Below are 71,689 nucleotides of genomic sequence, written 5' to 3'. Positions count from 1 at the left end.
GACTATAAAGAAAGCTGAGCGCCAAAGAATTGATGTTTTTGAACTGTGGTCTTGGAGAAGACTCTTGAGAGTCCCTTGGACTGCAAGGAGATCCAACCAGTCTATCCTAAAGGAAATCAGTTCTGAATGTTTGTTGGAAAGACTGATGCTGAAGTTGAAACTCCAGTACACTGGCCACCTGATGTAAAGAACTGATTCACTGGAAAAGACCACGATGATGGGAAAGACTGAAGACAGGAGGAGAAGGGAACCACAGAGGATGAGATGGTTGGATGACATCACCAACGCAATGGACATGAGTTTGAGTAAGCTCTGGGAGTTGGTAATGGACAGGGAGGCCTGGTCCCTGCTGCACCCATGGGGTCGCGAAGAGTCAGACATGACTGAGCAACCGAACTGAACTAATGTAATATTCCATTATGTATAGAATAGTACAGATATATCACAACTCTTTTATCTATCTCTTATGGATGGGCCTTGGTGGTGTTTCTTGTGTTCTGCTATTATAAATAGAGTTACTGTGAACATCTTTATTATGAATAAAACTACATGTAAACAATCGTTTTGTGGATATGTGTTCATTTCTCTTGGGTGAATACCAAGGAGTGAAGCTACCTGGTCATTAGGTAAGTTTGTGTTCAGTTTCAGTAGCTACTGGTCAACACTTTTCAAAGTAATTATACTAATTTAAACTCTTACCATCAGAATATGAGAGTTTCAGTTATTCCATGTCCTCACCAACACTTTGTATTGTTAGTTTTTTAAACTTTAGTCATTCTGGTGGGTATGAGATTATGTCACATTGCAGCTTTAATCTGCATTTCTGTGATGAATAATGATGTTAAGCACATTTTTATGCTCTTATTGGATATTTAGATCTCCTCTTTTTGTGGAGTTGCTTCAAGTTTTGTCCTATTTTTTAAAAAATGGGTTGTTCATCTATCATTGATATATATGAGCCTTTTACTGGAGAGTTATTTCAAATATCTTCTCCAAGTACATGGATTGTTTTTTTTTTTTTTGTTCTCTTAATGATTATTTTGATAAACAAAATACTTAATTTTAATGTAGTCCAATTTGTCAGTTTTCTATGTAAGGTATATGACAATTGCCAGGATTATTAAAATATTTTTATAAAATGCTTTCTTCTAAAAAAAGATTCATTAGACCCAAAGGGATTTATTATTATCACACAAAATAAGAAATCTGTGGTCCTAGGGTTAGCTCATTATCAAACTCCTTTGATCCTTCAGTAATATTGTGAGATGTTCCCTCACGGCCACAAGATAGCTGCAACAGCTCCAAGCATCACATCCTCACATGACAATATCCAAAAGCAGGAAGAAGGGGGGTGGGGGAGATAAGTATATGGAGAGGGAAGAAACCCTTTACCAAAAACTCTCAGCTGACTCTTTTGTCTTGTTGGCCACCAGATCACATGACCACACTTCACTAAAAGAGAGGCTTGGAAAGTATCTGCCATTTTTTGCCTCTAACAAAAGAGGTGGACTCTGCCAACATGGGGGAAGGAAAATAGGAGAGGGGTAATGTCAGAATAAATACAATATCTACCACAGAGATTCAGTGGCAAACAGGACCCAGATCCTTAACTCAAAGTAGGGTGACCAAGTGCCTTGGTTTGCCCAGGAAATGATATTTTAGAACTAAAACTGAGAAAGTCCTGGGCAAACCAGAACAAATAAGTCACCCTACACCCAGGTGCTTTCACCTGGTCTGAAGTCATGGGTAGATCAGACCTTGTTTCTAAACTGGATGGAGAGTCATTCAGATAAGGTGCTGGGAAGGGAGTGTCAATTTGCCTACTTTCAATTTCCACCAACCTTAGACTCCAGCCCCTGCTGTTCTACTATTAGCTATACTCTAGCCTGGCGCTATGACTATAAGTAATTATGAGTGCCTACTATGCGCTGTGCTCTGTGCGAAGTGCTGGAAATTCTGAAATGAATCAGGTGCAGTTTTTACCCAGAGAAGTTCCCAGACCAAGAGGGGAGACTGTCAGGTAGTCATAATTCAGGGCAGTGATGGAGGAGGCATGATGGGAGGGCAGTGCAGTCTGGCAGGCCTTCCTAGGGGAAATACTGACCCTCAGAGAGGTACAGGAGCTTGCCAGGTGGGGGAGGAGTGGGTAAGTCAGGGATGAGCACTGCCCCGTTCGCCACTTCTTTTAAAGACGCTGGTTAGCTCATTCTTTTGAATTTTACTTTTCCTTTAATAAAAGTGCATTTCCCTCTTAATGAGAATGTTTCCCCTGTGTGTGCAGGGCTCCCTGCAAAGCCTTTTCACACCCACTCTTATTTGATCTTCACATTGGCATTAACAGGGTGCAGAGCTGATTATCCTCATTTTATTGAGAGGGAAATTCAGGCCCAGAGAGAAGAAATCACCTGTCCAAGGTCACAGAGCTATGAAGTGCCAGAGTGGACATGTCAACACAGCTCCACTTCCTCCAGGTGCCTGTCTACAGCCAGGACCGAGGCTGCCCTAGTGCTTGGGGCGGGCAGATCTCCCCATGGCAGGTCCCTCCCAGAGCTCTGCAGTGTCCTCGGCAGGAGCATCCCTAGAGGTGACGGGAGATGATGTCCAGACATGGTCCGAACACCTTCCCTTTAAACACAAGCCAGCCACAAGAAAGGCCTCCCCTCGCCCCATTTCTGGACCCTGGGTTAGCCTCCTTAGAAACAGAGCGTCCCCCTGTCCTCTCAGAGATATAGTGGTTTGGGAGGTTCAGGAGAGAGAGCAGTGCAGTCCTGTGGGGTCTGGCAAAGTCACTTATGTGACCAGTCACTGCCAGACAGCATCAAAAGAAACACACCCCAGGGAAGGATGAGGTGTCTCCAGGCTGTTCACAGTCTCCTGGGAGTGGTTACCTGCACCACTAGGGTCTGCAAAGTGAGAACAGAGGACAGCCCTTCTCCCTCCAAATCCAAACCCTGAAAGCCTTTTGCAATCACCATGCAAATGAAGTGTCACAGCCCACAGGCCTCACAAGGAACCAGCGTGAATTCACTCATTCACTCATTCTGTCATCTGTCCTATAGCTCTTTTCTGATCACCTTACCTCAATAAGGAACCTCTCATTGTAAATGGAGCCCAATGTACCAATCTCTTCTTTTAAGATAGGGTACTACTCTTGGAGCCAGGGAATGATGGTGGACCAGGATGCCTCACAGGGCTAACGGTTAAAGGGGAGGGAACTTGGTCCCATCACTAACATGCAATTTGAGGATAACATTAAAGGGAACAGTTTAGAGATAGACAAAAACAGGTGATCCTGATTTATTTGGAAAGGGGGATGTGCGAGAGGGTGGCTCACTATGGGTCCCTGGCATTCTTTTCTTAAATAAAAGTATATCAAATATTTTAAAATGTACCCACTCTAAATATATTTCAGTTCAGTTCAGTTCAGTCACTCAGTCGTGTCCGACTCTTTGCGACCCCATGAACCGCAGCATGCCAGGCCTCCCTGTCTGTCACCAACTCCCGGAGTCCACCCAAACCCATGTCCATTGAGTTGGTGATGCCATCCAACCATCTTACCCTCTGTTGTCCCCTTCTCCTCCTGCCCTCAATCTTTCCCAGCACCAGGGTCTTTTCCAATGAGTCAGCTCTTTGCATCAGGTGGCCAAAGTATTGGAGTTTCAGCCTCAGCATCAGTCTTTCCAATGAACACCCAGGACTGATCTCCTTTAGGATGGACTGGTTGGATCTCCTTGCAGTCCAAGGGACTCTCAAGAGTCTTCTCCAACACCACAGTTCAAAAACATCAATTCTTCTGCGCTCAGCTTTCTTTATAGTCCTTAGCCATAACATAATTTGAAAGAGTTTAAAATTTTTACCTTATAAGAATTGGCTATGAATAATTTATTTCATTAGCGACTGTCGAGACATTATGGCAATTGGCATATATGGCTGGGAATGCTTGCGAAGTGAAAAGAGTAGAGCGTACAAAGGGTTTTCAACTCCACCTTGAGATGTTGAGTGAGCTGGGGTTATGACTAGGATTTTATCTGAGCAGAGATCTATGGCTAAAACACCTTGAAAGTTTTCCTCCCCTGGGGCCACTCCATGTACCAGTATGGAAAGGTGTGGATGGGGGGAGGTGGTGTGGAAAAGTCTGGAACAAAAAGGGTAGCACTGGGAGCCTGAGGGCAGCACGACACTGGGAGGGTGGTCCTCCTTCTGGAACACTGTGCGACATCTGGAGGATGCAATGGTTAGAAGGACCGCCCCCAGGTGGGGGACGGGGTATGGTCAGGGGGTAATAATTGTAGGACTTGGGCTGGCTTTCAGGTCTGGCTGTAATCTCAGCCTGGCCTACTTCTGACCGGCAGTCTGTGACAGCAGAAGTCCCCTGGGAATGGCAGGAGGCATTTCTCTGCCCCTTGCTGCAGCCAAGAATGCCTCTGACTGTTATCAGGGAGGGCAAGGCAAACCAGGCTCATCCCTGGGCCTGAAACCCAGATGAATTCTGGGAAAGCAATCCTACTTGGAGGTGCTAGAGAAACGAAAATTAAAAAGAAAAAAAAATTATTACCATCATGGTGGATCAAAAGCTATAGGGCTAAGCTCAACCATTTGGGTTGTTTTTTAAGTAAAGGAAATTTTAAATTAAAATCTAAATTTAAGAAAAGAAAATCATTATCAAAATTTAATAAAAAGGCAATCCAATGGTTCCTAAACACAGGAGCAAATGCTTCCCATCACTCCCAATGAAGAAATTTACCCTTGAAATGTGTGTTTGACAAGGACAGCTGTTTAATAAAGATATTAAAGTATATCCCTAAAAGCTAATCACAAAAGAAAAAGTAATATCTTTACAGTGGAGAAACAATACCACCTTAACCAAGTCATCAAAGTTAACACAAGCAAAGGGACAAATTGATACCATGTGCCTCCTGATGCAACACAGGAGGAAGGACATAGCATCACTTCTAAGTCATTCCACTGAAGAGGCATAACTTGAGTCTAATCAAGAGAAACAGAACAAAAACCCAAGTGAGTGATGTAACACCCATAAAGCAACATACTTACATTCTTCAAAAATGTCAAAGTCATAAAAGACAAAGAAAGGTCAGAAACTATTCCGGATTAAAGAAGACTAAACAGACACAGCAACTAATACAATAGGTGATCCTGGACTGCATCTTGCATTGAAAAAAAAATCTATAAAAGACATTATTGGGACAGTTGACCAAATTAGAATACAGACGACAAGTTACATGAAAAGTGTTGGGCGACTCGCTGGTGGGGAACAGGCTGCTGCACTGATTGGAGGGTCAGGCCATTTGGCAACATTTAACAGGTTACAAGAGGTACCTATTATCTCTGCTGCACTGACTCTACTTCTAAGAGTTTATTCTGCACATGCTTATAATGTGCAGACGACCTCTGCATAAGGGCAGGCGTTACAGCTTTGTGGTTATAGCAAAAGGCAGGAAACAACTTAATATCTTAAATATCAACAGGGCATCAATTAAATAAGCGAATGGCACATCTGAACCATGGAATTCATGCAGCTGCAAAAAAGAGAGGCAGCTCTCTAAGTATTGATAAAAAAAAAAATACTGGCCAGGGTGTCTCGCAGCAGGTGAAGTGGGGAACACTGTGAAGTATGGTGCCCTTACACTATAGGACTGCACTGCCCTCTCTCCTGGACCTCCAAACCCACTCTAGAGGGCAGGGGGATGCTCTGATTTTAAGGAGGCTAACCCAGGCTCCAGAAATGGGGACAGCCTTCCTTGTGGCTGGCTGGTGTTTAAAGGGAAGGTCTTGGAACCACGTCTGATACCATCTCCCATTGTCACCTCCTTTTCCATTTGGTTACACAAACCACTTCTGAGTGAAAACACAAGAAAGAAGCTAAAAAGAGTTGCTGCTTCCTGGAAGGGGAACTGAGGGGCTAGGGGACAAGTGTACACGTTCCCCAGTAAACTCTTTTGTACTGTCTGTGTTTGTACAGCATATGTCTATTAAATATTCAGAAGAGAAGAAAAAAGAGGAGAAAGAAGAAGAGAAGGAGGAGAAGAAAGAGGAGGAGGAAATAGAAGAAGGGCCGGAGGAGAGGGTGAAGGAGAGAAAGACAAAATGAGAAGAAAAGAAGAGAAAGCGAAGGAAGTAAGAAAAGAGGGGAGGGAGGGGAATAAAGAAAAATTCTTAAAGAAAAATTTTTTCAAATATTGTCTGCTTATGCCTGCTTTCCCTGTGCAACATTGGAAACGGGTATAATGAATCACAGATGACAGAGGAAGCTGTTCAATGTTTCCCAGTGACCAATGATGGCAGCTTTGGCTCCTTCATCCCCAGAGAGGTTAAGAAGGTCCCAAAGGAGCACACAGCCTCGGAACCCCATCTGCCCACCCGAACCACCACCACCCAGCCTGACCTGCAGGTTTTTCTTTTGCATTTTGCACCAGGGTCCCTGAACTCCCATCCTCCTCCATACCATGTCCACCCGGTCTCCCCGGGTGCCGATATCTGTGCAGCCCTGTGCCTCTTGGTTAGCAAGTCTTCATCATTTTCTTGGCTGCCCATTTCGCTGCTGCTGCTGCTGCTAAGTCGCTTCAGTAATGTCCAACTCTGTGCGACCCCAGAGACGGCAGCCCACCAGGCTCCGGCGTCCCTGGGATCCTCCAGGCAAGAACACTGGGATGGGTTGCCATTTCCTTCTCCAATGCATGAAAGTGAAAAGTCAAAGTGAAGTCGCTCAGTCCTGTCTGACTCCTAGCGACCCCATGGGCTGCAGCCCACCAGGCTCCTCCATCCATGGGATTTGCCAGGCAAGAGTACTGGAGTGGGGTGCCATTGCCTTCTCCGCCCATTTCACCACTAAACTGTAAAGTATTGGTTCAGAATCTAAAGCCAGACAACCTGGGTTCAGCCCGTGCCACACCAAAGTCCATCTCCTCTCTGGGTTGTGCCAGCCTGTGGGGGACCTTGCTCAAGCTCAGGGAGGTGGGGCCACCACAGGGAAGCTGTATTATCATGAAAAATGAGCACCATCTTCCAAACCTGTGTGTGTGTGTTAGTCATTCACTCAGGCCTGACTCTGCGACCCCATAGACTATAGTCTGCAAGTCTCCTCTGTTCATGGAATTCTCCAGGCAAGAATACTGGAGTGGGAGGCCATTCCCTTTTCCAGAGGATCTTTGCTACCCAGGGATTGAACCCTGGTCTCCCACATTGCAGGCAGATTCTTTACGTCTGAGCTACCAGGGAAGCCAAACTTCTAACTCTCAGGAAAGCCTCAGCAACAGCCAAAGAAAGCCTACAAAACAGATTCCCTGATCCGAGCCACCAGCTCTGGGAGGAGGGGTCCGAAACAGCAGCCTAGGATCTCATTCTCTACTCTTACATTGGGGAACTCCCTGCTGTATATGCTGAAGGCAAATTGTTGGTGCTCACACACTGTCTGTGTTGATGTATTTTAATTAATAAAATATAATTATCCAACTCACATATGTAGAATACAGGTGATACATTCTCTTTGAAAACAGTTGAAATGTACACAAATATATCAATCAAAAAGTAAAAATAGTGAAACACACAAATAGAATGTTGGGTGCCCAAACACAGTTGTATCCATCTTAGGATCACATTTATATAAAGTTCAAAAATTGACAAATGAAAAAAAAAATTGACAAATGAATCTAAGGTGACAAAGGTGATAGGAGGATACAGACAACAACCCTTGAGAGGATGAGGAGCAGAGAGGGGCCCTGGGTGCTGGTAATATTTTCTTTCTTTATCTGAATGCTGGTTAGAGGGATGCATAGAGTTTGTGAAATGTTATCAAATTTTACCCCTATGTGTGCTCATTTTAAAAGCATTTTATACTTAAATAGAATTGTAAGTAAACATAGTCCTTTGCACACTGCCCCCCACCCCCATTTTTTTTTTCTCTTCTCCAGGTGCTACCATTGTGAACAGTTTGGTCTTTCTTTCTAAGACATTTGTCTGTTTGTATTGATAGACTGACCAAACTGTTCACAGTGGTAGATATACAGAATAGATATATAGATACATAGGTAGATGAGAAATAGAGTTTTTGTTTTTCCCATAGATACTACCTACTGTTGCTCTGTGACTGGCTATTTTCTTTGAGTAATGTGTCCTAGAGATCAGACCACATTAAGTATCATAAATCTGTTCTTGCTTTTTAAAAAGAAGTACATATGGTATTCCATGGGCTTCCCTGGTGGCTCAGCTGGTAAAGAATCCTCTGAAATGTGGGAAACCTGGGTTTGATCCCTGGGTTGGGAAGATCCCCTGGAGAAAGGAAAGGCTACCCATTCCAGTATTCTGGCCTGGAGAATTCCATGGACTGTAGTGAGGATATACCATAACTTAATCAGTGTCTTGTTATTGTGCATTTAGGTTAGTTCCAACTTTTGCCATTTAACAATGCCATTTAACAGAACATTCTTCGATCCATTCCTTTGAGAATTTGTGTTTCTATTGAGAAGATGGCCAAAGGAGGAATTTCCAAATCAGTGAATGAGGCTTTAAAATCGAATGGATGCTGCCAGATCACCTTCCAAAATATGCTACACTAATTTACATGCTGTCCGTTCACTCATGTCACTTGCTCATGCTCTTTCCTAAATATTTACTGAGCACCTATGACTGTTCTGGGATATTGTTCTATGTGCTGGGGATTTAACAGTGAAAAGGCAATAGTCATTCTCATGGAACTCACAGTCTGGTCGGGGAAACTGTCCCAGATAAACACATAAATATATATGTCAAATGATGTTGTTGTTATTCATGTCCAGCTCTGTGCAACCCCATGGACTGTAGCACACCAGGCTTCCTTATCCTTCACCATCCCCTGAAGCTTGCTCAAACTCATATCCATTGAGTCAGTGATGCCATCCAGCCATCTCGTTCTCTAAAAGAAAACAGGTGTCTGAGCTGGTCCATTGCTTCATACCTTCAACAACACTGGTATTGCCCATTCTTTTGATGGTTTTTGCTGATTTAACAGCTATTTTATCTGTTGTGAATTCTGCTGTGAATTGGTTCTTTATTCCCCTTTGCCTATTTTATGATGAATGATGTGTTTTCTTCTTACAGACTTGAATGAGGTCTTGATTTATTATGGATTTCAATCCTCTGATTTATATATGTTGCAACTATTAAGATTTTCTCCAGCCTGTTACTTGTCTTTTCTCCCTGATCATGGTGTTTCACAAAGTCTTTATAATGGGGAAAAACAGGAAATTTAGTCTGAATTTTTATTCCAGGAAAAGTTGGTCTTCTGCTCAGGAACTGGCTTGGGGGTTTCCCCCCATGAAACCATGTAATCATGTCTTTCTTTCTTCACTTTGACTGTAAGAAAGCTCAGAACAAACTGTGCTAGTCACTTCTGACATCTGTTCAGAACCTCACAGCACTCATTCAGGAACTTGGTCTCATCCTTGAGCTCACATTCTTTTTCCTTCTCTCAATTTCATTACCTGTTTTACTCATCTTGTGGTTTTATAATGTCTATAGTTCAGTTCATTCACTCAGTCGTGTCCGACTCTTTGTGACACCATGGACTGCAGCATGCCAGGCTTCCCTGTCCATCACCAACTCCCAGAGCTTGCTCAAACTCATGTCCATGGATTTGGTGATGCCATCCAACCATCTCATCCTCTGTTGTTCCCTTCTCCTCCCACCTTCAACTTTCCCATCATCACGGTCTTTTCCAATGAGTCAGTTCTTCACATCAGGTGGCCAAAGTATTGGAGCTTCAGCTTCAGCATCAGTCCTTCCAATGATTATTCAAGACTGATTTCCTTTAGGATTGACTGGTTGGATCTCCTTGCAGTCCAAGGAACTCTCAAGAGTCTTCTCCAACACCACAGTTCAAAAGCATCAATTCTTTGGTGCTCAGCTTTCTTTATAGTCCAACTCTCACATCCATATGTGACTACTGGAGAAACCATAGCTTTGACTAGATGGACCTTTGTTGGCAAAGTAATCGCTCTGATTTTTAATATGTTCTCTAGGTTGGTTATAGCTTTTCTTTGAAGTAGCAAGTGTCTTTTAATTTCATGGCTGCAGTCACCATCTGCAGAGATTTTGGAGCCCCTCAAAATAAAGTCTCTTACTGTTTCCATTGTTTCCCCATCTATTCGCCATGAAGTGATGGGACCAGAGGCAATGATCTTAGTGTTCCGAATGTTGAGTTTTAAGCCAATTTTTTCACTCTCCTCTTTCACTTTCATCAAGAGGCTCTTTAGTTCTTCTTTGCTTTCTGCCATAAGGGTAGTGTCATCTGCATATCTGAGGTTATTGATATTTCTCCCAGCAATCTTGATTCCAGCTTGTGCTTCATCCAGCCCAGCATTTCTCATGAAGTCCTCTGCATAGAAGTTAAATAAGCAGAATGACAATATACAGCCTTGACGTACTCCTTTTCCTATTTGGAACCAGTCTGTTGTTCCACGTCCGGTTCTAACTGTTGCATCTTGACCTGCATACAGATTTCTCAGGAGGCATGTCAGGTGGTCTGGTATTCCCATCTCTTTAGGAATTTTCCACAGTTTGTTGTGATCCACACAGTCAAAGGCTTTGGCATAGTTGGTAAAGCAGAAATAGATGTTTTTCTGGAACTCTCTTGCTTTTTCAATGTTCCAATGGATGTTGGCAATTTGATCTCTGGTTCCTCTGTCTTTTCTAAATCCAGCTTGAACATCTCCAAGTTCACAGTTCACATACTGTTGAAGCCTGGATTGGAGGACTTTGAGCATTACTTTGCTAGTGTGTGAGATGAGTGCAATTGTGTGGTAGGTTGAACATTCTTTGGCATTGCCTTTATTTGAGATTGGAATAAAAACTGACATTTTCCAGTCCTGTGGCCACTGCTGTGTTTTCCAAATTTGCTGGCATACTGAATGCAACACTTTCAAAGCATCTTTTAGGATTTGAAATAGCTCAACTGGAATTCCATCACTTCCACTAGCTTTGTTCTTAGTGATGCTTCCTAAGGCCCACTTGACTTCATGTTCCAAGATGTCTGGCTCTAGGTGAGTGATCACATCATCATGGTTATCTGGGTCATGAAGATCTTTTTTGTATAGTTCTTCTGTGTATTCTTGCCACCTCTTAATATCTTCTGCTTTTGTTAGGTCCATCCATTTCTGTCCTTTATTGTGCCCATCTTTGCATAAAATGTTCCCTTGGTATCTTTAATTTTCTTGAAGAAATCTCTAGTCTTTCCCATTCTGTTGTTTTCCTCTATTTCTTTGCACTGATCACTGAGGAAGGCTTTCTTGTCTCTCCTTGTTAATTTTTGGAACTTTGCATTCAGATGGGTATATCTTTCCTTTTCTCCTCTGCCTTTAGCTTCTCTTCTTTCCTCAGCTATTTGTAAGTCCTCCTCAGACAACCATTTGCCTCTTTGCATTTCTTTTTTTGGGGGGATGGCCTTGATCATCACTGCCTCCTGTACAATGTCATGAACCTCCATCCATAGTTCTTCAGGCAGTCTGTCTATCAGATCTAATTGCTTGAATCTATTTGTCACTTATATAATCGTAAGGGATTTGATTTAGGTCATACCTGAATGGTCTAGTGGTCTTCCCTACTTTCTTCAATTTAAGTCTGAATTTGGTAATAAGGAGTTCATGATCTGAGCCACAGTCAGCTCCTGGTCTGTTTTTTTTTTTTTTTTTGCTGACTGTATAGAGCTTCTCCATCTTCGGCTGCAAAGAATATAATCAACCTGATTTCGGTGTTGACCATCTGGTGATGTCCATGTATAGTGTCTTCTCTTCTGTTGTTGGAAGAGGGTGTTTTCTATGACCAGTGTGTTCTCTTGGCAAAACTCTGTTAGCCTTTGCCCTGCTTCATTCTATACTCCAAGGCCAAATTTGCCTGTTACTCCAGGTATCTCTTTACTTCCTACTTTTGCATTCTAGTCCCCTATAATGAAAAGGACATCTTTTTTGGGTGTTAATTCTGAAGGTCTTGTATGTCTTTATAGAACCGTTCAACTTCAGCTTTTTCAGCATTACTGGTTGGGGCATAGAGTTGGATTACTGTGATATTGAATGGTTTGCCTTGGAAATGAACAGAGATCATTCTGTCATTTTTAAGATTGCACCCAAGTACTGCATTTCAGACTCTTTTGTTGACTATGAGGACCATTCCATTTCTTTTAAGGGATTCTTGCCCACAGTAGTAGATATAATGATCATCTGAGTTAAATTCACCCATTCCAGTCCATTTTAGTTCACTGCTTCCTAAAATGTTGATGTTCACTCTTGTCATCTCCTGTTTGACCACTTCCAATTTGCTTTAATTCATGCACCTAACATTCCAGGTTCCTATGCAATATTGTTCTTTACAGCATCAGACTTTACTTCCATCACCAGTCACATCCACAACTGGGTATCGTTCTTGCTTTGGCTCCATCTCTTAATATTTGTAAGCTGCCTTAAAATATAATCACAACAAGATGAGGCATAAATAAATGATGTTATTTCCTGCTCATTTCACCACCAATGATGAATCTGAGGCCCAGAGAGGGGCAGTGACTTGAGCAAGGCCTGCAGTGAGTCAGCAGCATCTTAGACCTTCACTCAGCCCCTCCATGTCTACTGCATTCCATTCCCGCTCTGGCTATTTCTAAAGAGGAGGTCTGTCTCGATTTGCCAACTGTATCCATCAGAAGTATTTCAGTTCCCTATTTCAGAAATCTTGTTGAACAAAGGGAATGTAGTATTCCACAAAAAGGTCACATCCAGTGGGCTGAGGGTATGGTGAGATGCCTACATGGACAATATTGGCAGCCCTCCCCCTACACTTAGCTTTGCTTCTCTCTGTATCTTTATTGGATAGCATAATTTTTTTCCTGCTTCCGACAAGCTTTGCTCCATGTGGCATAAATAATGAAACAACAGCCCCAAGACTACATTGCAATAGCCTGAAGAGGGAGATCCTCTCTGTAGCCCCAACAGAAAGAAAAGATTCCAACTGGCTCCAGTTCTATTCTAACTAGAAAGCCTCCCCCTCTTGTAGCCAGAATGACAGGCATCTTAACTGACACCTCCATCCAGACTCCCAGAATTGGAAAACAGTTCCCCAGAGACAGAGGAAAGGGGGTAAGAAAGCACGATGGGCAAACCCCGCACTCACCAATGCCTGTTGTCCCAGAGAAGCAGAGATCTCTCCAACAGGGGAGGGGAGATGCTCATGCCCAAAACGAATCAGCCAGCGAATCTGTTTTCTTTAATGGAAGCTCATATTTTCCCTTCCAGCTCTTGTGCTCTCTCCCTCTCTTTGACTGTAATCTACCCCCATCACCTTCAACAACAGCATTGTTCAGCTCAGTCCTGCCTCCAGACTCTGGCTTTTGCGATTTGCAACTCCCAGATGCCCTCTTCTTACCCTTTAACCAAATCTTAGCACTTCTTTTCTAGGGCTCCTTCCCAACCCAGGAGATTTTTCCCTCTTGTGAATGAACTTCCCACCCTATCCAAAAACATTTTTACAGCTATGTGCTTGGCTCTATGTGGAGAGATAAAGATGTGCCAGTGTAAGAAGGTACATCTGACTTGATCTGAAATGCCATTTCAGAGGAGCGGCTGAATGGTCTCTGGAAGGCTGTAGTTCACACTGGAGGAAGAAAACAACATTCCTCCCATCCATGGCCCCCAAGACTGATTAGTAGACTAAGTGAGAAGAGGAATGGGAAGAGAAGACAGTGCTGGAAGTTTCTTTCATATGTATGATCTAGTTTGTGCTGTGCTTAGTCACTCAGTTGTGTCCAGCTCTTTGCAACCCCATGGACAGTAGCCAGGCACCTCTGTCCATGGGGATTCTCCAGGCAAGAACACTGGAGTGGGTTGCCATGCCCTCCTTCAGGGGATCTTCTCAACTCATGGATTGTACCCAGGTCTCCCGCACTGCAGGTGGATTCTTTACCATCTAGGCCACCAGGGAAGCCCATCAAAAGTGGAGTGGGCAGCTTATCCCACCTCCTGGGAATCTTCCTGCCCCAGGAATCAAACCGGGGTCTCCTGCATTGCAGGCTGTTGCTTTACCAGCTGAGCTACCAGGGAAGCCCGTATGAGCTAGTTTAGCATTCCCCAAATCTCTGCTACCTAAATTTTAATTTACAGACAAAGGAGCTGGTGCTCAGAGAGTGAAGTGGCTCACCCAAGATCATACACCCAGGGAGCTCAGATTTGAATTGTCCAACTGTCCTGTCCCCTTCCCACCCACTCCCTAATAAACACCCCCCATTATTAAAAGATGACTCACACTACAGAAACGTCTCCTAATTAAATCTGAAAATAGGAAAAGCATTTGGAATGTACTCTGAGGACGCTAGCCTTAGCAGAATTACTTCCATACCAAGAATTTGTTCCCCAGCAATGTAGCAGCTGGATTTTTTTTTTTAATTTTCTTGATGAGCGGAATGTAAGAATCACAGAAGATGACCAGTTTCCACCCTTTACTTTCTTCCTAAGCTGCCTCAAACCCTTTGTACAATAGGGACATAGAAATCAATTGATCGATCAGTTAAGAAATCTATTGATGAATAAATTTCTCCTTTTCTCAAATGTGCTTGTTTGATGGAATTATTACCCCAGAATAAGCACAACTATGTCCTGGGCTCTATGCCCCCAAACACAATGACAATCGGTAGAGAAAACTGGTTTGTTTTATAGCCAACAGTCTGGGAACACATCTGTTGTCAAGCTCCAAGTCAAGTTACTAAAGTTGTGGAGGAAAATATGGGTTCTTTCCCTTTCTGACCATTCAGAGGTGTAATAAAATAAGCTATTACTCTCCCAGCCTCCTCCTCTCTAAGCTGTGTGACCTGCAGGATATACCTTCAGAGGGTCTCTTGTTTCCCATTGAGAGAATGGTGGGTTGTGCCAGGTGACTATGAAATTGGCCTTCAAAATTGGCCATAAGGCTACAAGTGTCTCTCACGCTGAGTCCAGCACCCAGTAGGAACTCAAGCTAAGTCTTTGAAAGATTTAATTGAGGAGAGTTGATAAAGTAGAAATATGGGTGAGTGTGGTGCCATCTCCTGGCCATGTGACCTCAAGCAAGATCATGACCTCTCAGAGCCTCAATTTCCTCTTCTATAAGATGGATTTAATGATACCAGCTTTGGAAAGTAGTGAAGATGAAATAGGTTGAGAGATGTTAATAGTGCTCAGGAATGGTTAGCCCCTCTCCTTCCTCACCCAGTGAAGGACAGGCTCATCTCCTGTGGAAACTGAGGCACAGGACTCAGCCTCCTAGGCACCCGTCTCTGGCGCCAGCTCCAGTGGCAGTTGTGAAAGGCACTGGGCTGGTTGGTTGAAAAGAAACATCAGCTCTGTGGCCTCTTCCCTGGCAGATGAGGAATCAATCTATTATGGGAGCGACTATGTTGGCTAACTCAATGGAAACAGAATTCATTTATAGGCATCCCCCACTTTATGAAAGTTCACTTTAGACCACTCTGCTTTTATGAAACATCTACTTTAGTACCTGTTTACACTAACCAAAATAAATCCAAAGAGGATTTTCACTTTTACAAAAAAAAAAAAGTGAAGACAAAATAGCCCTCAGCGTTTGTTTTGCAGCAAGTGCTTATCAAAGCAGCACACTGCCTGGGCAGCGAGAGGGGCCACACCCAGCTCCCAGAACTATACTCAGCATCTCAGTATCAAACTACCATAGCTTTGAATTGTGTCTGTGAGCATCTGTGCTTTATCTCAATTTATACCGTGCATATCCATCAACAAGATGTTTGTTGTTCAGTCGCTCTCGTGTCCAATTCTTTGTGAGTACGCCAGGCTTCCCTGTCCTTCACTCTCCTGGAGTTTGCTCAAACTCATGTCCATTGAGTCGGTGATACCATCAAACCATCTCATCCTCTGTTGACCCCTTTTCCTCCTGACCTCAATCTTTTCCAGCATCAGGGTCTTTTCCAATGAGTCAGCTCTTTGCATGAGGTGGCCAAAGTATTGGAGCTTCAGCTTCAGCATCAAGATATATCCTAAGGCAATTGTTTTTTCATCCTACACCATTTTGGCTTACAAAAGTTTTCATAGGAATGCTCTGCTTTCAGATAGTCTGGGAAACTGTTTTCACAGTGACCAACAAGGGTGGAGGTCATCTAGCCTAACCGGTCTCTCCCTCTCCCATCTCTCCTTCCCTCATTTTGCTTCATCCACACCAGCTTCCCAACTGATTCTCAGGCCCATTAAGCCCATTTCCACCTCAGGGCCTTTGCACGGCTGTTCCTTCTACCTAGAATACTCTTCTCTGCAGTTGTCACAAAGGTTTGCTTCCTCACTTCCTTTGGACTTCTGCTTAAGTGTCACCTTGTCAGAGAGGACTTCCTTAACCATCAACTTGTCTTAGCTGCTCTCAACATTGCTCTCCTCTTTACTTTTCTTTGAGGCACTTAAGCCTCACATGCAGAGTGTATTTATTTGTTGTCTGCCTCCCACAACCAAAATGTGAACTCCAAGAGGGCAGAACTTTGTCTAGCTCAATATCAACTTCAGTCCTTAGAATAGTGATTGATGGATGGTAGGCTCTCAAATCGGAGAAGGCAATGGCACCCCACTCCAGTACTCTTGCCTAGAAAATCCTATGGACAGAGGAGCCTGGTAGGCTGCGGTCCATGGGATTGTGAAGAGTCGGACACGACTGAGTGACTTCCCTTTCACTTTTCACTTTCATGCATTGGAGAAGGAAATGACAACCCACTCCAGTGTTCTTGCCTGGAGAATCCCAGGGACGGGGGAGCCTGGTGGGCTGCCGTCTATGAGGTCACACAGAGTCGGACGTGACTGAAGTGACTTAGCAGCAGCTTAGCAGCAGCAGGCTCTCAAATAAATGGGTGGATAGGTGGATTGGAGGATGGGAGGATGGATGGATAGATGGATGGATGGATGGATGGATGGATGGATGAGAGAATGGAAGTGTAAGAAGATGAGTGATTATAGGTTTGTAAATGGGAAGATGGGTTGACTGATTGATAGGTGGATGGGTCAATGGATGGATGAGAGGATAGGAGGGTGGGTGGATGAGTTGATGGGTCAGTGGGTAGAGTGGAAAGGGCATAGGGTTTGAAATAAGACAAGCCTGTGTTTTTATTCCAGTCCTCTCCCCACTCCTTATGTTACCTTAGCTGATCCTCTATTTCCATATCTGCAAAATACACAAAATGAATTCTGCCTTACGGGGTCATCCTTTGTATCTCTGTCTTCTAAGAGGATGGGCAGAGGAGAGCTGAGGGTGGACTGGGTGGGTAAGATCAAGGAATGTCAGCAGAAAGTATTGCCTCTTCTGACTTTGTCTCCAGGTAGAAGACCAGATGGCCCAAGATAAGACTGAAAGTGTGGGGCTGGAAAAGAGAAGAAGGGGATTGCAAGAATATTGGGAAGGAAGAATGGTTAACACCAGTGACTCATTGATAAAGCGTCTAAAAAAAGGGCAGCACCCACAATGGAGTGAGTGGGACCAGACTACCAGCAAGAGGAGATCTAAATAAAATAAAATCAAAGTGATTCTGGATCCCCAGCCACAGATTATTTGCTGGAACTTTGTGATGATTCAGAGAGGCAGCCCAGTAGTAAGGAGTAGGGCTTTGGAGCCAGAGAGACCTGAAGTTGAATCCTAGCTGTGCCCTTCACTTGGGCAAGTTACTTCTTCTCTCTGAACTCTGGTTTCTTCATCTGAGAAATGTATATAATCATTATTTGGGGCCCTTATGGATGTTGTGAGGATTAAAAGAGATTGTGTGTAAACTACTTAGTATGGAATCCTTCACTGGGGAAATGAGCTGCCATGTAGCGAGGAGACTTAAGCAGCCCCGTGGAGGGGCCCACATGGAGAGGAACCAAGATCCCCAGTCAACAGCCAGCACCAGCTTGCTGGCCATGTGAGTGAGCCACCTTGGGGACAGATCCTCTGGTCGCAGCAAAACCTTCAGGTGTGGGCAGCCCCAGCTGATATCTGGACAGCAACCTCCTGGGAGACTCTGAGCCAGAAGCCCCCACCCATGCTAGCTGCAGACACCTAGAAAAAAAGTGGATCTCTTGACAAAAAGTGACCAGATAAGCTGAGTACAGAGGAAGAGTGGAAGCCAAACCTCCAGGGAGAATGTAGAGAGAAGAGGGTGAGAAAGCAGCCACCACACAGATGGGCAGAACTTCTCAGATGTTTCATGATGACAGAAAGAAGTAAAGTGAAGATGGGAGCAAAGTGGGGTGGACAGGACAGAGACCAGAGACTGGAGGCAGATGGAGGAGGGCGGGGAGGCGGAGCTGGCTAGCTGGACCAAGAGAAGAAGGAAGCCAGCAAAGGGGGTGGGACCCAGGGGTAGGAATTCACCCGGGTCGGGAAGATCCCCTGGAGAAGGAAATGGCACCCCACTCCAGTACTCTTGCCTGGAGAATCCCATGGACGGAGGAGCCTGGTGGGCTGCAGTCCATGGGGTCGCAAAGAGTCGGACACGACTGAGCGACTTCACTTCAGGACCATGAGCAGAGTCTTTCCCTCCTCCTCACACAAAGAACCAAGAAACAGGGATGCAGAAAACAGCCAAGTGCGGGGGCTGGTAAGCTTCCTGCTGGTACTTAAGGCAAGGACCACCAGACAGCCCCCATATCCAGTTTCCCTTTCTCTTAGAGAATATTACCCCTAAGAATCTGCCTGTAATGCAGGAGACCTGGGTTCAGTCCCTGGGTCAGGAAGATCCCCTGGAGAAGTAAATGGCAACCCACTCCAGTATTCTTGCCTGGAGAATCCAATGGACAGAGGAGCCTGGGGGGCTACAGTCCATGGGGTCGCAAAGAATCGGACACGACTGAGCGACTAAACCACTACTGCTCCCCCAGCTGGCTACTCTCTCTTTCCCAGTTCTTTTCCTCTGTTGCATTTTCCACAACTGGTGCATCATCTGTCTGCCTCCCCCAACCCCTGTCCAATCAGATTATCAACTCCAAGAGGGCGGGGACATCACCAAACTCACAGCTAGACTCAGAAGCCGGCCGAGGGCCTGGGGCAAGAAGCCCATTGTGTGCAGACAAGGTCCCTGCTTTGGGAGCACAGACGGAGTCCGCAAGACTGCAAATCCTCAAGGCCAACTCAGATGGTGGGAAAAGGCTCAAAGGGAACGAAGCAGGCTAAAGGGTGGAGCAAGGTGACGAAGAATCGGAACTCCTTGATTGCATGATCAAGGAAGGCCTCCCCGAGGAGGTGACATTCAACCTGAGAACAGGAGGACGAGAAAGAGCTCAGCATGGGAGATCTGGGGAGTGTTCCAGGCAGAGGGAACAGCAACAGAAAAGGCCCCAAGACCGTTGTGAGTGGGTGTGTTTCAAGAGCAGGAAGGCAACCAGTATGGCCCGGGGGAGAGGTGAGAAGAGGTTAACAGGACCACATTCTGTGGGCCCTGCAGGCTGTGATGAGGGGAGGAACAGGGGCCACAGCAAGCGTTAAGCAGGAGAAGGAGATGACCTGATTTCCTTTATATCAGATCCCTTTGGCTTTTGGGGGGTCAGAGGCAGAGGCAAAACTGGAAGACAACCTGGGAGGCCGTCACATGCATACAGGCAGGAAGTGCTGCGCACTTGGACTGGGTGGGCAGTCACAGAGGTGATGGAGAGAAGGAGCTGGGTTTGAGAGTTATTTTACAGGTAAAACTGACTAGCCACAGTGATTATCTTAGCAGACCAGAAATAAGAGTTCAAGTGCAAATGGGTTACTTGGGCGCAAACCCCAGAAAGCAAGTGGGCAACCTGGTTTCCATCCTACTGGGAAGTCTGGAGACAAGAGTCATCCCACCCAAGGGGCAAGGAAGCTGAGGCTTATCTACCATCTCCCGGGGTGCTAACTCTCCCAGCCTGCCTGGTGGGTGGTCAGAGCCCCAAGGTCTGGACAGCAAGTATCTAAATGGTGAACACCAAATGGTATGGGCAGGGCACCCACTGATGGAGCCAGAGAAATGGCAGGAGGGGAAGACTTGGGACTGTGGATATCTTTACCAAGAATTCCCAGGAGCTGAACTGGTCCCAAGTTACAAGGAATTGGAGAGAGACAAGGGAGGCCCCCAGGTAGGGGCTGGGATTAAGGGGGCTGAAGATAACTGGAGGGTTGATGCCTGTCACTTCTTCCTCAGCCCAATTTTGGCTGAGCTGGCTAGGAAGAAGGTAGCTGAGGATTGTGTGGGCTGCGGGAGGCTCTGGATCCTGAGGATCCTTAGAGCTGGGAGTCAGATGCCAGAGAAGACAAGGGGGAGATCAGGGAGCCAGGGCTCTGGAGCTAGTGGCAGCCAGATCTGTGTTCCCTCTGTGTGACTCTCTGGGGCCTCCACTTCCCCATCTGTGAAATGGGTTGTTGTGAGAATTAAGGGGAGAGACTGGAAGGACCCAGAACTCTAGCTTTTATAATGCCAGTGTCTGATCTTGTCCGTCTCCTGCTGCTGCTGCTGCTGCTCCTGCTGCTGCTGCTGCTAAGTCGCTTCAGTCGTGCCCGACTCTGTGCAACCCCAGAGGCGGCAGCCCACCAGGCTCCCCCATCCCTGGGATTCTCCAGGCAAGAGTACTGGAGTGGGGTGCCATTGCCTCCTCCAATGCCTGAAAGTGAAAAGTGAAAGTGAAGTCACTCAGTTGTGTCTGACTCTTAGCGACCCCATGGACTGCAGCCCACCAGGCTCCTCCGTCCATGGGATTTTCCAGGTAAGAGTACTGGAGTGGGGTGCCATGTCCGTCCCCAGTCCTCCTCAAAGGCGGCAGCTCCTGCTTCCTTATCCCCACCACCACCCACCCCTCCCATCTCCCTGGGAATCCTTATCCCCACCACCACCCACCCCTCCCATCTCCCTGGGAATACACCCAGACAAGGCTGTGCATGTCCCAAGCCCATCACCGGTGCTTCTGCTCTGCCCCACTTCCCACACACTACCCCCTGCTCCCTCCACCCCAGCCACTCTACCTCCCTTCACTACCCTGAGCCCAAGTTCATTCCCTCCTCTGAGCCTTTGCATCTGCTGTTTCCACTGCCTGAAATGCTTACCCGACTTGGTGACTAAACAACACATATTAGGCACTTACAATGCGCCAGGCAAGTTCTAAGTGCTTTGCATGTCTTAACTCATTTTTAACCCTCACAATAACTTGATTACCATCCCCACTTTACAGATGAGGAAACTAAGGCACAGAAGGGTTCCACAAATTGCCCAAGGTCACATATCATGCGTGCATGCTCAGACTCTGCAACCCCATGGACTATAGCCCATGAGGCTCATCTGTCCATGGGATTTCTCAAGCAAGAATACTGGAGTGGGTTGCCATTTCCTACTCCAGGGGATCTTCCTGATGTAGGGCTTGAACTTGTGTCTCCCATGGCTCCTGCATTGCAGGTGGATTCTTTACCTGCTGAGCCATCAGAAGGTCAAGTAATAAATAAGTAATAGAACCAGAACTTGAACCCAGGTGGTCTGATGCTGGCATCCATTTACCACCAAGCTCTACTGCCTCTCAGCTGACAAATAAATAATATATTTTTATATCATTTTATATATATATATACACATATTTTTATATGTAAGTATGTATAAATAATAACAATGGCAGCAACTGCTATAATTTGCACCCACCCAGGGTCAGGACTTGAGCTGGGTACTCTGCAGTTGTCATTGGATCTCCAGAATCTTCCTTGGGCAGATGTATTGTCTCCATTTCATAGACTGTGAGGCTCACAGTCAAGGGTGCATAGCAAGTAAGAGGCTCAACTTCTTCTAGAGTGGGAAGGTTCGGGGGCATGAACCTTGACTTTTTCCTCCACCTTTCTGCACTCAGTTCCCCCTCATCTCCCCAGAGCCAAGGCTGGTCCCTGTACCTCTGCCCCAGCCCATGAGAGACCTGCCTCCCCCAACTATGCAAAACTTCTCTTTGTCCTTCCCTTCTCTCCCCCAGCCAATTACTGAGAAATCAACTTGACGGTGAACATGTTTTAGAAATATTTTCACTGTTGTTTTAAAATTTTTCCCTTTGTTTGAAAAAGTGTTACAACTTTAACCGCAAGAACAAGAAAACCCCTATCCCAGAGGACCAGGGCTGTGAGTGTAAAACCATGAACAACTGTATTAAATAATCAGAACTGAAAGCCACCCAAACAATAGAACTCCTCAGAGTTCTGGCATCAGGAGGACTTGGGTCTTCGAGGCTGGCTCTGGGTGGGATTAGGGGGGTTTGCAAACACAGGCAAAGAGATGAGGGTCTTGCCTCCTGTAATAGGTTGGAAATACTGCTCTGATGCCTGGGTCTTCTCCAAAGCGTGCTGAGAGCAGTTTTCTTCTCAGTGTCTTCCAGGCAATGGACTAAATCCTGGGGAAGATAGGAAATTGGGATTCATAGAGCAGATGCAGGAAGAGGCTAGAAGTAGTGTCCCAGGTTAGAGACCCCACTGAGGGCTCTGTCTGGGGCCAGAGCGGAGGCTCGGTATGAAACCAGCATCATATGTCAGTATGGAGCTAGGAGTATGACTTGGGCTATAAGAAGGACAGGATTCAGTCTGTCACAGGATCAGGGTTCCATCAGAGCCTGAAGTCAGCATCTGCTGTGAAACAATATTCAAGGTTCTGACTGATCCCAAGATGACAGCTTAGACTGGGACTCAGTCCATGATCAAGAATGGGGTCGGAGCCCCATGTGGGACCAGGATTATGATTCAGTCTAAGATCAGGGTGTGTGATGAAGGACCAAGGCTGTCTATGATGAGAATTGAGGTAGAGCATTACAACCAGGATCAGGATTCATCTTGGGTCCTCGAACCACCAAACAGGTGTCTATCACTTTCTGAGACGTTGGGGGAGTCTGTTCACCTACTAGGCCTCAGTTTCCTTTTTGTAAGCTGGGCTAATCGTAACCCGTACCCTGTATCCTTCTGCAGTTAAATGTCAGGCGGGATGAAAGAGCAGATGTCAGCAAGCTTTGCAAACTGCAGGGCACTGGGCAGATGTTTACATAAACACCCCAGAGGAAACCCCAAACAAGGCTCACTGTGGAAAATCTAAATGTCACTAAACCTCCTACTCCATCTTCTATCCTACTTTCTCTTCTGCCTGTAAAACTAATAATAGCTAACAGCTACACCGAGTGGCCTTGTGCCAGGCACTGTTCTAAGAGCTTCATATATATTTAATCTAATCCTCAAACAACCCTATGAAGTAGGTACTAACATGATCCCCGTTTTCAGAGGAGGAAACAGAAACAGAGATAAGTAATTTGCTTAAAAATATTTATGAAATCTCTGTTTCAAACCTAGACAGTTTGGCTTCCAAGTCTATGCTCAGTATGGGAACTAGGGGTGGGGGATGAGTCTGAGAGGTTCTTCATGGAGCAGACAGACTAGGGTAAGAGATGCAGGTTAGCAAAGGGCCTAGGGATGACCCGTGGCCCCCAGCAGCCTGCCTGTGGCCGGGAGGCGAGACTTTCAGCAGACTCCACTCCCACAGGGGGACATGAAAGACTGGGGGAGGAGTTGGCGGGTAGCATTAAGGCATCTCTTTAAACTTGTTTGTTTATGGAAAGAAATTTCAGGCCAGCTGTTGAAAACCTGTATTTTATGGGTAATTTTTCAATTTATTTCACACTGGTATTAAAAACAATAACCCCAACCTACCATGGAGGCTGTGATTCCACTGGGGTTGGCAAGGCGGGGGGCAGTGCTGGCTTAAAGCAGTGCCTTTGTTTGTCTGAGCATCCCAGGGCCAAGGCTGCTAGCCTTCCCCTGGGAAAAAATAGCCCAAGTGAAGAAGGAAGACAGGGGTTGTTGCAGAGTTTGTGATTTAAGAGAACAAGACAAAGTTCAGTGGAAGAAGCTGGGGTGCCTCTCTTTTGTGTGTTAGTTGCTCAGTCGTGTCTGACTCTTTGTGACCCCATGGACTGTAGCCCACCAGGCTCCTCTGTCCCTGGAATTCTCCAGGCAAGAATACTGGGGTGGGTTGCCATTTCCTTCTCCAGGGGATCTTCCCAACCCAGGGATCAAACCCATGTCTCCTGCATCGCAGGCAGATTCTTTATTGTAATGAGCCACCAGGGAAGCCTGACTCTCTTTTATAAATGATGAAACTGGTATAGATAAGGGAAATTATTAGTGAAGATTTACTCTGAAATAGGCATTGCTTTTACCTGCACACCTCAAGAGTGGTCAGAAGAATTAGTAAGATACTGTATTGGTTTGGGTTGCCAAGGAGACCTTGAGACACAGACTGGAGTTCAAGAACTTTACTTGGGAATTGATCTTGGGAAACACAGGACTGAGAATGAGTGAAACAGGACCTAAAAGCAATCCATGGATCATCAAGACAATTACCACCGGGCCCAACAGGAGCTAAACCCTGCTGGGGAGTTCTGGGAGACAGTGTAGACCATGCCTCAGGCTCCCCGACTTGCTGAAGGAGGGAGCTGGGGTATTTGTCCATCACTGGGTATCTCCACTCTGTTATTGATTCTATTAGCAACATTTTTGTTTCAAATATTTTTTCAGTTTTATAAATTTCTTTCTGGTTCTTTTTAGTTAACTTCTATTTCTTTATTTAGATCTTCCATTTTCCTTTTTTCAAAAGAATGCATGATTTCTTCTCAAAGCATTTTTTTATGGCTGCTTTAAAATCCTTGTCAGATAATTCCAATACCTGAATCATCAGGTGTTAGCATTGGTTAATTGTCTTTTCTCATTCAAATTATGGTTTTCTAGTTTCTGGTATGACAGTTAATTTTCTACATATCCTAGAAATCTGGGCTGTTATATCCAGGCCTATTTTAAATCTTTAATTTTAGCAGGCAGTTTCACTGTTTAGGTGTACATATAGGTTCTCACCTACTTTGGGGGCTGTAGTTGCAATGACTATTTGGTTTCCAGAGCCCTTGCAATTCTAGTCTGGCCTGCTTTGCTCTTCTGGTGCTACTGGTGCTAGTGTTAACCTACTACCAAAATCAGACAAACTCAGACAAAAATGCACAGGGATCAACAGCCTTTATGGATACAGAAGCAATGATCCTTAATAAAACATTGTCAAGTAGATTTTAGCAATATATAAAAAGAATCATACAGGTTTCCCAGGTGGCTCAGTGCTAAAGAATCTGCCTGCAAATGCAGGAGATGCTAGGAGACACAAGTTGGATCCCTGGGTTGGGAAGATCCCCTGGAGGAGGAAATGGCAACCCACTCCAGTATTCTTGCCTGGAGGATCCCACGGACAGAGGAGCCTGGCAGGCCACAGTCCACAGGGGTGCAAAGAGTCAAATGCGACTGAGTAACTGAGTGTGCACATGTGCACATGCACACACACACACACACACACACACACACACACAAATCATACACCATGGCTAAGCAGAGTTTATTCCAGGGTGGAAAGGCTGATTCAACAGTCATGTATATATACACAATGGAATACTACTCAATCACAAAAAAGAATGAAATAATGCTATTTTCAGCAACATAAATGGAATTGCAATCATACTAAGTGAAGTAAGTCAAACAGAAAAAGACAAATATCATAGGATATTACTTACTGTGAAATCTAAAATATAATACAAGAGGAACTTATTTACAAAACAGAAAGAGACTCACAGACATAGAAAACAAACTTTGGTTACCAAAGGGGAAAGGAGGGAGCGTGTGGGATAAATTAGAACTTTTGGATTACCAGATATAAACTACAATATATAAAATAGGGGAATTCCCTGGCCGTCCAATGGTTAGGACTATGTTTTCACTACCACATGCCTGGGTTCAGTCCCTGGTCGGGGAACTAAGATCCCAAAAGCATTATGGCACAGCAAAAAAAAAGAAAGTCTTAAAAATAAAATAAATAACAGTGTTCTACTGTATAGCACGGGGAACTATATTCAATATCTTATGTGTGTGTGCATGTGTGCTAAGTTGCTTCAGTTGTGTTTGACTCTTTGCGACCCTACAGACTATAGCCTGCCAGGCCCCTCTGTCCATGAGGTTCTCCAGGCAAGAATACAGGAGTGGGTTGCCATGCCCTTCTGCAGGGCATCTTCTTGACCCAGGGATCAAACCCATGTCTCTTAGGTCTGTTAAATTGGCAGGTGGGTTCTTTACCACTAAAGCTACCTGGGAAGCCCATATAATAACCTATAATAAAAAAAGAACAAGTTGAAGAATATATATATAAGAAAACCAATTCACTTTGGTGTACCTCAGAAATTGACACAATATTGCAGATCAGTCAAATTGCAATTTAAAAATTTTTTTTTAATTTTTATAGATGCATTTCTATAGGTTCAGTTCAGTTCAGTTCAGTCACTCAGTCAGGTTTCAGTTCAGTTGGAAGGAACATGCTCAGACGTGTCCAACTCTTTGCGACTCCATGAATCACAGCACACCAGGCCTCCCTGTCTATCACCAACTCCCAGAGTTCACTCAAACTCATGTCCATCGAGTCAGTGATGCCATCCAGCCATCTCATCCTCTGTCATCCCCTTCTCCTCCTGCCCCCAATCCCTCCCAGCATCAAAGTCTTTTCCAATGAGTCAACTCTTCACATGAGGTGGCCAAAGTACTGGAGTTTCAGCTTTAGCATCATTCCTTCCAAAGAAATCCCAGGGCTGATCTCCTTCAGAATGGACTGGTTGGATCTCCTTGCAATCCAAAGGACTCTCAAGAGTCTTCTCCAACACCACAACTCAAAAGCATCAATTCTTTGGCACTCAGCTTTCTTTACAGTCCAACTCTCACATCCATACATGACCACTGGAAAAACCATAGCCTTGACTAGATGGACCTTTGTTGGCAAAGTAATGTCTCTGCTTTTGAATATGCTATCTAGGTTGGTCATAACTTTCCTTCCAAGGAGTAAGCGTCTTTTAATTTCATGGCTGTAATCACCATATGCAATGATTTATAAATGGGCAGCAAAACTAAAAATACAATTGCTTTCTTAGAAAAGAAAAGAAATACTTAGGTGTAAATCTAATAAAACACACATATATGTGTGTGTGTGTGTGTATATATATACACTGAAAATGATCCCAAACACTGATTTTTTTAAAAAATCGAAGATCTTAAAAAATGGAGAGACACATATTCGTGGATTGAAAGACTCAACATAATTTTCCCCAAATAGATCTACATGTTTAATGTAATTCTGATCAAATTCAACAATATTTTTTGTAGACATAGACAAAATTATTATACTATTTATATTGAAAGGCATAGGAACTAGAATAGCTCAAACAACTCTGAGAAAGAATAAAATGGGTAGGATCAGTCTACCCAATTTCAAAATTTCTTATGAAGCTACCGTAATCTCAGTATTGGCAGACAAGACAACACATAGCTTGTGGAATAAAATAGATAACCTAGAAATATATTCATATAGATATACCCAATTAATTTTTGACAGAAGAGCAAAAGCAGTTCAATGGAGGTAATGCAGTCTTTTCAGCATATCAATTGGACATCCATAGGCAAAAAATAAACCTTGACTTAAACCTTACCCTTTATACAACAATTAATTTAATATGCACTAAGGACTTAAGTGTAAAACAATATGACATCTAGAAGAAAAATAAGAGGAAATATTTGAGACCTGGGACCAGCAAATGTTCTTAGATTTGACACCAAAAGCATGATCCGTAAAACGTAAACCTGGGACTTCCCTGGTGGTAACATACTTAAGAATCCGTCTGCCAATGCAGGGGACACGGATTTGATTTCTGGTCTGAGGAAGATCCCACAGGGCTCAGAGCAGCTTAACCCATGAACTGCAACTACTGAGCCCCCAGGTTGCAACTACTGAGCCCCCGCGCTGCAACTACTGAAGACCATTCTCCTAATGCCTGTGCTCTGCAGCAAGAGAAGCCACTACGATGAGGAGCCTGTGCACTGCAATGAAGAATAATCCTGGCTTGCTGCAACTAGAGAAAGCCTGCACACAGCAACAAAGACCCAGTGCAACCAAAAATAATAAATAAATAAAGAAACCACTGCTGTAAGACTTTTAGGAAATTAAAAAAAAGGAAAAACTGATCATGTGAACCTCATCAAAAGTAAAACCTTGGCTCTATGAAAGACACTGGCAAGAGGATGAAAGGACCAATTGTGGATTAAAAGAAAATGTTAGCAAATAACATATAGTATAAAGAATTCTTAAAATCCAACAACTAAGAAAATCTAATTAAGATGGGCAAATATGTCTGACATTCACAGACATTTGCCAAAGAAGATAGGCAGAAACTTGTACACAAATGTCCATAGTAGCTTTATACTTATTAACCCCAAATTGGAAATTATTCAAATGTCTTTAGATGGATGAATGGCTAAGCAAAATATATAAAACATCCATATCATGGAATACTGCTCAGCAGTAAAAAGCAGCTATTAACACATGCAATAACCTCGATAAATCTCAAGGAAATTATACTAAGTAAAGAAAGCCAGTCTCAGAAAGACACATACCGCATGATTCCATTATATAACATAAGTGTAACAACATAATTATAGAAACGGAGAACAGTTTAGTGGCTTGTTAAGGATTAGGGTGGAGAGGAGGGAGTGGGTGCAGCCCTAAAGAACAGCATGAGTAAGGGAGTGTTGTGATGGTCCTGTTAGGTATTTAGATATGGTGACAGATATAGAAAACTGTACAGGAGATAAAATTGCATCCCAGGAATCTCTTCAATCCCTGGCCAACCAGGACAGTTAGCCACTCAAGCAGGAGCCAGCCAGCAGCCGTTGCTGCTCTGAGGAGGACTTTGGGCTGCACCTAGAGGAAGAGCCAGGTCCTCTGGCTGCTTAGGAAGAAGAGCTCATAGGGGCTGGAATTGACACTCACAGGAGCCACCACATCAGTGGGGTGAGCGTGGCCCAATGGGGCAAACTGGCCAGAGGTTCACCAATCGTTTGCTTTTCCTCCTTAGCACATGGCATGGCTAGACTGTATTTCCCAGCCACCTTTGCAGGTATGTGGGATACATGACTGAGTTCTGACCAATGAGACACGGAAGGACACGCTCTTTACTTCCCGTAGGTGGTCCTCCATGCCCTGCCCCTTCCACAGTGAGCTTTAAGCCACGTAGTGGCTCAGTGGTAAAGACTCCTCCTGTAATGCAGGACGCATGGGTTATAGTCCATGGGGTGAGACACAATTTAGCGAGTAAACAGCAACAACAAAGAGAGCACAGCACAAGCTGGAAGGAACTGAGGTCCTGGCTGTCCTGCAAAGAAGGACTCGCTGATCAGGAATACACACTCTGAGCACAATGCGGTGCAGCCATTATATCCAGCCTCATATACTTGTGACAGCGTCCAGTAGTTCCTTAACTGACGGCTCCTGGTGTGTATACATCCTATTCTGCCATCAGTACCACTGACCCTGATGTTCTCCCTATGTTCGGAGAGGGTGGCTGGATGGCAGGCTGGGATTCCCAGACTCCCTCCCCACTACAGTTACAGAGAACCCAAGACCCTTTGAGCAGCTCTAGGTTGGCTGGGGGCCTGAATTCTGGCTCTTAGAACCCTAGAAATACCAATTCTGAAAGGATTGGAAGAGAACACAAAATCTCGTCTGTGCCACTGAATGAATGGGGAAACTAAGGCCAAGAGAGAGAATAGGAGGTACTTGAGGTCCCACAATAAATCAAGGGATGAGTGGGTGCTCACTCATTCATTTTCTGCCATTCTTTTATTCATTTCACAGATATTTATTTAGCAGTTTATGTGTCCAGTGCAAGGATAAAATAGAAGATATCTGTCCTCATGGAACTCACAAACAAGCAAATTTCAAACATGAATAGGCCTGGTGGTGCTTGGTACTACAGGCATTAAAACAGGACCAAGAGACAAAGGGCTCAGGCATCATATTTTGTCTGGAGTAGTCAGAGAGGGCCCCTCAGACGAGGTAACCTAGAGTGGAGACAGGCCCTGAGGATATCAGGAATTTTCCAGGCAGTGTGTACATGCTTAGTAATTCAGTCGTGTCCGACTCTTAGCAACCCCATGGACTATTGTCCACTAGGATCCTCTGTCCACGGGATTTTCCAGGCAAGAATACTGGAGTGGGTTGCCATTTCCTTCTCCAGGGGATCTTCCAGACCCAGGGATTGAACCCGGGTCTCCTGCATTGCAGGTGGATTCTATACCACTGAGCAACCTGGATGGGTAGGGGCTGACTCTCCAGTTTCCTAAAGGTTGATCTTCTAGGGTCACCTTATTTCTCTGCATACCCAAATTCCATGTATAAGCCTGGAGAACTCATTCATTCTACAAACAAGTTGCATACCTCCTCTGTGTCCAGCATGAGCCAGGTTCTGGCATCCAGATATGACCTCATCTCTGGCCTTAAAGAGTTAGCAATTCAGAGGAAGGGACCGACACATTTATAGTTGCTACCTCATGTGATCCAAGCTGTGACAGAGAGATTGTGGAAGCCCAGAGGAGGCCCTGGACTGGCCCGAGAATCAGGGAAGGCTTCCTGGATAAAGGGTATATTCAGGATGGGTCCTGAATTACTCAGTGGGGAAGGGGGCTGGAATGTAGGCCAACATTCCATGAAGAGATCACTCATGAAAGGCTCAGAGGTGTGAGAGACTAGGAGACATCTGTGAAATACTGCAAGGAGTTGAGATCTTTGGGATTAAAGGGGTGAAAGGAGGGGTAGAGGGGAAGGAGGATATCAAAGAAGTGAGAACAAGAGGACTTGGTAGGCTCTGGTGGATGGGGACCATGCTGGGACACCTTGATGCCATCCCACCTCTGCCCTAGATTTTCTGGGCTTCCTGGCCTAGGCACCACCCATCCCTAGGCCTCAGTGGCCCATCTGTAGAATAACACGATTGAGAGGGATGGCTCTGACATTCTACCCAGACCCCTATGAGGTTGTTTGTTGGTGTTCGTGGAACCCTATGGAAGAAGACCGGCCAGGGCAGTGGGCCTCACTCTCTGTGTTTCCCTTCCCCTGATACGCCCTCAAATGTCCTTATTGCACTGGGGATCTCACTAAGGACGAAAATAAGGGGCTGGAGAAGGAGATGCAGGCATTTACCTTTTTTTTTTTTACTCAAATTACACACACAGGTAAAAGGAAGAACAATGGTTCAGCAACAGACTGTCAAGAGTAAGTTCCCTAAGTAGTAGCTAAAAGGGTACAGACACTGGACCCAGACAGACCAGTGACCTGCTGTGTGATCTTAGATAAGTCACTCGGCCTCTCTGAGCTTCCCTTTCCTCCCCGGTAAAGTGGAGTTAATCAGAACAGAATCTCACTGGGTTGTTTGAAGACTGTATTCTGTATAAAGTGCTTACAACAACGCCAAGCACACAGGCCTCAAAAGTGACAGGCAGTATTATTAATTACTGTCATAGTTTTCAGTGGGCAGGGTGGCAGGAGGCAGAAACATACCCTTTGTTGGGAAGAAGGAGGAATTTTACCCTGAAAGGGTTAAAATTGGGCCAGCTGCTTCCAACCTGTAGATAAGGTTGGAGGAAACACAGTCCAGGCCCTGGGCCCCTTCCCTGGCGAATTTATGAGGTGCCGGTCACTTTGAGGCTTAGGAGAAAAGAAGAAAAAGAAAATCGGAGGCAGAGTGGGGTGGAGGGAGAGGCTAGAGCAGGACAGGGTCACCTGGCGTCTGAGCGTCTGTACCTGTGTGTGTGGCGTGGGGGACCATACCTGTGTCCGCCACGGGGCAGCGCAGGAACGACGCCAGAGCGCTCACAGCCGGACAGACCGACCTCTCGGCCCCTGGCCTGGCGACCCTCTTTGCCCCCACCGCGCGCCCGCCCCTAGCGGGTTAACGCGCCGCCCCCGAAGCGCCAGCTCCTCCCAGCCCGCCGCGTCCGGGCTCTGCCGACGCCCTCACTCGACCTGGAGGCCGGGCCCTGGGCAGACGGCGGGTCCCTGGCGGCGGGACTGACCCCGCGCCCGCGGGTGCTCCGCGCCCCGCAGCACCGCCGCCGCAGGGTAGCCACTGGGTCGTCGGTCCTCCCAGGGCGCCCAGCACGCCCGCCTGAACCAGGCTGCCCAGATGCAGGCGCCACTCTGCCTCTTGCTGCTTGTCGCCCACGCCGTGGACATGCTCCCCCTGAACCGAAGGAAGAAGCAAGGTATGAGGGGCAGCTGGCAGGATGGCCGGGCAGTGCAGCAGGATAGTCGAGGGGTGGCCCTAGGGGCACCTGCCTGGTGCCAGGCTCCCCAAGCCGTTAGCTCTTCCAGACTGCTGTCAACCCCACTCTACAGATTGGGAAACTGAGGCCCCAGGATACTGTGGGGCAAGCTGGACCAAGAAGCCTCTCTAGGGAGGGAAAGAGCTGGCAGGGCTGACTCCTTATGCTCACTCCCTGTAATAATAGTATTGCTGGGAGGAAGGAAAGTGACTTTTGCAGGAAGCCTCAGGTGACATAGGCTAGGGGTGGAAGGAACTAGGGGACAGAGTTAGTGGCTCAGAAATCATCCCAAGCATCTGTACTGAGCCAGAAGGTGAGGTAAAGAGCCCTGAGCTGGGAGTCCTGATGCCCTGGTCTGCATCCCAGTATAGACCCTGAATCTCTGTATGACTTTCCAGAAGGCAGTAGTTTCTGGTAGGTTCCCCCTGGGTGAGGCCCTGAGCTGCGTGAGCTCAGGGAGACTCGAGTTGGGCAACATTTATTCTGGGATGACCTGGAAGACATCTACATCCTCCAAGAGCCTCAGTTTTTCCATCTTGACCTCCTAGGACCACTAAGAGGATGAACCAAGGTTCAGATTATAAATGTACTTGGGGCACAAAGCCAGGGGCCCCTTGCACTCTCACCTTGGGACTCTTTGCCATGTTCCCTCCCTGCAGGAGTCAGAATGTCCCAGGAGGTAAGTTTGAGGTTGTCCCTGCAGAGCCAGGGTTTTCAGAGCCTGTGGGGCCGAGGAGGGTGAGCGAGTTCCACACCTGAGCCGGCAGCCCTTTGACCTCTGTCCAGCTGGCAGTCTGAGAGTTGAGGGCCAAATGCCAGCCTCTGTGCCCAGGGTTTTCCACGCATGGAGGTAGTCCCCACCACATCCTCATGACATAGGGATCATCCTATTCATAGAGCCAGGTACCAAGGCTCAGACAGGCTAACTTTGCTAAGTTGACCAGCAGGTGAGTAAGACTCTGTGTCTTCTTTCTTTCCAGCTCTTGTGTTAGGTTTGAGCAAGTCTACATGGGAAAGAGAACAAGACTGCTCTTTGAGGGCTTCTAGTCCCTTTTAATAAAAAGCCCTGAATAGACAAAATCGCTCCTGGAGTGAAACAGGAGGCTGAGAGTAGTTGTTGGAGAATGGAGGGGTGGGTTTGGGTGGGACAGAGAGACTGAGGCCTGAAGGACTCCAGGTCCAGGCTTGACTAGACAGAGGGGTCCAGGGAAGGGAGAGGCAGGTGGGCTTCAGGTGAGCTGGGGGGAGTCTGCGACCTCATGAGGACACTGGTCTGTGAACGGCCCTTTTATGGTAAAGCTCATAGCCTCTGGAGTCAGCCTGCCTTTTTCAAATCTCTGCTTCCTCAGTTACCAGCCGAGTGACCTTGGGGACATCACTTTGCCTCTTGGAACCTCAGTTTACCCATCTGAGGGTCTATTAGAAGCCTCTCTAAGATTTTCTCAGTTCTCAGAAAGACCAAAAAAAAAAATTAAAAATAAAAAACCTCTCTCCTCAGTAACTCCTCTTTAAAATAGGAATAATGATCTTCATATCCAACTCACAGGGCAGATGTGGGTAAGACTCAGTGAGTTAGCGTGTCTGTTAAGTGAGTAGCCAAATGCAGTAGACATTCTCCTTTCCTGCCCGTCATGTCATTGGTCACTCACAACAGCCCAGGGGAGGTTGGGGGGATGCTTATTTTCTGCATGAGGAAACTGAGATTCAGAGAGAAAAACTGATTGTCCAAGGCTGCCTAGCAGGTTAGTAGCAAAGCAGGCCTGAATCCCAGCCGGTCTGACATGATGCTGAGAGGATGTCTCCTGAGCTCTGTTGGTCTTCCCTTCTCAGAGCCTCAGTTTCCCCATCTGAAGAGGAGCTGGTTTAGAAGAGCTTTAAGATGCTTCTCAGTTCTAAAACACATGCCACGCAGACACACAGAATCAAGACGAAGAGAACTTCCAGTCCCTCTTCCATCCCCAGTTGCTCATTGAGGAGGTCGGGCATGGCTGCACCGTTCACGGCCACAATTTGGTGAGGGGCTACTGGCGCCCCTCCCCATGGTTGCTGATCTGTTGCATCTGGAAGACATGCATGTCCAGGGCAGCATCATCTGAGAGAGGCTTTGTGACTCTGTTTACCTGTCAGGTGTAATGGAGATAGCCTTGGATTTTAGTCCCACCCCACCCCCCACTCCTTTTGGGTGAGTGGATTCCCCCAACCTACCTCCTACTCACAGCCTTGGTTTCCCCACTGGCACTAGGGTGGAGGTAGCGGGGTAGCAGAAAGCTTCCTGTAACCTATTCTGCAAGGTGGTCATGGGAGTCTTGGCCAAATAGCTTTGAGCATTGCTGGCTTCAGCAGATTTCTTGATGGCAGGACTTATCAGAGCATTCGTGGTGAAGAGGTGGAGGACAGAGAATAGGACCTTTCCCAAACCAGTTACAGATTAACGACCATTTTTCATAAGACAGCTGCTTGGAAACTTCCACACAAGATCCCCAAGGGTCTTCCCAGCTTTGACATTCTGGTCTAACTTTGGCAAGAGAATGTGTCCTGAAGGCACCTAGATATTAGCAATGCCTCTTTTCTCCTTTCCTCTCCTTTCTTTTCCCCTCCTTCACAGCCCCTCTTCCTTCTTTAATTCCTTCCTTTCTTCTTTTCTTCCTCTCTCTCTTTCCCTTGCTCATTCAATAAGTATTACAGGGCAGACCCTGCACCAGGCTCTGTGTTGGGAAATCTGGGAGTGTCAAGGTAAACGGACCTGGGGCCTGCCCTTGAGGAGTAGCTAGTGTGGAGGGATGCCCTTCCCTGGTCCTCTCCCACCTCCCCTCCAGCGTTTGACCTGCTCTGCAAGGTCAAGAGGAACGTTCTCTGGGCCCAGCAGCCGCTGAGGCTGAGCTGTCACCCTCAGGGCCTGGCTCCCACAGACCCGTGCTTCGTCAAGCTCCAACATCACTGTTTTTTGATGAAACCTAATTTTTCTGTTTCCAAGACAAGAAAGACGAAAAGAAAAGGCTTGAGAATGGTTCTCAGAGCTCAAGTGACTCTTACAAAACAACATGTTGATTAATTAAGTATAAATGAATCAGAACCAGATGGGGACGTTTCTCTCGAACATGCTGGGGTGTCCCGGCAATAGGACAGGCAGGGTGAGGGGTCCTGGTCTGTAACCCTGCCTTGATGTGGAGCTTCATTTAGGCAATGAGGAGAAGACAGGCTATGCCCGACTCTCCTCAGTGTCTGTGGCCTGCCGGGGAGGGACTTTGTGGATGCAACTGTCCCCCACGTTCACATGGTGCCTTTAGATCCTTCTGGACCTGGGGCAGCAAAGGGCAGAGGGAGGAGCTCTGGAATTCAGGGCCCTCTCTTGCCCTGGATGTGTGATTTGGGGCAGGCCACATACCTTCTCCAATTCACGATTCCACATCTGTGAAATGGGAACGGTTGTGCCTACCTCTTTGGCGTTTGAGACGATTCACCACAGTCACAGGGAAAGGTGTCCGAAGGCATACAGTAGGTGCTTTGTAAGGACTCAACCACTTCCCCCTCCATTTTACAGCAGAGTGGATGCTCCGTGGGCTGGGAGGAGGGAGTCTCATGTGGGTTGAATCTCACCTCTGCCCTTCTCCCCTCTCTGAGCCTCTAGAAATAGAGATTTCTTTACAAATAAAACTATCTGTGCAGGGACTATGGCAGTGCCCACTCCGGAGGCCTGTTAGGTGGACTGAATATAATAATTCTCCAAACTGAGAACCCCTGTGTTTATGTCCAGACAGGCAGCACTGTCCCCTGCCCAAAGACAGAGAGACTGAGACCCGGAAGGCAGGTGCCCAGGGCACTGGTCGTGATAGAGGAGGACCTGGGTTTCCAGTCTCCAGGTCAGGGCCATGGCTGGGCACAGAGCAAGGTATATCTCACCTCCCTCTCCCCTGGGTGGAGATAAGCCTACCCCTGCCCAGCCACCAAAGGAGACCCTTAGGGCGAGCACGTGCCAGGAACTCTGCGTGTGGGTTGTGAAGTCTGACTGTGGCGCTGCCTGCCTTACTCCTGTTTCCTAGACAAGAGGTCTGAGGCTCCCAAAGAGGCAGAGAGCTGCCCAGGAGCTCCCAACAGCTGATTTGGGAGGTGGGCCCAGAGTTTTGGAGGCTCCGAAGTCTGTGCATAGAAAAGGAAGTGAATCCCATCAGAGACTTGCCAAGGGCTACAAGGAGGAGTTCAATTCAGTTCAGTTCAGTCACTCAGTCACATCTTTGCCACCCCGTGGACTGCAGCACGCCAGCCCTCCCTGTCCATTACCAACTCCCAGAGTTTACTCAAACTCATGGCCATTGAGTTGGTGATGCCATCCAACCATCTCATTCTCTGTCATCCTCTTCTCTTCCTGCCTTCAATCTTTCCCAGCATCAGGGTCTTTTCAAATGAGTCAGTTCTTCATATCAGGTGACCAAATTATTGGAGTTTGGCATCTGAGGCCCTCCATGACTGGACGCTGGCCCTGTCTGCAGTCGGACCTCCACCCCCAATACAAGAAGGAGGGTTGGTAGTAAAACAGGCTCAAATCCCATCAGTCTGACATGATTCTGAGAAGATGTCTCCTGAGCTCTGTTGGTCTTCCCTTCTCAGAGCCTCACTTTCCCCATCTGAAGAGGAGCTGGTTTAGGAGATCCTTAAGATGTTTCTCAGTTCTAAAAGACACAGAGAGAGAGAGCGAGAAAATAAAGAAAATGAAGACTTCCAATCCCTCCCCATCCCCAGTTGCTCAGTGAGGAGGTCGAGCGTGGCTGCACCCACCATGGCCACTGTTTGGTGAGGGGGCTACTGGCGCCCCTTCCCACAGTAGTTAATCTGTTGCATCTGGGACACATGTGTGTCCAGGCTAGTATCTTCAGAGAGAGACTTGTGGCAAGGAGGAGGCATCTGAGAGGAGCCCCATCAGAGGGCTAGGTCTTGGGAATTTGTCAGCCAGAAGCAGCAGTAGCATAGGAGCTGGGGACTCTCGCAGGTGGAGCAGAGGGTCTGGCCAGTGGGAAGGGCCAAAGGGGCTGTGTGGCAGAGCGGGTGGAGGTCTGACTGCAGACAGTTCCAGCATCCTGTCATGGAGGGCCTCGGATGCCATTTGCCTGTCACCATCGTCACAAAGAAATGTTTACTGAGCCCCTCCTGGGGGTCAGGCCCTAAATGAGGTGTGGACGAGGACAGCAGAGGTGTGCTCCATCATCGCTGCTGTCAGTGCTCAGCCGCTCAGTCGTGTCTGGCTCTTTGCGACCCCATGGACTGTAGCCAGCCAGGCTCCTCTGTCCATGGGATTTTCCAGGCAAGAGTACTCCAGTAGTCAAGAACTACTGGAGCAGTTTCCTACTCCAGTCCCTGCTGAGAGCTCAGCATCTCCTAGAGGTGTCAGAAATGAATCCATCATGAAAGAAACGGCACAGACAGGATCCTGCTGCTTCTCAGTATAGCCCAGAGAGGCTGGTCGGTGGCAGTCCTCATCTCAGCTGAGGAACCTGAGACTCAGAGGTGGGATTGTTGCTCACCTGAGGTGTCACAGGATAAGGGGACCCTCTTCAGTTTGTTTGCCTGTCTCCTCTCATCCATCTATTAGTCCGCTGTCTCTTCATCCATCTTTCCATCCTTCCATTTAGTGAAAAAAACTGAAGCTCATGCTGATTCAGAGCTTTTCAAACTAATGTTTGCAATCATTCAGCAGATCTGGGAAATAAATTTAGTAAATGCAACTAGCTTTTAGAATGCTGAAATGGAGTAGAATAGAATAAAACAGAACAGTATAGAGTAGAATAAAAGAGAGTGAAGTCAGCAAACACTTTTTGCAAAGGGCCAGATAGGTAATATTTTAAGCTTTGTAGAACATACTCTTCCTGTTTTTTTTTTTTTTAACAAACCTTTAAAAATATTAAACCATTCTTAGCTCACAGGCCATACGTAAAGAAGCCATTCAGTTCAGTTCAATTCAATTCAGTCGTGTCCAACTCTTTGCAATCCCATGAATTGCAGCACATCAGGCCTCCCTGTCCATTACCAACTCTTGGAGTTCACCCAAACTCATGTCCATTGAGTCGGTGATGCCACCTAGCCATCTCATCCTCTGTCATCCCCTTCTCCTCCTGCCCCCAATCCCTCCCAGCATCAGAGTCTTTTCCAATGAGTCAACTCTTCGCATGAGGCGGCCAAAGTATTGGAGTTTCAGCTTCAACATCAGTCCTTCCAAAGTACACCCAGGACTGATCTCCTTTAGAATGGACTGGTTGGATCTCCTTGCAGTCCAAGGGACTCTCAAGAGTCTTCTCCAACACCATAGCTCAAAAGCATAAATTCTTTGGTGCTCAGCTTTCTTCACAGTCCAACTCTCACATCCATTCATGACCACTGGAAAAACCATAGCCTTGACTAGATGGACCTTTGTTGGCAAAGTAATGTCTCTGCTTTTGAATATGCTGTCTAGGTTGGTCATAACTTTCCTTCCAAGGAGTAAGCGTCTTTTAGTTTCATGGCTGCAATCACCATCTGCAGTGATTTTGGAGCCCAAAAAAATAAAGTCTGACACTGTTTCCACTAAGTTAGCCCATGGGCCATAGTTTGCCAACCCCCTTCATGGAAAATATCAGAATGCATTGCAGATGTTAAGATGAGTTATCATTTTGAGAAATGGGTTTTGCTTACATATATATGTGCATGGGTGGGTGCATGTGAGTGCCCGTGTGTAGCTGTGTATGCACGTGGATGTGGGCATGTGTGAGTGTGGATGAGGGGGTGTGTGTACTCTGTGCACTGTGTGTGTGCTGACATAACAATGTAATTTTTACTATTGTCCAAAAAGTGTGGAGGCCACTGTGTCAGCTGAGCCCAGTGCAGTCCTCTCGACAGTTCTGAGAGGAGGGTTCCAGGGGATCCTGGGATTGCAGACGGGGAGTTGAAGGCCCCGTGGGTCACACAGCCGTAGGGATGTGAACCCCAAAAGTCTGGCTCTGGAGCTCCAAACAGGAGGCTAAATTGGCTTTAAAATAGCAATCGCCCTTGACATATTTGTCCTTACGCTTGTTTCTGACGGCCCTGAATGTGATGGCCATGTCCTTCCCAAGATGTTTTCTTTTCTTAAGGTGGACTTTAGCCCCAGGAGATGGAATGATCCATCGGGGTCTAAATGTCCTCCTGCATCAGACATCCCCAAGCAGCTGGTGAGTGGTGGACATTGTATGTTCCTTTCCCATCGACCCTCCCGCAGCCCTGCCGAGTGGATATGGTTACCCTTCTTCCTTTACAGAAGAAGCAGGATGGCTCAGAGAGGGAAACCGACTTATCCAAAGTCACATAGCCAATGTTCCTGATTCCAGAACCATGGGAGCAGGTCTCGCCTACTAAAGAGTGCTCTAGAAAGTCCATCTAATGCTGCCAGTACCCACCCGCTCATTCATATAGCTCTTCACAGTTTGCAGAACAGTTCAACTTTCATTTTCTCTCTGGAGTTCTGGAGAAAGATTATTGAATGATGGAATGCTAGGGCTGAAAAGGCCAGTTGAGACCTTGGAGACCCGTGTTTGTGATAAAAAAAAAAAAAAAAGGAGCTTCAGGTGAGGAAGTGCCTCACCCAAGATCACCCAGCTGGGGTGGAGGTGAGGATGTAGGAAAGGGGGCAGGGCAGCGAGGGTGGCCTTGGATAGGCAGAAGAAGGCAGCTTGCTCCAGAGCCTGCAGTCTGGTTTAGAGCATCTCAGAGCCTCAGTTTCTCAGGTCACTTGGGAATGCTCCATCTGCTTTGTCTTTCTCCCAGGCCCAGAAGAAATGTTAGATGAGAGGGTGCAACCGAAAGGGCTTGCACAGCTCTGCAGAGGTTTCTTAATAACCAGAGGCCAGCCCAGGTCCAGGAGTCTCGTAAGGGCCTCCAGGGTTACCTGAGTGCCACACGGGGTCTGTGGCCTGGCTGTGTGGTTCCACGAGAGGCACCTGGTGGAGGCCTGGGACCCATGCAGAACCGCCATGCCCTTGAAGCCAGTCCTTCTGTGGACACTGTTAGGACGTACAACAGCCCCAGGTTCTGTGGACACCCAGGGACACACACCTCGTGTATGTGTCAAAGGGGTTCTCATGGGGACACACATCTCAATTAGCCAGAAGGAACGGGTTAAGTGTGCTTACTCAGTCGCTTCAACCATGTCTGATTCTTTGCAATCCCATGGACTATAGCCCACCAGGCTCCTCTGTCTGTGGGATTCTCCAGGCAAGAATACTGGAGTGGATTGCCGTGCCCTCCTCCAGGGGATCTTCCTAACCCAGGGATGGAACCCATGTCTCTCATGTCTCCTGCATTACAGGTGGATTCTTTACCGCTGCCCCTCATGTATATATCCACACACATATATGTTCCTAAAAACATTTATTTGTTTCTTTAAAGGTACTTAATTTTCACTGCAATGAAGGTTTAGAAAGTCTCTTTTTGATTTCGTTTTACGGTTATTTCCTCTATGCCAGCTGTTACCTGTATTGTTTTATTTACCAATGTCAGGTACTATGCATATAAACTGACTAAATTCTCCTAATAAGCCTGTGATGTAGGTACTATTATCGTCCGCATTTTACATGTGAGAAAGCTGAGGCACAGAGGGGTTGAGTGACTTTCCCTAGGTCACACAGCCAAATTCAAATCCTTCCTAGTCCCGGAGCCCAGACTCCAATTACCAAGCTCAGTTGCCTCCCAGCCTTATTTAGTCCTTGCAGCAACCTGGAAAAGGATGTTATTATCCACATTTCACAGACGAGGAGACTGAACTAAGAGAGAAAGGAGCATTAGTTAAAGAATGTGAAACTGCCATTTTTATAGGCTGAAAAAAGCCAAATATTACTGATTTCATATGTTCCAGTCTACTAGCTTGGCAAGTAAGTTTGGCAAAGCCAGGATTTAAACCCAGATGATTTATTCCAAAGGTTGTGTCCATAGCCACCCTGCCTGGCCTTCTCCCAGTACATCCAGATAATAGCCCACGAGGTAGTTGGATCCTGTTTTTCTACAGAGGCCTTCCAAGCATAGAGAGGGCTATCAACTTGCCAGGGTCACACAGCCAGGATGGGGAGAGGTTGGAATGTGCCCCCCACTCCAGGTCTCCCTGGCCGGAGCCTCCTTGTCTCAGCTCTGTGCAGCCGTCAGCACCACCCAGGACACACACACACCCTCGGCCCCACCCTGGGGATTCCTCCAGGGTCCCACAGTGCATGGTCTGGTCCCCGTTGTCCTCATCTTGGGCACTGCTGCCTCAGGCCAGGCCACCCCCGCCCGCCCTGGGATGATTTCTTATAATGTCGCGTGATTCACGGGGCCCCTGCTCTGTAGCCCTTGGTGGGGGCCTCTCTGGGTTTTTGTGGGTGGGGGGGTTCTGTTTCACTAGCTCAGAAGAAAAGCATGCGCAAGCCTGGGGGACCCAGACCACGTAGGGAAACCACTCCCTTTCGCCAGAAGCCTCCACTTTCCCTGCAGACCAACTGCGGTGCCCACATCCGCAGGGTGGGGACGCCCAGAAAGGAATGTCACAACTGCTATTCTGCAGCCTGCTCTGCTGTTGGCAGGCAGGCACAGCTGTCTCCAGCATGTCCCAGATGAGCGGTGGGAGGTCGACTGACTGGCACGAAGGCCACGGGCTCTGCTGCTCACCAGCTGAGTGATGTTGGGCAGGTCACCTCTCCCTTCTGTGTCTCTGGTGGCTAATTTGCAAGATGGGGCACAAAAGGCACATAGTGAGTGCTCAGTTGGTGACTGTGAAGAGTGTTTAGTGCCGGGCAGGGAGTGCGGGATTTGGGCTCTGACAGGCCTGGGCTCAGCTCCCAGCTCTGCTACTGCCATGTTCGTGTGAAGATATTTCGTTACTGAATCTCAGTGTTGTCTGTCAGTACCATGGTGACAATAGTAGCATCTACATCATAGGACTGTCTTGAAGATCAAAATTGTGCGTGTAACCCACCTGGGAGACAGTAGGTGCTAATAAATGGTGATACCAGTCATGCGTCGTAGGAAAGTCGGCTTGCTCTAGTGTCCAGGACGTTCCAGCCTAACGTCAGACATGCCCCTGCCTGGGTTTGAAAGTCCTTGGCAGACCTAACTCTTCAAAAGAACGTTATCTGGGGAAGCCCAGATTCAGAGGCTAGGGAGGTCCTAGGTGCTGTGTGTCTATAGCACAGCGATTCACCCTCTCTGAGCCTCTGCTTGCTCCTCTATGAAGGGGGACCTCAGAGAACAGCAGTGAAGATAGAACTGTGTGTGTGTGTTGCTCGCACTTTATAAATGTATAAATGATGTGATGAGGGCCGACATCCTGCCCTCTGCCCACAGCAGCTGGAAAAATGCAGTCAGATGCTGCCTTTCAGACATATTTTTCCTTCCTCCTCCCCTCTTGCCTGCTTCTGGCAGACATGTGAGTCCAGCAGACTTAATTCATAGCACATTATCAGCCTCAGTCGAGCTGATAATGTTCTTATTTTGTATTATCTTATTTTTTCCCTATTTTTTAAATGGTTGTGCTTAGCCACTCAAGTCGTGTCCAACTCTTTGTGCCTCCACCAGGCTCCTCTGTCCATGGAGTGTGTTGCCATTTCCTTCTCCATTTTAAAAGGTTACAAATTGTCAATGTTTAAGTTTACTCTTAACGTTTACTTAACTTATTTTAAAATTTTCATTTTACTTAAACATCTTATTTTTATTAATTTTAATGTATTTAGTTTATTTTTATTGAAGTATAGTTAATTTACAATGTGGTGTTAGTTTCAGGTGTACAGCAAAGTGATTCAGCTATATATATTTTTTGTTTTGTTTTGTTTTTCTTTTCAGATTCTTTTCCCTTATGGGTCATTACAAAGTACTAAGTATAGGTCCCTGTGCTATCCAGTAGATCTTTGTTGGTTGTCTGTTTTATATATAGTGCCTTGCTGCTGCTAAATCACTTCAGTCGTGTCTGACTCTGTGCGACCCCATAGACGGCAGCCCACCAGGCTCCCCCATCCCTGGGATTCTCCAGGCAAGAACACTGGAGTGGGTTGCCATTTCCTTCTCCAATGCATGAAAGTGAAAAGTGAAAGTGAAGTCACTCAGTCATGTCGGACTCTTAGCGACCCCATGGACTGCAGCCCACCAGGCTCCTCCGTCCATGGGATTTTCCAGGCAAGAGTGCTGGAGTGGGGTGCCATATAGTGCCTTAGTACTTAATAATTTACTGTCTTTGTTCTGGCCATCATCTTGTGGGTAAAAAGCTAATAATAAACTGTGTTATTTGCATGATATCATATCTCCTTAGATTAGTGAATTAGGCACTTATAAATAAATACTTTATATGAACTTTTAAGTGTCTTTTGTGGATTTGTTCAGCTTGTCTAAAAAATGATTTTATTAGGGTTGTATCAAATGTTAATCTTTCTTCCAAGAAATAACAAACTCAGATGAACAAACATGGTAAGAATTTCATATGATGAACATTTTTGCAGAAACAGTCATGCATTCTAAATGGTTGTTGCTATCAAATGAAATGGCCCTCAAATTTTCTCGCAAGGGGTTAATGCAATTTATTTAAGTTTACAAATGTATTTTTATTTTATTCTTACATTTTATTTTTCTAAGCTTTTTGTTTTTATCTTTTACTTCTAAAATGCCTTTTTATTTTAAATTTTTATTAGTTTAAATTATGTTTTATTTTAAATTTTAATTTTACTGCTTGGGTTGTTAATTTCTTTTTAAATAATGCTATTGTGTTTTTATTTGCCCACTTTTTTTGGGTTTCCTGAATTTTCTTCATCAGTATATAGGTATGTGTGTGCTCAGTTGGTCTGTCGTGTCTGACTGTGACCCCATGGACTGTACTCTACTAGGCTCATCTGTCCATGGAATTTTCCAGGCAAGAATACTGGAGTGAGTTGCCATTTCCTATTCCAGGGGATCTGCCTGACCTAGGGATCGAACCCATGTCTTCTGCATCTCATGCATTTGCAAAACAAATTCTTTACCAGTGCACCGTCTGGGAAGCCATCAGTTTATAAGACTTCCTTGAATTACCTACATATTAATCTCCTGTTGGTTTTCACATGGAAGATACCTTTCTTTAATCTGTTATCCCAACTGCTAACTTTGTATGTCCTTTGGAGAATAGACATTGTTACTTATAATACTGTTCAAGAAAAGGTTTGAAGGCTTTTTGGTAGGAGTGGAGTTTTTCTACCTTATGGTCTGGGCTATTTGATCTTACAAAATGTCCTCGTAAGAAGGTCTCATGGGAAGGGTGTGAGTTCCCAGTTCTCTGTCCTTTGAGCAGATCCCCCTTCCCGTGGGCAATTCTTCCTTGACAAGGGTTTTCAGTCCTGATGCAACGGCCCTAGGGCCTTCCTTGAGGATACTCCTGGAACTCTCAAATGCAGGTGACTCTTCTCTGTCCACCTTCATTCCTGGTTGTCCCTGGGTCACTGCATTTCAGCCGGCACACGTCTATTAAACCCTTGCTGTCAGCCAGACTCTGTCCTTGAGGGCCCCAGACTGATGAAGGTGGCAGGCTCAACAGAGTGAATAGGACAAGTATCAGCTGGATACACCAGCCTCGGGTCAGGGGGAGTTGGCTTGATGTTTTCCACGAGTGGAGCGTCCCACCAATGGCTGACATTCTGCCAGGGCTTCTTTCTCTGAATGGTTTCAATTCTTGGACCATCTTATTCTCTTGCATCAATAATCCTCCCTCCAGCCCCCTCCCTGTTAAAGGAAAAAGAAAGAAACTGGCACTCAGGACGTTTGTGAGTAATGCAGACTTGAAGATTGAAGGTCTGGGGATGCTGCTAAGGGCTCCATCTGCAGTGCAGGTGGTTTCAGGCGTAAGACCACTGAGTCATTCCTGCGGCCTCCTTTCTCCTCCTCCTGTCTGACCCTGCACCACACAGCTCCAGGCCCCTCTCTGTGGGCCTTGGGCTCTGGGATGTGTGACTTTCAGTGGCACTTTTCTACCTTTGGAGAGTCACCAGGCGTGAGGCAGCAGGAAGGGGCCAACAAGCCGTCAGGGAGGTACAGCTCGCAGCAGTTAGGAGCTAGGGCTCTGGTTTGCATCCCACTTGACTCTTTGCTGTGAGTACTCGGGTCAACCACCTTACCTTTCTAAGCCTCAGTTTTCAATCCGTAGCCCAGCTTTGCAAGGCTGTGATGGGTTTGCAGTGATTTAACAGAAGGACCTGATGGCACAGGGTCCTGGATGCTGTAGATATTCAGCAGGCATCAGCCTGGCTCTGCCCCTCTGCAGACCTGGTCCTTCAGAGGGTCTTTAGGAGCTCATAGAGATCAGTATCTCTGGCTGTGGCTGTTTGTCTTGGTTCTAGCCATTAATCCTGCCTTTAAATGGATAAGAAGGATTACAATCCCCATTTTGCAGATGAGAAAACTGATAGCAGCTAACAGTGGGTGTGGAATTTCCCGGCCCTGCAAGCCTAGGTCCCTCCAACTGACTGGGTTTTGGTGTGGTGGAGACAGTACCCCAGGACCATGAGAGGTTTCCTAGGCAAAACCTCTGTCACCTTCTTCCATTCAGCTCCTCCCTGCTGGCATCATACCAGTTTTGAGCACCTACTCTGTGCCAGGTGATTTGTGTGCATTAATTACCTATAACCTCAGGAGATAGGACCCGTTTTACAGAAGAGGAAGGTAGGATCCAGGTGGGTGAGGCCACATGCCCAGGTTTCCACAGCCCCCATCCATCTGGGTTGGAAGCCAAGCTGGGGCTCCGAAGCCAGAGCTCTTATTCACCATGCCAGGAATTACTGAGCTGAACCCAGGGCAGCAATGGGGATAAAGCTGACTCCCATTTGGTGGGTCCTTGGCATATGAACCGGGCATGCTGCTAGGTGCTGTGTAGGTTATTACCTCACTTCATCCTCCAGACAACCCTTTGGTAGCATCATTTTCATTTTGCAGCTGAGATGTGAGGCTCAGAGAAGTGAGAGGGACCCCCCAGGGTCAAGGTTGCAGAGCTGGGATTCAAATTCAGATGTATATGACCTGGACTCCTGCCTGCCCCACGCTGCCTCCCCTCATCTCCTACTTCCTGAGCTGGGCAGTTGGTCTGGAGGCCTGGGCGGGCAGATGCCTGTTCTGTTTTTCTCACCTTCGAGAATGACCGGGGGAGCCATCCAGACAGGGCCTCAGGTATCAGCCCAGCTTGGAGGTGGCGGGTGTGCAGCAGGGGTAGGGAGGAACTGAACAGCAAGATGTGAGTGAGACTTTGTCTCAGTGGCCTGTGAACGTCAAGAGGCCAGCACAGGTCATGGAAGCACGAGCAGAGCCAATGATATGAAGGAGCAGAAGGGATTCAGGCACCTCTGGAGGAGGCTGCAGACTAGATACCATCATGGGATTCTCAGATCAGGTCTCTTTAGAGCTGAGGACAGGGAGCTGACAGCAGCCTACACCAGCTACCTGCTGTACCATGAACTAGACTGCTTACCTTTTAATTCTCATAATTACCCTTGAGCAAGACTTGTCCATCTGCTGCTTACAGCCAATAGCCTGGCCCAAACCCCCTAGATGACCGCAGGCCTCCAACTCAGGCTCCCAGCTCCCACTGCTGCCCCTTCCCATCCATTCTGCTCAGCCCCAAAGGGACCTCTTGATATGCAGACTCTTGTTGGCCTGCACCCAACAAGGTCTTCCCATCTTGCTTCCAGGAAAGCCCAGAACTAGCCTTTTCTGAGCCCAGCACCTTGCTCTGGGCTGATCTGCCTTTCTGACCAGTCTCTGTGTTCTGGCCTCACTGCCCTCTTCCATGCTAAGCCCCTGGACCTTTGTACCTGCTGGTTCCTCTGCCAGGAATACCTTCCTTGTATATCTCAGCGAGTCCTGTCTTGTGGCCGGACCCTCCTCTCCTCTGCTCACTCTGTTTCCTTTCATTCACTTACTGTCACTGTCTCAGATGACCTCTCTCTCTCCTTTAGGATGCAGACTCCATGAGGGGAAGGACTGTCTTGTCCTCTGATGGATCCCCAGTGTCTACAACACTTCTTGGCTCGTAGTAGGTCCTTGATACATATTTGTGGAAGGAACAGGCTTTCCAGTGAGTAGATGATTGCCTCTAGCTTACAGTGAGCAAACTGAGGTCCAATAACAGGCCTGAGGAATGAAGTATGGAACTGGGATCTAAAGGCAGGTTTCTTGGCTTTCCTAGTGGCTCAGATGGTAAAGAATCTACCTGCATTGCGAGAGACCTGGGTTTGATCCCTGGGTCAGGATGATTCCCTGGGGAAGGAAATGGATGCCCACTCCAGCATTCTTGCCTGGAGAATTCCATGGACCCAGGAGCCTTGGCAGACTACAGTCCGTGAGGTTGCAAAGAGTCTGACATGACTTGAGCAACTGACACTTTCACTTTTCCTTTCCCATAAAATAAGAAGTGATAACAGCACCTGCCTTCTTGCTTCTTAAAATGAGGTCTGGAAGCCAGCACCGTCAGCATCCCTGGGGAGCTTTGTCGAAAAGCAGACTCTCAGGCCTCACCTCAGAACTTTAGCATCAGCATCTACATTTGAACCCAAGATCCCTGGGCACTTTGTATGCTCATTAGTTTGGGAAGCCCTGGCTGACCTCACAGAGTGGTTTCTTGAAAATCACATGAGTTCATACACACATGACACCAGGTGAACCACTGTAAAGTGTTAAACCAACAGTACACATCGAGGGGTGGAAGTGCCTGTTTTAAATAAGCAGACCCAGGTGATTTTTTTTTTAATTTTCAATAAGCATAATAAATATCTTCAAAGAGATAGGCTATTTGGTAGTAACTGACAAAATAACCACTTCCCGGGTAGCTCAGAATCCACCTGCAATGCAGGAGACATAAGAGATGTGGGTTCAATCCCTGGGTCAGGAAAATCCCCCAGAGAAGGGAATGGCAACCCACTCCAGCATTCCTGCCTGGAGAACTCCATGGACAGAAGAACCTGGCGGGCTACAGTCCATAGGGTCACAAAGAGTTGGACATGACTGAGTGCCTGAGCACACGTGCAGTAAAATAAGCAGTTATTCTTAAAAGACTAATTGGAGATACAGGGTCTAACAGGAAAATGCATACAGCCTCAGGGGATTCTGATGTGGATTTGATTCTAAGGCTCACCACTGGCTGGGAAACAGCAGATGTGGGTGTGAGCCCTGGCTCCACTACCAGCCTCTGTCTCCCCACCTCCCCAGCTGGTAGAAACCAATGTCTAAGAAGGATTCAAGCAGGGGCTGGGGCAGGGTACTTCCCCACTCCTCCAAGTCCAGGTGGTGGCAAGAGAATCACTCAGAGAGAGCCTGGAGGGGCCTGAAGGACAGGGAAATGGTCATTTGGCCCCCTGGTTGAACACATAGGTACTGATGTGCTCCATGTCATGGAGATAAGGGGAGATGAGCATGGGATGAAGGGAGATTGAATGAGATGCAGAAGGGCGGGATCAGTCCTGGGACAACCTATACTGCCACTGTCTGGCTAATTTCCTGTCTCTATCAAGGTCAAATGGACATTGAAGGAGACTAGCCTTAGCACAGCACAGGAAACCTAGCAAAGCCTTAGCAAGGGGACTTGTTACTCTGTGTGGAGGATTAAAGGAGGCATTGGGATACACTGGCAGTGGGAAGGCAGTGTGGCCTTGAGGTAAGCCTTCATGTTCTGCAGTCACACTGCCTGTGTCAGACTATCCAGTCAGATACCTCTTAGAAAGTCACTTATCTCTTAGTAAGTGACCTCGAGCAAGCAGCAGCATTGCCCTGGACCTCAGTTTCCTCTTTTCTGAAGTGGATATGATCATTGTACCTAGTGAACCATGCAGCATCTCTACATGGAGGGGGTAGCAGCTGTAAAAAAGGACGAGGCAGTGACGTGCAGCATTCGCCAGGATACTTCAGGTGAGCAAAGCAAGGTGCTGAAGAGTCTGTGCAGAGCACTGTGGTTTATCCTTGCCCTCTTGGAGCTCACCTTTCAATGGCGGGAAAGAGATAACAAAAACTCAAACCAACCCCTCACATGTCAGATGGAGATAAGTGCCAAAGAAGAACAAAGCAGGGTGAGACAGGGATGTGCGATGGGTGTGATTTCAGGCAAGGTGGTCAGGGAGGTCTCATGGGGAAGGACATTCCAGTAGAGACCCCAAGGGGGTTGAACCCTGTGGATGAATGTAGGGAGGGCATTCCAGGCAGAGGGAATGGTAAGCGAGTGCAAAGGCCCTGAGTTGGGAGTGGTCTTGGCACGTTTGAGGGACAGCAAAGATGAATGAGGCCAGCACGGCCAGAGCAGGGCAAGTGGCGATTGGGAGGGAATGTAATTGGCGTTGGTGTAGACTGACTTCTGATAGACTGTATGAGGGACAGGACACAAGAAGAAGAGTCAGGGTGACTCCAAGATGTTTGACCACAAGTGGAGTAGCCATTGACCCAAGTGGACAGGAGGGGCAGTTTGGGGTGGGCAGAGGGAGGAAAGTATTAAAAAGTTTCCATTTTGGATGTGTGCCTATTATTACTATATTCTGAGGGTTCTACCCATTAAACCCTCGTGTATTGACACTGTAGCAAGGATTTGCTCTCTGCTTCTTGCCCAAGCTCCCTCCCTGCCACCAACTTATATACAGTGAGTCCCCTACATACAAACAAGTTCTGTTCTCAGAGTGCATTCTTAAGTCCAATTTGTTTGTAATTCCAACAAAGTTAGCCAAGGTACGCAACTAACATAATTGGCTATATAGTACTGTACTATAACAGATTTATTATCCTTTTCACACAGATAATACATAAAAACAAACTCACACAGACAAAAAACCATTTTTAATCTTCCAGTACAGTACCTTGAAAAGCACAGTAGTGCAGTACTACATCTGGCACACAGGGGCTGGCATCAAGTGAAGAGGCGAGAAGGGTTACTGACTGGAGGAGGGAGGGGAGCTGGGAGATGGTGGATGGTCATCAGCCATAGGAGATGGGGGCAAGCTCAGTTTCACTCACACCTGACGCTGATGGCACAGGCTCTGGTTCATTGCTGGATTCAATCCTCCTGCCCCTCTTGAAAAACTGATCCAGTGACATCTGGACAGTAGCTTTTTCTCTCATCATAGATGACACGGTAGCACTGAATTACACTCTGAACAGCTGCTGCAAACTTCATGGACCTTTCTACATTCAGGTCCTGTTTCTCAAAAATGAACAATCTTCTCGAATAAAGAACATCCCCTTGCCATCTCCTGCACTGTGAGCCTCTTCGGCTCTTCAGTTACTTCTTCTTCCCCTTGTCTCTCTTCATCCTTTCTCTAGACACACTGGCATCTTTGAAAGTTCACAGCCTGAAGGTTCATATGTAGGGTATTTCCTGTACTGTCATAAACTCACCTTTCTTAGGAAACCTTTCTTCTGACACAAACCAGTCCTGCTCCAGTTCCCACATCTGCCTCTCCAGAAAACCATCCCTGATGAACTGCAGTCTGAAGCCAGCTCCTGGCTGCCTGGGTCCTTCATTTAGCTCTGAGCTCTGCTGGGCAGACATCATCAGCTTTCTTGGCAATGTATGAACCAAGTTCCCCCAACTAGACTGCAGCTTCCCTGAGAACAGCTTTTGAGAACTTTTATCAAGCCATCATTCATTCATTTAAGAAATAGCAGGCATCTGCAGTGTGCAAGACTGGAAATTTGAAAGGAGAATGAGCCAAGCTGAACCCCCAGCTCTCAAGGGAGCCCCTTGGGGTGCTTCCTGTGCACCTCCCATCAATCAAATGCTAAAATAGTGCTCATTTATCTGCCATGTGCTATGCTAAGTACTCGGCATGGATGAGCTCACAAGTGCTGGGAGGTGGTTTCTACTATTGTCCACATTTTGCAAAAGAGGAGACTCGGATTCAGAATACTGAAGCCATTTGCCTAAGATCACACAGCCAGAAAGTGGGCTGGAAGCTGAGACAGTGTCCCCACACCCCTGCCCCAGTCTCTCCAATCAGGAGTCTTCTCTAGGGCCCATGCCTTGCTGGGGATGATGAAATCTGCTCCCAAGGCAGGAATGTGCCCGGGGGTCCTCTGAGCCAGCCTCCAGTGGCAAAGACTGCCTCCCATATGTGGCGATCTGAGCAGGCAGATGGGAGCCCAGATGTTGTTTATTTCCTCTGGTCATCGGTGACATGCATCTTCCATTGCCAGGCAGGGATAGGAGAATGCACCATCCAGCACTCTCTGTGTGTGGGTCCCCCCCCACACACATGGTTCTGGATCCTTCTCAAGAGCTTGGCCCTCGTCAGGTTGCCCTGCCTTGGGATAGGCGATGGCGGTCTCTTTTTCTTCTTCTCCATCCTCCTCTCCCCCAGGGAGTCCTTCAGGACAGCTGTGTTAAATCCTGTAGTCCCCCATGACACACACTGTTCTCATGCAAGACACACTTCCCTGGGCACACCCCAAATGTGAAGAAACTCTACCTCAAAAATGTTGACATCAAATGAAAAGTTCTGCGCTGATTGCCAAAGCAAGTCTGAGATCACAAACGCCAATAAGGCATGGCGGGTGGTGATAGCAATGTTACTGAGACCCTCGTTAAGTGTCAGGCCTGCTCAGGTCCTCAAGGTTCTCTCAGGTTGGTCAGTGTGATCCCTATTTTACAGGTGGGAAAATTGAAGCACAGGGCAGCTAAGGCACTAGTTCCAGGGGACGTGAACAAGGATAAGGGGAAGAGCTGCTTGAACCCAAGCAGTGTGGCTCTTAACCCTGCTCCACTTTAAAGTAGGAACCTGTTAGCAGTGCAGATTCTCAAGCCCTACCCAGACTTACTAAATCAGCGACTGAGGGGAAGGCTCAGCAATCAGTGATTTAACCAGCCCTCCAGGTGAATCTGATGCATGCCCAAGTTTGGGAACCCCTACTCCGCATTGCCTTCTAATGTGAATGAATGAAGCAGCTGTAAGATACATGGATGATAACACATGGCGCCCAAGGATGATAATACATGGCGGTTGACCTTTGCCCTCAGTGTCAGGGATAATAAAAGGGAGTGGTGGGGACCTTGGCAAACCGGAGAGCATGGGCCCTGTCTGTGGAATTCCAGCCAAGCATTGCCCTGCGGGAATGCAGGCCCGGTGTGTGGGCAAGTATTCATAACTTTTCCAGCTTCTTATGTGAAATCTGATTTTTTAACTGTTAGCGAATTAGTTTTTTTTTTTTTTTTTTTAAGTGTATAGCTGAAGTTCTTGGCTTGGGTATTGAGGATTTGTCAATTTCAGGCTCACTGTGGGCTGCCAAGGAGATGGGCCTGCCTGAGAGACCAGGTAATTTTCAGGATCCTAGATGTCGCCCTGTGCCTTCTGACCCCCTCAAGGAAAGGTGGGCAGGAGGCACAATAATGCAGAAATGACTCTGAATCCACTCAGATCACTAAATGAAAAAGATATAGTGATCACTTGCAAACACTGAACCATTGACTCCCATCAAAACAAGGGGCTTGCGGTCATTCTCAGGATGTGAGTGACCTGAGATTGGGAACCCTTGTTTCAAAGAACACAGGTCATTCTCTGATCCCAACAGAAAGAATAAACTGCTCTCCACCCGAGACCAAAGCTGCCTCCTCTGTCTCTGCCCTGAGCTCTTCACCATCCCAAGGGTGAAAGGCTCTATGCTAAGACTTTTCCATGTATTATACCGTCTGCTTTCATCACATCTGCAAGTTAAGTACCACCCTCTTTCACAGCTAGAATGACTGAGGCCCAGAGAGTTGAAGTACATTTCCCATGATCACTGCCACATTTCGTAACCATTGAGTCCCTAGCACTGGACCTCACAGAGAGTAGGGGCTCACTAGCTATCTGTTGAATGAATGGTTGGATGGATGAATGGATTACTGAACCTTGGTCTAATGCACGTGCTCAGAGTTGTTATAAGCCTGCATCCCTTAGTAAACCACCTACCCCGATGTGATAAAAAGTCTACTGTCATTCTCCATAAGATGGACATCCAAGTCTCAACTTATCCCCTGGCTGCTTGAGGAAAGACAAAGTGACTCCAATGTCATTCCAAGCCCTTCTGGATGCTGGAGCAACACAAGATCATCCTTTCAGGGCCATTGGTACTTTGACTGCGTGAGGATGGTCTTTATGAAGGGAAATACTAAGAGAGATCACATGGGATGTCATCCCCCATGATGCCCCAAGAAAACTCAGGGAGGTTGCAATCAGAGCTCAAATACTGATACTTCAATGAGAAATGTGCCTCAGAGGGGAGAGAGGGCAGTGATGAAGGCCAGCATCCAGTTGAGGTACAGAAGGAGTCAGGGTTTTCAAAACATGTGCCCTAGAACCCCAGTGCCCCTTAGTGTGCCATGTGGTCAGGCTGAGTGGGCAGAGCTTCAGGCCCTCAGCCTTGCTAAAGCTGAGCTGCTCCACCATGACCTGTTGGGCTCCACTTACCTGGTGACCTACATCATTCTGATTGTAATTTTTTTTTGTTTTTTACTTTATTTTACTTTACAATACTGTATTGGTTTTGCCATACATCAACATGAGTCTGCCATGGGTGTACACATGTTCCCAATCCTGAACCCCCCACCCACCTCCCTCCCCATACCATCTCTCTGGGTCATCCCAGTGCACCAGCCCCAAGCATCCTGTATCCTGTATCGAACCCAGACTGGCAATTCATTTCTTATATGATATTATACATGTTTCAATGCCATTCTCCCAAATCATCCCACCCTCTCCCTCTCCCACAGAGTTCAAAAGTCTGTTCTATACATCTGTGTCTCTTTTGCTGTCTCACATACAGGGGTATCATTACCATCTTTCTAAATTCCATATATATGTGTTAGTATACTGTATTGGTGTTTTTCTTTCTGGCTTACTTCACTCTGTATAATCAGCTCCAGTTTCATCCACCTCATTAGAACTGATTCAAATGTATTCTTTTTAATGGCTGAGTAGTACTCCATTGTGTATATGTACCACTGCTTTCTTATCCATTCATCTGCTGATGGACATCTAGGTTGCTTCCATGTCCTGGCTATTATAAACAGTGCTGCGATGAACATTGGGGTACATGTGTCTCTTTCAATTCTGGTTTCCTTGGTGTGTATGCCCAGCAGTGGGATTGCTGGGTCATAAGGCAGTTCTATTTCCAGTTTTTTAAGGAATCTCCACACTGTTCTCCATAGTGGCTGTACTAGTTTGCATTCCCACCAACAGTGTAAGAGGGTTCCCTTTTCTCCACACCCTCTCCAGCATTTATTGCTTGTAGACTTTCGGATTGCAGCCATTCTGACTGATGTGAAATGGTACCTCATTGTAGTTTTGATTTGCATTTCTCTGATAGTGAGTGCTGTTGAGCATCTTTTCATGTGTTTGTTAGCCATCTGTATGCCTTCTTTGGAGAAATGTCTATTTAGTTCTTTGGCCCATTTTTTGACTGGGTCATTTATTTTTCTGGAATTGAGCTGCAGGAGTTGCTTGTATATTTTTGAGATTTGTTGTTTGTCAGTTGCTTCTTTTGCTATTATTTTCTCCCATTCCGAAGGCTGTCTTTTCACCTTGCTTATAGTTTCCTTTGTTGTGCAGAAGCTTTTAATTTTAATTAGATCCCATTTGTTTATTTTTGCTTTTATTTCCAGTATTCTGGGAGGTGGGTCATAGAGGATCCTGCTGTGATTTATGTCAGAGAGTGTTTTGCCTATGTTCTCCTCTAGGAGTTTTATAATTTCTAGTCTTATGTTTAGATCTTTAATCCACTTTGAGTTTATTTTTGTGTATGGTATTAGAAAGTGTTCTAGTTTCATTCTTTTACAAGTGGTTGACCAGTTTTCCCAGCACCACATGTTAAAGAGATTGTCTTTAATCCATTGTATATTCTTGCCTCCTTTGTCCATAGGTCTGTGGATTTATCTCTAGGCTTTCTATTTTGTTCCATTGATCTATATTTCTGTCTTTGTGCCAGTACCATACTATCTTGATGACTGTGGCTTTGTAGTAGAGCCTGAAGCCAGGCAGGTTGATTCCTCCAGTTCCATTCTTCTTCCTCAAGATTGCTTTGGCTATTCGAGGTTTTTTGTATTTCCATACAAATTGTGAAATTATTTGTTCTAGCTCTGTGAAAAATACCATTGGTAGCTTGATAGGGAGTGCATTGAATCTGTAGATTGCTTTGGGTAGTATACTCATTTTCACTATATTCATTCTTCCTATCCATGAACATGGTATATTTCTCCATCTATTAGTGTCCTCTTTGATTTCTTTCACCAGTGTTTTATAGTTTTCTATATTGTAATTTGGCATGAGGAGAGCTACCTCACGTTAACTAGTGACTTTATTTGGGACTATGGAGTGAGCCAAGACTTCAGGGACTAGAAATTGGACTTAGAAGATGCTCAGAAACTCTGACCCTCTGGGCCCCATCAAGTTTTCTTCCCCACCCCCCATCCCTCTGCATTTGATTTCTTTCTTTCTCTCTTTGTGCTTCTGTGTAGTCAGGAGTCTTTGTCTGCAAGATACAGAAAACCATACTCAAAATGGTTTTAGAAGAGAAGAGACTTTATGGACCCTCCCAGGAGTAGATCAGATGCACAGGCAATCTCCTGTGTGGCCTCCGTTCTTGGGACACTCTCCCATCATGTGCTGTCCACGAACTCTGGTCTACATCTTCTCTAATCAAATAGAGTGTAAACACACACACACACAATCCTAAGACTAGCTTCCGTTGAAACACGTGCCTGTGTCTGAACCAATCACTGCAGTCAAGAGGACCTGATGCTGATTGCTCAAGCCCACGTTAGATGCATCTGGACAGAGGTGGTACCACATGAACCTCAAAGTCAGAGATGGGCCTTTGCTAGAAAAGAGTGTTAGTGCCCACCAAAGCTTCTCACACGCGTACACTGGAACAGACCACCCTGCCCTCCTGCAAATGTCCTTAGGTCAAGAGGCCATCCTAAACCATGGTCTGTCCACCCACAGTCAAAATTCTCTAGAAAGATGGTCTAATGGTCCCAGCATGGATGATTTGTCAGGCCTTGGTACAGCCTGTCAACCACTGGCTAGGGAACAGGGTCAAACTGTACAAGCATACTTGCCAGGTCTGATTCTCAGGGAAAGAAGATTGTGAGCAAGAAAAGACACACACAAAATGCCAATTATGTCTATTTTGGTCTTGTTTAAATGTACATTCCTGGGCCTAGAGGCTTTACAAGCCTCCCTGGAGATTCTTATGCATAGTCAAGTTGAGGAGCCATCAAGTCTGGATCTTTCTAAAGCAACATTGTACAAACTCTAGCTGTCATCACTTATTATTCATAAAATTAGCACCAAGTCTCTACATCTGTAACCGTGGGAAAATGGGAGGAACAGCATTGCCCTTTCTAATGAGTTATAGTCAACTACCGCACAATTGCACTCATCTCCCACGCAAGTAAAGTCATGCTCAAAATTCTCCAAGCCAGGCTTCAGCAATACGTGAACTGTGAACTTCCAGATGTTCAAGCTGGTTTTAGAAAAGGCAGAGGAACCAGAGATCAAATTGCCAACATCCACTGGATCATGGAAAAAGCAAGAGAGTTCCAGAAAAACATCTATTTCTGCTTTATTGACTATGCCAAAGCCTTTGACTGTGTGGATCACAATAAACTGTGGAAAATTCTGAAAGACATGGGAATACCAGACCACCTGACCTGCCTCTTGAGAAACCTATATGCAGGTCAGGAAGCAACAGTTAGAACTGGACATGGAATAACAGACTGGTTCCAAATAGGAAAAGTATGTCAAGGCTGTATATTGTCACCCTGCTTATTTAATTTATATGCAGAGTACATCATGAGAAACTCTGGGCTGGAAGAAGCACAAGCTGGAATCAAGATTGCCGGGAGAAATATCAATAACCTCAGATATGCAGATGACACCACCCTTATGGCAGAAAGTGAAGAGGAACTTTTAAAAAGCCTCTTGATGAAAGTGAAAGAGGAGAGTAAAAAAGTTGGCTTAACGCTCAACATTCAGAAAACGAAGATCATGGCATCTGGTCCCATCACTTCATGGGAAATTGATGGGGAAACAGTAGAAAGAGTGGCTGACTTTAATTTTTTGGGCTCCAAAATTACTGCAGATGGTGATCACAGCCATGAAATAAAAAGACGCTTACTCCTTGGAAGGAAAGTTATGACCAACCTAGATAGCATATTCAAAAGCAGAGAGGGACATTACTTTGCCAACAAAGGTCCGTCTAGTCAAGGCTATGGTTTTTCCAGTGATCATGTATGGATATGAAAATTGGACTGTGAAGAAAGCTGAGTGCCAAAGAATTGATGCTTTTGAACTGTGGTGTTGGAGAAGACTCTTGAGAGTCCTTTGGACTGCAAGGAGATCCAACCAGTCCATTCTAAAGGAGATCAGTCCTGTGTGTTCTTTGGAAGGAATGATGCTAAAGCTGAAATTCCAATACTTTGGCCACCTCATGTGAAGAGTTGACTCACTGGAAAAGACTCTGATGCTGGGAGGGATTGGGGGCGGGAGGATAAAGGGATGACAGAGGATGAGACGGTTGGATGGCATCACCAACTCGATGGACGTGAGTTTGAATGAACTCCAGGAGTTGGTGATGGACAGGGAGGCCTGGCGTGCTGCGATTCATGGGGTCGCAAAGAGTCAGACACGACTGAGCGACTGAACTGAACTGAACTGAACTGATAGTCAGTCAGTCAGACAGTTCAGTCGGCATCTCATCCTCTGTCGTCCCCTTCTCCTCCTGCCCCCAATCCCTCCCAGCATCAGAGTCTTTTCCAATGAGTCAACTTTTCGCATGAGGTGGCCAAAGTACTGGAGTTTCAGCTTCAACATCAGTCCTTCCAAAGAATATTCAGGACTAATCTCCTATGTACTCTTGCCTGGCAAATCCCATGGACGGAGGAGCCTGGTAGGCTGCAGTCCATTGGGTCACTGAGGGTCGGACATGACTGAGCGACTTCCCTTTCACTTTTCACTTTCATGCATTGGAGAAGGACATGGCAACCCACTCCAGTGTTCTTGCCTGGAGAATCCCAGGGACGGGGGAGCCTGGTAGGCTGCCGTCTCTGGGGTCGCACAGAGTCAGACACGACTGAAGCGACTTAGCAGCAGCAGCAGCAATCTCCTATGAGTTATAGAGACGTGATGAAAGCCGGAGTGAGGCCATCAGATTCGAAAAGTCAGGGGTGTCATTACAACAGGGAGGCACTAGAGGGCACCCTACCAACGGCTGGGATCAGGGATGCAGCAAGAGGCAGAGCCAACAGCTCTTCAAAGAGGTGGTGATGAATAATGGTAGTTGAGATCCATCACCTGTCCACACACATGCCTGCATGCACACACACTGACACCCTCCCAGGTCAGGGGTGAGTCCTTGTTGGGTTGTTTTTTCTGCAGCATGTTGAAATCTCACTCTACAAATACTGCAGTAGCTCTAATTGGAATTTCTTTGCTATTTGGCTGCCTGACCTTGGGGAAGGCTCCACCTTCTCTGGCCTCTGAGTCCCCAGGGAAGCTGCAGGGATTGGGCTGCGTGATCCCTAAACTCTTCCAAGAGACAACAGCTAATAGGGGTTTCGCTTTGTCACCATCTGCGTTGCTATTACAGTCATTTTTGTGGGCTGCAAGCCTCCCAACCAGGCTGTAAGGTCCCAGAACAGCAGGGCCACGTGTTGCTCATGCCTGCAGCCCCAGGCTCTGCCTGACACAGAGGAGGCCCTGAGCAAATGCGCCAAGTGGCAGTGTGGTGCTGACTGACGTGGGTCCCTGCACCACTGATTCTGGGGGATGCTGGGTGTGTCATTTCACCTCTTTGAGCCTCTGTTTCTTTAGTTCCAAAATGGGTAGTACCACCCACGCCTGTATCAGGCTGTCTCCAACCACAAACTCAGTTTTCAGGAAATACCCTTCTGTTTCTCTGTCATTGAACATAATTTCTAATCTGAGTCCTATTTTGCCAGGTGGCAGAGATCACCTCAAGCCAACAGAGGGTCTCTTTGCCCTTTGTTGGTGGGGTCACATCGCAGGGCCAGTGGGCTTACATAGTGCCAAGGTAACTAGTTTATTAAACAAGCTGAACTTGGTGAGGTATAAACATGCAACAGTTTCATGTTTCCCTAATCTCTGCCTCTATGAAGCTGCCTGGCCCTTTCCTGTCCCTTAATGACACCCAGTTACTTTCTGACTCTCCCCAGCTCCACCTACCCAGTGGTCTACCATCCTGCCTCTTGCTGAGGCACCTGCCAGAAACCAGCCTTCTTGGGTGAGGCTTCTTGAGCCTGACTTCTCCTGGGGAGACTTGCCACTGAGAACCCTTCATGCTGGCCATGAAGGATGTGCAGTTTCTTCTGCTGCCTCCCCCTCAGCTTGGCCCTTCCCTCTCCTGGTCTCTTTTCTGTGCTCAAAGTGGTGTTGGAAGGAGCAGAGCCACACAAGCTAACATCCAACCGGGGTGTGAGGTGCGGGTCACCCCCTTTATGCAGGCAACAGTGTCTGTGAAGGGTACCCTTGCATCTCCTCTCACTTGGTTTGGGGGTTTGGGAAGTGAGGGAAAGCCACAGCAACCCCGTCTTCCCCAAGTTGATAGCTCCTAACTCTCCTGAGCCCTCCTGTCTTGGTGTCAGCATGATCAGAGGTAGTCGGACGGCAGAGACTCCCTGTAAGCCCTGGAGGAGCTTTCTTCCTAGGGTATTTCTCACCTTTTTCTCCCCAGCTTTGGTTGCCACTTCTGGAACAAAAAGTTCCTTCCCTTTACTTGCTGTACTTGAGGATGTTGGGAGCCCTTGATAATGGTGTCAGTGAGGAATGGGGTATTGTTCACAAAGGCAGCAGGGAGACAAGAGTCTTCTCTCACCCCCTCACGCATGTGCACCACAAACACACTCAAAAATACACACTGTATTAGTGAAGATTAAATATGCCAGTGAGTGACCGAACTTTTAATCTTGTTTCTCCAACATCTTTAACACATGATCCAAAATAGATGCTTGTGCTCCAGCTCTCGTGTTCACATTCCATCCAACAGGAAGGATCAGGGGATGACAAAGGGCACGCCCCTGCCCTTTAAGCTTTCTAGAAGTTGCACACACACTGCTTTACCTTATAACCTACTAGCCAGGGTTTGGTCACATGACCAAAGTCACATGATATAGTTGCATCAGAAGTGCAGTCATTTGGATGGCCACGTGCTCAATTACTGTTCTATCCCAATGAGACAGTCTGAGCTGCTGACACATGTGGTTTCACTATGTCTCTCTCCCTTTCCCCACCCTCCATCCTGGTCTGGCTGGCAGCGGGCACTGGTCTGGGGGGCAACTGCACAGGCTGTGTTATCTGCTCAGAGGAGAACGGCTGCTCAACCTGCCAGCAGAGGCTCTTCCTGTTCATCCGTCGGGAAGGTATCCGCCAGTACGGCAAGTGTGTGCACGACTGTCCCCCCGGCTACTTTGGCGTCCGAGGCCAGGAAGTCAACAGGTGCAAAAGTATGTGGCCCCTCCCATATCTTATGCTAGCACTGCGCTCCTGCGCACTCCTGGTCCACATCCCACCTCTCACCTAACACAACAGCCCCTGGGGAAGTAGCGTATGCCTGAGCCCAGACTCAGATATATGCTTGCTTTCAGGCTGGCTCTGAAGCCCTAAGCAAGCTAGTGCCCTCTCTGAGCTCAACACTAACAACAGGGCAGGGAACTTCCACCTCTACCCTTGTTTGCTCTGTGGCCTTTGGCATGCTACTCACTCTCCCTGGGCCTAGCTCAATGGGAAAAGGAGTCCTAACTCCTAACTTTGGTTTTCACTGTGAGCTGGGCAAATCATGACTATCTTTGAGCTTTCGTGGAAATGGAGTAGGGAGTCCTTGCTCGCAGCCCAGATTCACTGTGTGACTTCAGGCAAGGTATTTGCTCTCTCTGAGCCTCAGCTCAAATGATAAAGAGAATCAAAATAACTATGTTACCTTGGACATGACACCTGCCCCCACTGAGCCTGATGGTTACTCAAATGAGAAAAGGAGTTCTGAAATGCAGCCCCATTTGTGGACAAGTTTGGGATTCAAATGAGATGTTAGTCTCTCAATTGTGTCCGACTCTTTGTGACCCCATGGATTGTAGTCCACCAGGTTCCTCTGTCCATAGAATTTTCCAGGCAAGAAAACTGGAGTGAGTTGCCATTCCCTCTCCAGAGACACACTGAATCCGGACCCCAGTGCTACAGAGCTTGGGTCACTCAGAGGCCCTGCCCAGTCCTGGGCAGTCCCAGAGGGTCCCCTCCCCAGGTAGCTCCCCTCACCAAGGCTGGTCCTGGCTGTATTACAGAATGCGGAGCCACATGTGAAAGCTGCTTCAGCCAGGACTTCTGCATCCAATGCAAGAGGCGGTTTTATCTGTACAAGGGAAAGTGTCTGCCCACCTGCCCGCCAGGCACTGCGGCCCAGCAGAGCACACGGGAGTGCCAGGGTGAGTGGGGGCATCCTTGCCCTGCCCTGTCCCCTCCCTCTCTGGAGCAGAGGCTGGTAAGGGGTGTCAAGAGACCTGGAAGAAACTGTAGCAGAAAGTCACGTGATGATGGGAAACCCAATGCAATGTCAGGGACTCACAGGAACCCCTCAATACACTGGACCCATCATAGGCACCACTGTGATGGTTACTATTACTGTCAACATCTACATCATTATTATTGCCAAGGGCGGCTGCAGAGCCCAGAAGAAGAGTATTGCTTTTGGAATAAGACCTGGGTTCAAATGCTATCTCTAAAAATCCCCCATTAGTGAACCTGAGCAAATCAGTTAAGCTCTCTGTCCTTCAGTTTCTCCAAATGTTAAGAAAATTACAATAGAAGATAAAATCTACTTCATGGGAGAGGGTTGTTATAAGGGGTAGATTAATATACTTTAAAGTACTTAATACAGTAGCTGGCAAAGTAAGTGCTCAATATATGTCATTGTTATTGCCTGTCATATTAGTTGTTGTGACTGCTCTGTTTTCCCCCTACTCCTTTCAGATTCCTGTGTGAGCACCGCTTCTGTGATCTGTCCTTTTACGAGGCTCTTTGCCAGTGTTCTCACCTGAATCACGTATCTCTGCCCACACAGTCTCTCTGGGCTCATGTTCACGATCATTCCAAACACTGATGGCTCCTAACTCGCTCTCCTCAGCTTCATTTTCTCACAGGCAGCAGACTCACATCCTCACCTGCCCTGTGGGTGCCTTCTTCCCTCCGTGCCCATCCCCAGCCTGGTGCTTCCTCTGGGCTTCCTCCATCAGTGACCTGCTCCACCACCCACAGGCTGGCCATTCTGGAAGCCTGCACATCACCGTGGACTCTTGCCTGTCACCCTACATCCAATCCAATCTCGTTCATCCACTCAGGAAATATTTGCTAGAGCAGCTTCTACGCTCCAGGCAACTTTCCAAGTTGCTGAGGGCGTATTAGTGAACAATGCAGACAAAGGTTCTGCCCTTGTAGACATGACATTTTACAAGGGAGACAGAAGATGCACAAGAATAAATACAGATGTTAGGTGGTTAAAAAAAAAAGAAGAAAAAGAAAGAAAGAAAGAAAAACTTTGGGGGAAATGAAGCAGGATAAAGCTCCTGAACTTGCCCCAGCCTTCCTTTCCCTTTTCCCCACCCTACACCCAAACATGCCGTTCTCTCCCCACTCTCTGCCCATTGCTAGGATCTTGGCCACAGCCTCTTGCCCATATGCCTGCCTCCAGTCTCACTGCCTGCAGCCCACACTGTCTCTCGTTACAGAAGCCAGAGCGATGATCTGAGAATGACAATCCGATCAGGTTTCTCTTCTGCTCCAGGCCCCTCAGCGGCTCCCATTTTTCCCCAGGCTGTGGGCAATGTGGTCCCCGCCTGCCACCTCTCCAACCCTATCAGGTTTTTCCTCCCCCAGTTGAGTCTGTGCTCCAGCTTCCCCACGGAGGGCAGAGTCATCCGGGGATTTCGCTTGAGATGTTTTCGCTTGAGATGTTTCTTTCAACTATGGGCTTTTCTGGTGGCTCATATGATAAAGAATCTGCCTGCAATGCAGGAGACCCAGGTTCAATCCCTGGGTCAAGAAGATCCCCTGGAGCAGGGAATGGCCACCCACTCCAGTATCCTTGCCTGGAGAATCCCATGGACAGAGGAGCCTGGCGGGCTACGGTCCTGGGGTCAACAAAGAGACACGACTGAGCGACTTAACACTTTTACTTTCATTTCTTTCAGCTGGAGCACTTGTCCTTCCTGCCCCTCCCTGAATCTGGCTGACCTCCCCATGCCCACTTCAAGACTCAGATCAGGAGTCTTCTCCTCTAGGAAGCCCACCAGGTGGCTCAGGAGGGGGCCCCCTGGTCTCCTACTGCTGCCGAGGCTTACTCAGGTCTGGACAAGCACCCTGCCCTTCCAGCCCCACTGCTGTAGATGGTGAGCTCTGGGAGGCAGACCGGGGCTGTGCCTTCCCTGCCTCACCCGGGCACCCCGCACAGCAGGGGGCACATGGCAGGTACGCAGTCTGTGCTTCCCAGATGAATGCGTCTGTGAAGGACCGTAGTTCCAGGGTCTGGAGACCTGGTTACTGGGCCCTGCTGGATCTTGAACACTTGCTGTTCTGCTGTGCAAGCGCCTCTTTTCCCTAGTTGTTGTTCAGTCTCTCAGTCGTGTCCACCTCTTTTCTGACCCCATGGACTGCAGCACTCCAGGCTTCCCTGTCCTTCACCATCTCCTGGAGCTTGCTCAAACTCTGTCCCTTGAGTCAGTGATGCCATCCAACCATCTCATCTTCTGTCGCCCCCTTCTTATCCTGCCGTCCATTTTCCCCAGCATCTGGGTCTTTTCCAATGAGTCTGCTCTTCGCATAAGATGGCCAAAGGATTGGAGCTTCAGCTTACCCCTTACCTGCTCTAGGCCTCCGTGTCCTAATCTGCAAAGTGGAGGTATTAAGAGCTGCCCTATTCTCTGCCTACCTTTCTAGGACTCTTAAAAGAACCAAATGTGAAAGAATGCTATATATTATATATTCATATATTAAAAAAAATTACTCCCTACCTTTTCTGTCCATGACTTCATTTTCCCTCACAACAGCACAGCGTAACTCCCACCTCCTAAAGCTTATCAGAGGCACATGATCAGGTTCAGATACCAGGTCTTGGCCCTGAGGGCCTCCCAGCCAACCTTGCAGCCTGTCTCCTGTCCCTCCCATCCTGAACCTTCCCTCTGTCCCTCACTACAGCATCCTCGTGCCCCACACAGGATGGCCAGGCCTCCAGGGCTGTGCACACCTACCTGGGATGCACTGCTTTCCGCTGCTGCCTGATAACTTTGCTCTTCCTCTGGCTCCTATGTCACCTCCTCAGGGAAGCCTTCCCCTTTAAAGCCACACAGTCGGTCACTCGGGCTTCTGGCCCGCCACAGCCTGCGTTTGCATTAGTACCGCTATCATCCCGGGATCTCATGAGTAGCTGTTTAAACGTTCCCCTTTGGCTCCTTAATGAGAGCCTGGGACTCTAACACATGGAGATGGTGTCTTCAGGGAGCTGAACCCCTCAGACCCTGCACTTGGTCTGCGGGACACTCACTGCCAACTGACCCCATCTGTCTGTCTGTCTCCCCTCCCCTCCCCCAGAGGAGTGTGAGCTGAGCCCCTGGGGCAGCTGGAGCGCTTGTACACACAACGGGAAGACCTGTGGCTCGGCCTGGGGCCTGGAGACCCGCGAGCGGGAGGCTGGCCGGGCCACGCGGGAGGAGGCAGCCGCCTGCCAGGTGCTGTCTGAGTCAAGGACGTGCCCCATCCGGAGGCCCTGCCCAGGAGGTGAGCACCAGGGTGGGCGTGGTGGGCAACAGGCAGGGCATAGTGACTGCAGGACCCAGACCCCACAAAGCATCCCTGTAGGGCTGCCTGAGAGCTTCGCTTGTGGCTCAGATGGTAAAGAATCCATCTGCGATGCAGGAGACCTGGGTTCAATCCCTGGGTTTGGAAGACTGCCTGAAGGAGGGCATGGCAGCCCATTCCAGTATTCCTGCCTGGAGAATCCCCATGGACAGAGAAGCCTGGTGAGCTACCGTCCATGGGGTCACAAAGAGTCGGAGGCAACTGAGTGACTCAGCACAGCACAGCCCGAAGGCCCCCACTAGCCACAGCTTCCTGTGTGTTGAGCATTGCCCTCCCCAGCATCCACCTGCAAGGGTCAGCCTCAGACCCTTTAGGAAGATCAAGCTTGTCCTTTCCAGCAGGAGTTTGAAACCGCTTCAGACTGATACCTCTTATAATGAAGGACTTGGGACACCCCCTTGATGCTCTGAAACAAAGTTATGAATAATGTGACCCATTTGCACTGGTCATTAAAAAAGAAAAATCAGCATAGTACCTAGCTGGGCTTCCCAGGTGGCACTAGTGGGAAAGAACGTGCCTGCCAATGCAGGAGATGGAAGAGATGAGAGTTTGATCCCTGGGTCGGGAAGATCCCCTGGAGGAGGGCACGGCAACCAACTCCAGTATTCTTGCCTGGAGAATCCCATGGACAGCGGAGCCTGGTGAACTACGGTCCATGGAGTCACAAAGAGTCAGACACAGCTGAAGGGACTTAGCATGCACCCACGCCTAGTGCCTAACTATAAGGAGAAACAAATTTCATTATGGCCGTGCTTGGGTCCAACACACCAGAGTATTGACTGAAGTAACATCACAGTGAAGGCGGTAGCCGTCCACAGTCAGGGCCTCAGGCACCACCATGTTGCCATCAGAGACGCTGTTTCCCAAATGGCAACTCTGTAAAGTCCAACAAAGCTGTCTCACCTCCTGATTGACAGCACATTGGTGGCCCTAGAATAGTCAGCAACAGGACAAGTGTTCCACAGCACTTGGCATACATTCACACACGAGACAGAGTTTGGCTCTGAGCGAGCTGATTTCTCGCTACGTGAAGCTAGGGCAGCCATTAGGGAACTGGATGGGATGAGCCTTCTTCCAGGGGGACTATCCCATACATGGTGGGCAGCTGGGGACAGGGGATGAGTTTGAGATGGGACCAGAGAAACGAAGAGACCCCAGACCTGGGGAAGCACCCAGCAGCTCCTGTAGAAGAGTGTGGGGCCAGTGATGCAAGAAGATGGCCTGGATGTGTAGACACTTTTAAACCAGAAATTTAGGGCTGTCCTTGGTCCCACCAGATTACCTGATAGCTCAGTTGGTAAAGAATCAGCCAGCAATGCTGGAAACCCCAGTTCGATTCCTGGGTCGGGAAGATCCACTGGAGAAGGGATAGTATTCTTGGGCTTCCCTGGTGGCTCAACTGGTAAAAAAAAAACCACTTGCAATGCAGGAGACCTGGGTTCAATCCCTCAGTTGGGAAGATCCCCTGGAGAAGGAAAAGGCTACCCACTCCAGTATTCTGGCCTGGAGAATTCCATGGACTGTATAATCCATGGGCTTGCAACGAGTCGGATACGACTGAGCAACTTTCACTTTTTTGCTCCCACCCATGCCTCCGTCTTCTTGCTTGTTGATAATCTCTCACAACAGGAACAGCATTCCAGGCAGAGGGCACAGCCAGTGTGAGGGTGTGGCAGTGGATGAAGCTGCCAATGACCGGGATGGTGTGACCAAGGGCGGGGGTTGGGGTACAGGCCACGGAGACGACATGGTCTTTTGCTCCAGGTGAGCCAGGAGTCACTCAAAAGTAATGCCCAGAACTCCAGCCTAGGCTGTGCCTCTGAGTAAGCGAGGGCCCTCCTGGGCCTCAGTTGCCTCACCTGAGAAATGGGAGTTGTTTGTGTGTTTGTGTTAGATACTCATACCAGCTCCATGGGGGGCGGGGGGCACAGTGGGGTCAGGATTCCCCGGCAGGTCTGGGGTTTGCATCCACTCCCCACGGTGGGAGAGCCAGTGGGTACAGACCCCAGTGACGGCATCATATGGGGCATCCAGGCTGCCCTTGCCTCCCGGATATTCTGGAAATGAGATACAAAGGGCACCTGGAGCCACAGCTGGCAACAGCGGGAGCATCAGCCAGATGCGGCTGTCACTGTTGTTTGAGGGCAGAGCTGGGCCGGGTGGAGCCCCACAAGTCAGTGCCCTCTTCAGCCCCTAAGGAATTGAGAGTGTCCGGTTTAGGGTACGTGAGGCTGCCGTCCCAACTCTCAAAAGGAGTGGTTGTCAGGTCAGCACCCCTGTGTCATTCCGAGCCTGCTGCGGGGAGGAGGGGGGATACCCCTCGGCTGTCAGGATGGCCTCAGCAACAACCCTCTGTGCTCTTGTTGCAGAGAGAAACCCCAATCGGAAGGGCCAGAGAGAGCGGCGCCCGCGCAAGGACCGGAAGCTGGACGGCAGGGGGGACAGGAGGCCCCGTCCAGCGCCCACCTAGGCGCCCAGCCCGCAGCCAAGGCGCAGGCCACTTCAAGAGTTCGCTCTCACCCCTTCACTCTCTAGCTGTTCCCCCTCCTCTCCCTTCCTTGTTCTCTTTTTCTCACTCACATCTCCTCTCTCTTTTCTCCTGTATTTCCTACATTTCTGCCACCTCGGTTTTCCCCTCCTTCCTACCCTTCCTTTCTCGTTTTTCTTGCTTTCCTTTTATCTTTTCCTTTCCTCCTGTTTTTCTTCACTGTGTCACCCGCCCCCACCATGCACACACTAAGACAGAGACCAACTCCTGTGTACCCCGACCCCTCCCCAACTCCTCACTCTCTATTCCTCCTTAAAGAAAGTGCACCTCTTTTTCTAGGTCTTTCCCTGACCCTCCTCAGCCCCATTGCAGAGAAGGTATTTCTAAGAGCGAGGCCCAGGCCACAGCCCAGGCAGGCTTGTTGAGTCCTGAGAGCCCTACTTCCACTTCTGAGGAGACTCCAGAACCCAGAGTTATGGGTGCCTCCAGCTCTAGCCAATCCCTAGAGGCATCTCCACAGCCCGCAGCTTCCCTGGGAAGCCCCTGGAAGAGGATCCGTGGGCTTCCAGATATCCCAGCTGGCCATGGAGGAGCCGTGACAGGGCCTCTGGCTGGACAGCCAAACTTGTACCGAGTCTACCCTTCTGGAAGCTGCCTGCTGCACGCATCAGTGCTCCCTCAGCACCCTCCCTCTCAAGGTGCCCTGACCCCTGCTTCCCGAGCCCCTGGTCACCTATGTCCTGCGTCCCAGCTCATTCTAGAAGAGGCCATGCAGGCTGAAAGGAACTTCGAGAGTCTCCAGGCCACTCCATTCCCTCCAGCTCCTCCTGCTTTTGTACCTCTGAGGAGACTGAGGCTGAGAAGGGACTTGTCCAAGGTCACCCAGGGATCCCATGGGCTGTACCTTCCACTAGCTCACTTGCTCAGCACACCCACAGCTGCAAGGTCGCCTTGGGAGCCTTGGGGAGGGGAGGAAGGAAGTTGTCGTGTCAGGAGTAAGGGAGGATTCCCCTCCTCACCCCTGACACCCCAGCCTGTGGCACGCCCCCCAACCGCCAGCCAAGGGCATACACCAGCAGGAAGAGCAAGACAGGGCATCTCCTCACTGCCTGGCATTCCACCATCTAGGGCCTCTCTTTTCCTTTGCTCTCCTAACTCCCCGGAAAGTGGGGCTTCCTGCATTGGCATTGCCCGCAGCCAAGAACAAGGAGAGAATGAGGCCCCAGGGCCCCAGGGTGGCCTGGGAACAGGAGTGTCAGCAGGATGGAGGAGAGGCTGAAGGTGATGGAGAAGGACAGCCCCACCCAGAGACAGCACCCACCCTCAGGCTCCCCTCCCCCCGGCACAGGCAGATCCCCATCACTGCCTCCAGCAGACTCTGGGGGCCCTGTCCCCCAAGGCCTCACTCTTTGTCTCCCTGAGGTCCTCAAGAGCCCCTCGCCTGCCAGTCCACTAGCTTCTCTTCTGCAAAAGTTTGTGCCTCTGAAATGCTCTGTTGTTGTTTCAAGACCCCACTTTTTTTTTTTTAATAAAGGGAAAAGAAACTCACAGATGCTTCTTGGGCATCAAGTGGTGTTGCAAAATCATGATCCTGATGAATTTGAAGTAATCAAACCTAAACCATGTAGGGTGGTTTTTTCTGGAATGAGGACCAGGGTGTGTAAGAGACTGGGTGGGGAATGGACCCTCAGCCCCTCCAGGCCTCTCACAAGAAGGGGGCTCAGCCAGAGGCAGACGAGAGCTGTGCTCCCCTACTCCTGTACCTCTCAGCCCCAAGATAACAGGAGAGGCCCCAGGAACGCATCTGCGCCCTGTATGACATGTCTGGACGGTCAGGGACACCTAGGAGGTGTGACAGTTCCACAGAGCTGTCTAAACTCCCTGAGCTGCTGTTGGCGGGAGCGGAGGGTGGGGTGGGGGTGGCGGTTAGCACTGGGAGGCACAGGTCCAAGTCTCAGCTTGTCACCGGGAATCAGTGGGGTCAAGGCCAAATCATTTCCTCATTCTGGACCTCAGTACCCCCTTTTGATGGATGAAGAGGAGGCATAACTGGGTTAAATCCATTGCCTAACCTGGGGGAGGGGTCTTCTCAGGTGGCTCAGTGGTAAAGAATCCACCTGCCAAACCGGAGATGCAGCTTCCATCCCTGGGTGGAGAAGATTCCCTGGGGTAGGATATGGCAACTAACTCCAGTGTTCTTGCCTGGAAAGTCCCAGGGACAGAGGAGCCTGGTGGGCTACAGTCCATGGGGTCGCAAAGAGTCGGGTATGACTGAAATGACCAAAGAGCAACAACAAAAACCTAGATGGCCTAACAGCACTTTCTGGTGCTTCCTAAAAATTCAGATTTCAGGGCCCTGCCCCAGACTTAACTAATTGTGAACAAATTTAGGAGCAGACAGTGAGAGCAAATTGACTACGCCAAATCCTTTGACTGTGTGGATCATGACAAACAGTAGAAAACTCTTAAAGAGATGGGAATACCAGACCACCTGACCTGCCTCCTGAGAAATCTGTATGCAGGTCAAGAAGCAACAGTCAGAACTGGACATGAAACAACAGACTGGGTTCCAAATCAGGAAAGGAGTATGTCAAGGCTGTATACTGTCACCCTGCTTATTTAACTATATGCAGAGTACATCATGCGAAATGCTAGGCTGGTTGAAGCTGGAATCAGATTGCCAGGAGAAATGTCAATAACCTCAGATATGCAAATGACACCACCCTTATGGCAGAAGGTGAAGAAGAACTAAAGAGCCTCTTGATGAAAGTGAAAGAGGAGAGTGAAAAAGTTGGCTTAAAACTCAATATTCAGAAGACTAAGATCTTGGCATCTGGTCCCATCACTTCATGGGGAATAGATGGGAAACAATGAAAACAGTGAGAGATTTTGTTTTCTTGGGCTCCAAAATCACTGCAGATGGTGACTGCAGCCATGAAATTAAAAGATGCATGCTGCTTGGAAGAAAAGCTATGATCAACCTAGACAACATATTAAAAAACATAGGCATTACTTTGCCAACAAAGATCCGTCTAGTCAAAGCTATGGTTTTTCCAGTAGTCATGTATGGATGTGAGAGTTGGACTATAAAGAAAGCTGAGTGCCAAAGAATTGATGCTTTTTAACTGTGATGTTGGAGAAGATTCTTGAGAGCCCCTTAGACTGCAAGGAGATTTAACCGTCAATCCTAAAGGAAATCAGTCTTGAATATTCACTGGAAGAAGCTGAAGCTCCAATACTTTGGACACTCAATGCGAAGAGCTGACTCATTTGAAAAGACACGGATGCTGGGAAAGATTGAAGGCAGGAGGAGAAGGTGACGACAGAGGATGAGATGATTGAATGGCATCACCGACTCGATGCACATGAGTTTGAGTTAGCTCTGGGAGTTGGTGATGGACAGGGAAGCCTGGCATGCTGCAGTCTATGGTGTCACAAAGAGTTGAACACAACTGAACTGAACTGAAGTGAGTGCGAACATTCATTCCAAGACCAGACTGGGGGTGAGGGACATTCTCAGATGACTTCCAGTCCCAGATTACTAGGTCTAAAGTTGAGTTGACTGCACTTCTGATTCTGATCTCAAGGAGTAATCTGATTCTACAGAGTTGATATTCTACATGGAGTTTTCTGATAAGTGTCAAATTCTAGGATTTTGAATGTTCTAAATTCCAAAATTCCAAGACATGAAGACAGGAATGGATAGTTCCAGTCCTGCTATCCTCTGACTATATTCTTGGCCTCAGAGGACCTGGTTCTCTGCCCCACCCAACTAGGGGCTACAGACAAGATTTTTTCTAAACGTTTTCAAGTTAGGAGATGAAGTTTCTTCAGGGCCTAAACCCCTCCTGCAGCCTTTGGGTCTCGGGCAGTTCATTGCCCCTCCACCCCAGCTCTGGTTGGTGTTCAGTCGCTGTCATCTCCAACTCTTTGCAACACCATGGACTGCAGCACGCCAGGCTTCCCTGTCCCTCACCATCTCCCAGAGTTTGCTCAAACTCATGTCCATTGTGTCCCTGATGTCATCCAACCATCTCATCCTCTGTCGTCCCCTTCTCCTCTTGCCCTCAATCTTTCCCAGCACTAGGGTCTTTTCCAGTGAGTTGGCGCTTTACATCAGGTGGTCAAAGTATTGGAGCTTCAACTTCAGCATCAGCCCTCCCAATGAATATTCAGGGTTGATTTCTTT

At 47.6% G+C, this 71,689-nt stretch overlaps 1 protein-coding gene across 1 annotated transcript; it reads left to right on the top strand.

Annotated features, from left to right (window-relative positions):
• The first annotated feature begins 32,033 nt into the window (after window positions 1-32,033).
• RSPO4 (R-spondin 4) lies at window positions 32,034-67,482 on the top strand. Its single transcript, XM_040248771.1, has 5 exons — window positions 32,034-32,112; window positions 60,428-60,616; window positions 61,448-61,588; window positions 64,746-64,931; window positions 67,382-67,482. The coding sequence occupies exons 1-5, from the start codon at window positions 32,034-32,036 to the stop codon at window positions 67,480-67,482; spliced, it is 696 nt and encodes a 231-aa protein (XP_040104705.1).
• The last annotated feature ends 4,207 nt before the right edge of the window (window positions 67,483-71,689 follow it).

The sequence above is a fragment of the Oryx dammah genome, unplaced genomic scaffold (assembly GCF_014754425.2).
Source record: "Oryx dammah isolate SB20612 unplaced genomic scaffold, SCBI_Odam_1.1 HiC_scaffold_10, whole genome shotgun sequence".
In the NCBI taxonomy this organism is placed as follows: Eukaryota; Metazoa; Chordata; class Mammalia; order Artiodactyla; family Bovidae; genus Oryx; species Oryx dammah.
This window is presented reverse-complemented; position numbering and strand designations above follow the sequence as displayed.

Bases quoted from the DNA above. Each gene is read 5' to 3' on its own strand.
- RSPO4 (XM_040248771.1), top strand. From the start codon at position 32,034: ATGCAGGCGCCACTCTGCCTCTTGCTGCTTGTCGCCCACGCCGTGGAC. The intron at 61,589-64,745 runs GTGAGTGGGGGC...CCCCTCCCCCAG, and splicing joins GAGCACACGGGAGTGCCAGG to AGGAGTGTGAGCTGAGCCCC. The intron at 64,932-67,381 runs GTGAGCACCAGG...CTCTTGTTGCAG, and splicing joins CCGGAGGCCCTGCCCAGGAG to AGAGAAACCCCAATCGGAAG.